General features: G+C 40.2%; 1 protein-coding gene across 1 annotated transcript; it reads right to left on the bottom strand.

Annotated features, from left to right (window-relative positions):
• Positions 1-9,777: 9,777 nt before the first annotated feature.
• On the bottom strand, positions 9,778-49,790 carry LOC109404208 (galactosylgalactosylxylosylprotein 3-beta-glucuronosyltransferase S). The gene is made up of 4 exons (XM_062851041.1): positions 49,517-49,790; positions 10,923-11,213; positions 10,588-10,850; positions 9,778-10,416 (listed from the first exon to the last, which is right to left on the bottom strand). The coding sequence occupies exons 1-4, from the start codon at positions 49,647-49,649 to the stop codon at positions 10,015-10,017; spliced, it is 1,089 nt and encodes a 362-aa protein (XP_062707025.1). The 5' UTR covers positions 49,650-49,790; the 3' UTR covers positions 9,778-10,014.
• Between the last annotated feature and the right edge of the window lie 1,996 nt (positions 49,791-51,786).

The raw sequence follows: 51,786 nt of genomic DNA, 5'->3' as shown, positions 1-51,786 counted from the left end.
TAATTTCACAGACCATATGACCATTTAATTTCTTAAGCAGTTTTAAAACTGAACCTGAATGTCTGTTCTCTGTGCTGGTGGTGTAGTAATGCTGAGATTTAGAAATTTTGTTAAGATTCTTCCTTGAGATCCTTTCAAAATTCCTCTTCGGAGTTCTACCGCAAGGAGGAATCTTTCCAATTCAAAGTTTCTCACAGAAATATTCGAACGATTTATTCCTTGAGAATATCAATGATTTTGCTTTTGGCTTTCTCCAGTTTCCCCAAATATATCCAGAGGTTTTTGAGTATTTGTTTCCATAATAATTCCTTCTGAGATGTTTTCGGTGCTCTGTAAGCATTTCTGAGAGTTGTTCCAGGGATTTCTAGTATAGTTGCTCCCAGGATTTTAGCAGGAGTTGTTCACTAGTCTCTAGTAGTGTATGAACCCTCGGGATTTGTTCCAGAATTTCTCGCTGGATTCCTCATTCCTATAAATCTCGTAGTTATTCCGGGAAAAACTTCTTGAGAAATTGCTGCAAGAACTTCGGGAGCAACTAATACAGAAATCCCAAAAAGAGCATACAGAATCACGGGACAATTTGTAGTAGGAAAAATCTCAGGTGGATTACTGTAATAAATCCGGTAAACAACTACGAGGAAAAGCCTGGAAGAATCTGTGAAAGCAATCTCGGGACAAACTCCATAAGAAATACTAGTAGAGGGTTTCTGAGTTCCCGCAGAAACCTCAGAAAACACCCCGGCAAAAAAAGAAGAAAGTCAAGGGTAAATTCAGTAAAACTCTGAGAACCAACACCGGCAGAAATCTTCTAAAAGAAGTTCCAAGAGAAATGTCAGGTAAAACTACAAAAGAAATCCCGCGGGAACGTTTAGGAAATAAAAACTGTATCCGCAATAATCGGGACACAGAAATATGGCTTTAACTCTGCAATGGATCCATGGAACAATAAAATTGGCCAAACAATTGACTGAAAACTTCTATGGTGTACGTTTATTATTTGTGACAAATTTCGTTAATATCAGTATTACTTTTAACTGTAACTTAAAAACAAAAAGACGTGCATTCGAGCATTTTGTACAATCATTGCCAATTTTAATCTTCATGTCTGATGGTTCTTTTTAGCTACAGCTTTTAAAGTACAGCAGAGATAACGATGCAATTTCGTAAACAGTGATGATACACATACAGTTGCTTTTTTGCAAAGTTTCATGCCGTATGCCGTGAATGTTGATGTGCATGAGTATTTTTGAATATTTTTCGAGTTTCTCATGTGGCGTGATTACATATCCACAACTTTTGAATGTTTTTTTTGCCGATTTACATGATTTTTTTCACAGCAGATAGTTGATTATGTAAAAATTATGCCTGCCAACTTTCATGATTATCGGAACAGTACTTTCAACACTGTAGTCGGAACTATGAAGGGTGCTCACTAATTGTTGTCTAAAGGGCTGAAGTCACGGTAAGTCCCAATACATTTTATTTGCATGGTACAACATACATATCTATTCCTGCTGTCGCTCGGTCGACCGGATCTTCTGTAAAGTATCATCTTGATCGTCAGTCAGTTTGCTGAAGCCGGAATCGCCATACGTTGAAGCGGTATGCCTTGTGCTGTTGAGATCCCGACGAATAGCAACTTCCTTGATTTCGTTTCTAACTTCAAGTCTTTTTTGTGCTCTGTGGGATACATATGCAGTCGATCCAAACATCTATAGGTGACCTAGAATAAGCTTCTCCTCACTCTACATTTCGAACGGGAGCTTTAGCAATGGTTTATGATGGGCATACGGTTTTCCTTTAACGGTAACGGTAGACGGTAATCCAAGATCATGCAAGACGTCATCTCAACTAGTGAGCTATTCTTTTGCTCCGAAACGCCGTTCTGGTGGGGCAAAACATGTCCAATGTGTCGTTATGAAACTCGTTGCCTTGGTCAAAGGGCGAAGCTCTTAAAAAATTGATAATACAGTGATGTCCCGATTATGTCTATCCACGATTTTTTTTTATCAATTTTAGTTTAGTTGATGTCTTTTGATGTCATATAAAAATTACGAAACGAGCAAATCTCGCGTAACTTTTGAAAATACCCAAAGATTTTTCCTCCTCTTCTTACTGTAATGAATGTTCCAACTTATTAACTGAAAGATTTCTCTGTCAATGATCATTTTGAACGAAGATTCTCTATGTCCCAAATAGTGAAGGAAATTTTCTATTACGAAAAGTTCCTGAACCGACCGGGTTTATGTTCCTCCAGGGATTCCTCCTTGAGTTACTACGTGGGTTTATCCACATCAGAATTTCTTGATGAGATTCCTCCAGAAATTTCTGCTTCGATTCTTCTAGGAATTTCGGGTGGTGTTCCTCCTGAAATTGGCGGCGTTCCTCCTGAAACTCCTCCAGGAATTTCTAAAAGAATCCCTTCAGATATTCCCCTACAAATATTTCGAGCATTTCTGCAGGGATTGCTCCAGAAAGTCTTGCTGGTATTTCTGGAGGACTTTATCAAGCATATATTTATTTACAGAAGCTTCTCTAGGGATGTATCCCAGAGATTTTTGAAAACTTAAGAATTCGTTTTTGAGTTATTTCTTCTAAGATTGAAAGCCATAACATCCAAACATTTCCTCATAGAATTCCTTCGTGGATTTTTGAAAATATTTCTCTGTACATGCCGTTAGTAATATTTCTCCAGAAATATGACATAGAGGAACTCATCTGGGGATTTCTACAAGGTTCCCTTTATAGATTTTCAAATAGGGCTTCCTTTATGAATTTTCCTGGTATTTCTCTTGAGATTTTTCCAGGATGTCCTCTAGGTATTCCTATAGTACCGTGGAGGGCCCATATTCTGCGCACCTAAGACATTTTCAATTTCAATCAGCTGTACTGCCGTGAATCGCAAGTCAGTCCCATCTGCAAAAAGTAGGCAATGAGAAAATGGACTCCGAAGTTTTCAAATTCGATTTCTATGTGAAAATTCAAAAATTCGCCATAAATTGAAAACTTCTGCGATCAACATGAAACTTTCACACATTGTTTCAAACGTGAAAACGTAACAATGAAAAATATAAAACTGGCTAAAACAGTGTTAGGTTTTGTACTGGATGGTGCACAAGTTCGAATTGGGACTGACTTGCGATTACATTTCATTATGGGACAATCTGACTTGGTGTTGTTTTTTAATATTACTGAACAAACTATATATTTTTATTCACGCAGCTGAAAGATCATCCCAAGAAAGGTCGAAAACGGCCATTAACTCATATTTGTCCAAAATGCAGATGGGACTGACTTGCGATTCACGGCAGTGTAGTAAATTCAAAATGAAACCGATTTGGCTGAATTTTTGATCGCGCATAGCTATAAGCCTTGTAATTAAGAGAAAAATATATTTTGTATACAAAACACTCAAAGTGTGTCTATGTTCCTAATTCTGCGCACCCTTTTTTGGAATGTTCCTTATTCTGCGCACATGGAAAAAACTCTAAAAAAGATAACATATTGTAATGAAAACATGATTCATAGATTAAATTCAATTGCATTCTTCATTTTCAACTTTTATACGACATTACGACCATATTGGAACTTTGCATGTCCCCAACATTGTAACCCCATTGTAACGGAAAATCAGCAACAGAATAATACGAACCGAGACCAACGGCAATGACCCCAGCGAACAAAAAGGACTTGCGATTGGAAACTCGGTACGTGGAACTGCCGATCTCTCAACTTCATTGGGAGCACCCGCATACTCGCCGATCTACTGAAGGATCGCGGGTTCGGCATCGTAGCGCTGATATGCAGAGGCGCGTGATCAGTTGGTGGCCGATCGACGAAAGAATGTGCAGGTTGAGGATCAAAGGCCGATTCTTCAACTTCAGCATAATAAACGTGCACAGCCCACACTCCGGAAGTACTTATGATGACAAGGACGCTTTTTACGCGCAGCTCGAACGCGAGTACGATCGCTGCCCAAGCCACGACGTCAAGATCATCATAGGTGATTTGAACGCTCAGGTAGGCCAGGAGGAGGAATTCAGACCGACGATTGGTAAGTTCAGCGCCCATCAGCAGACGAACGAAAACGGCCTACGACTCATTGATTTCGCCACCTCCAAAAACATGGCCATACGTAGCACCTTTTTCCAACACAGCCTCCCTTATCGTTACACCTGGAGATCACCACAGCAGACGGAATTTCAAATCGACCACGTTCTGATTGACGGACGGCACTTCTCCGACATTATCGACGTCAGGACCTATCGTGGCGCCAACATCGACTCCGACCACTATCTGGTGATGGTAAAACTGCGCCCAAAACTCTCCGTCATCAACAATGTACGATACCGGCGACCGCCACGGTAGAACCTAGAGCAGTGGTGCTCAGGTTGAAGCATACCACGGGCCAAATTCAGATTTTTTACCTTAGCAGCGGGCCGCAGCATAAAAATCATTATTAAAATAAAAGGAAACATTAAATAATTAACTCTAAAAATTAAGATTTTTTTAAATTTCCTTGACAAAGCAGTTTAAGAAAAGTTGAATCACAGATTTTTTTTAAATATTTTTTACAAGCATTTCTTGTAGGTTTTAGTATTGATCAAAGATCTCAGTTTAACGAAAGAACGTGTTGAACATCGAGAATTCAATTTGATTCATACGAATTAGCAATTCAAATGCTACTTGGCTGTTATCTTTCAAACATTTTCAAACTATTCAGTATCAAACTACAGAACTTATATATAGAACTTATCATTGCAAATTGAGGATTACAAACAGAATTTATCAAAATATTTGTTTAAACGTGTGACTCCCCACTAGTTGTAAAAATTATTTATTTGGACGTCATTCATTATAATGTTTTCAATCTAATCTCGATTGAGCGAAATGTTGTCATCTTTTCAAAATACTCTGCGGGCCGCATTAACAAGGTTCGAAGGCCGCATGCGGCCCGCGGGCCGCAGTTTGAGCACCACTGACCTAGAGCGACTGAAGCAACCGGATGTCGCCTCAACATACGCGCAGAATCTCGAGGCCGCGTTGCCAGACGAGGGCGAGCTCGATGAGGCCCCTCTAGAGGACTGCTGGAGTACAGTGAAAGCAGCCATAAACGACGCAGCCGAGAGCACCATCGAGTACGTGGAACGGAATCGACGGAACGAATGGTACGACGAAGAGTGCAGAACGGTTTTGGAGGAGAAGAATGCAGCGAAGGCGGTAATGCTGCAGCAAGGGACTCGACAGAACGTGGAACGTTATAAACAGAAGCGGAAACAGCAGACCCGCCTTTTTCGGGAGAAAAAGCGTCGCCTGGAAGAAGTGGAGTGTGAAGAAATGGAACTGCTGTGCCGTTCCCAAGAAACACGAAAGTTCTATCAGAAGCTCAACGCATCCCGCAACGGCTTCGTGCCGCGAGCCGAAATATGCAGGGATAAAGACGGAGGCCTCTTGACGGACGGACGTGAGGTGAACGAAAGGTGGAAGCAGCACTTCGAGCAGCACCTGAACAGCGTGGAGAACGTAGGCACGGGAGCCCACGGCAACGGAGAAAACGACGACGCCAGTGCAGCGGAGGACGGAAATTAACCAACTTCCACGCTGAGGGAAGTTAAGGATGCCATTCACCAGCTCAAAACCAACAAAGCAGCTGGTAAGGATGGTATCGCATCGCAGCTGAACTCATCAAGATGGGCCCAGAAAAGTTAGCCACCTGTCTGCATTGGCTGATAGTCAGGATCTGGGAAACCGAACAGCTACCGGTGGAGTGGAAGGAAGGGGTAATCTGCCCCATTCACAAGAAAGGCGACCATTTGGAATGTGAGAACTTCAGGGCGATCACTATTTTGAATGCTGCCTACAAAGTGCTATCCCAGATCATCTTCCGTCGTCTGTCACCTAAAACAAATGAGTTCGCGAAGCAGCAAAGGTCGGACTGGTGGTGAATGCCTCAAAAACAAAGTACATGCTGGTAGGCGGAACCGAAGACGACCGAATCCGTCTTGGTAATAATGTAACGATAGACGGGGATACCTTCGAGGTGGTGGACCGGTGGTCCTCTACGGACACGAGAGATGGACCATGCGGTAGGAGGACCTGCAAGCACTCGGAATTTTCGAGCGACGCGAGCTAAGGACGATCTTCAGCGGTGTGCAGGAGAACGGTGTGTGGCAGAGAAGGATGAACCACGAGCTCGCTGCACTTTACAGCGAACCCAGCATTGAGAATGTGGCCAAAGTCGGAAGGTTACGGTGGGCAGAGCATGTTGCAAGAATGCCGGACAACAACCCTACAAAGCTAGTGTTTGCAACTGATCCGGTTGGCACAAGAAGGCGTGGAGCGCAGAGAGCATGATGGGTGGACCAGGTGGAGCGTGGCCTAGCGAGCATTGGGCGCGACCAAGGATGGAGAGCGGCAGCCACAACCCGAGGATTGTGGCGTACTATTGTTGATCAAGACATAATCATCTTAACCCTATACTTCCCATGGTTGCTCTAGAGCACCATCGATTTTCGGCGACCTCGAGACAAATGGAATTAGATGAATATGATGCAATAATTTTAATAATATGGTTGTAACCTCATAAGGTTGATCCAACTACTAAATACTCGTTTCAATAGTGGAACTATTGATAAACAATCAAAAACCTATTGATTTACAACCAAAATTTTTTTCATTGATTTAAAAAAAAAAGTCGACGCTTTTTAGAATAGATATAGTCGTTCAAAGTCGTGGGAAGGAAAGGGTTAAATACGATGTTGAACAAATAAATTTATGGTCTGGGACCATTTGGGCAGGGAGACCTATTTTGGGCACTTGCTGCTGTAACTCAGTCAATTTTGAACCAATTGGCTTCTTTAGCGGTGTTGAGATAATTACATATTCTGAATCTGCATGCAAAACTGAGCCGAAATCTAAATTTTCATGAATTTTAATGACCGGGAACCTATTTAAAAATCAATTTGAAGTTTGTATGGGAGCGATTTGTCGAATCACCCCTCGTCGCATTTTGTACTGGGTGGAGCTGTCAAACAGTTACTTAGCTGTCAAAAGGTGATTTCAAAAAATCTCTTTGAAATTGATTTTAGGTACCAAAATAAAGTTCTAAAAATCTGAAAAAAATCATGGTGGCTCAGAAAAAGGTGCTCTTTCGAATGAAATCAAAAAATCGATACATTTTTCTTAATTTAAAAACCCAATTGATTTGATTTTCGGGATACGATGAGATTCATACAGTTCAAAATGCAATGTTGCAATACATGTTCAAAAATGCATGTCAATTGATTTGAAATTGACTGAGTAATAGCAGCAAGTGCCCAAAATAGGTCTCCTGCCCAAATGGTCCTAGACCCTATTTTATGCCTGGGAATTTTCCTGTAAATCATGCTAGAACTTCTCAAATAATTTCTGCTAGGATTCCTCCTGAAATTTCTCCAGGAATGCCTCCGTGATTTTTTTTTTCCGGAATTTCATCTGATATCCTAACGTAGAGATTTCAACAAGACTTCCTCCAATAATTCTTTAAGGTGAAACATCAAGAAATCCCACTGCAAGTTTCCATACAAACTTTAGAGGCACAAATCTGACGAATGAAGCATCGAACCAAGCCGCACTTGTTTATATTGGCTCTGCTCACTTTCAAAAAGAGGCAGCTTTTCCAAATCGACAGCATTTGTTTACGATTGTTCAAGATTGGTGCTCTTGAAAACGTGAGTAGGGGACGAAGTCGGCCATTGTGGCAGCAATATTTGTGTTCTCTGAAGTTTCTCCTTATTAAGAAATTACTCCAGCGATTTTTCCAGGAATTCCTCTACGACTGCCTCAAGGAACTTATTATTTAGGTATTTATCCTGCCGTGAATCGCATATCAGTCGCATCTTTGCTGGATTTCCTATGCAAATGGGACAAATATGCGATTCACGGCAGTGTAGAGATGTTTACTGAATCAAGTTAATTTGTTTGGGATTGCTTCAGAAATTCATGTTGGGTTTTATCTCGTTATTCCTCGGATTATTTCTCCAAGGATTCCTTAAGAAATTCTTTCAAAGATTTTCCAGAGATTCCTAGAGGCATTTTTAGAGAATATGCTTGGGTGAAGTCCGTGCACCCCTTTTGGATTTTTCCCAAACCCCATTCTCCCCTTTAACGAACATTTTCAAAATGATTAACTGTAGCATAACAGTTGATGATAAAACTTGACTTAACCCTTTCCTTCCCACGACTTTGAACGACTATATCTACGCTTAAAAGCGTTTCCGAAAAAAGTGCTTGAACAAAAGTTATAGCAAATTGGCTAAATTTTTCAAAACCAATGAAAAAAATTTTGGTTGTAAATCAATAGGTTTTTGATTGTTTATCAATAGTTCCACTATTGAAACAAGTAGTTAGAAATTGGATCAACCTTATGAGGTTACAACCATGTTCTTAAAATTATTGCATCATATTCATCTTATTCCATTTGTCCCGAGTTCGCCGAAAATCGATGGTGCTCTAGAGCAACCATGGGAAGTAGAGTGTTAATAATGGTCTTATTTTTAAGGCAAAACTTGCATCATCTTCAGCTATTAATTTGATCGTTAGAACTCGATTTCCATACTTCCGATACTTCGTCTTTATCTGCAGCATCGTTGAAAACCCCCATTCGGGGAAATATAATTATTGGTCGCGAATGGCAATAAAACTCGCAAGGTGATTTGCAAAATGTTGGAGAATCTATAACTCACAGTAGGACTTGATTGAAGAAGTATTTCGCGATTGAATTTCTCTGTAGTTTGATAAGCTCATCCTGGAATTGATCAGGAACATTCTCCATTGAAAAAGTATTTAATGATTGGAATCTATATTGGCACAAAGTTTTGAATTCAAAGCACTGGATTTAACCAAATTAACAACCTTAATCATTTGGTCCAAAACGATGCTCGCAGATGTTGACAGCGTCTTAGAAGCAACTGCTTGACGATGAATCACGACACAGTGGAAAATTTCAATGTTGAACATTGTTTTATAGTTAAAAGGACTAAATTCTCCCCTAGGGGTGAATTTCCACCGGTTGAAAACCAATGTTTTACAAATTCAAAAGTGATGTATAGAAAAGGCAAATAGAGTAGAAATTAAACTGCCCACCTTAATTTTAAACTCGTAGGGCTACAATGATGTTTCGATAAGCAATTGATTTTTATAGACGTACTTCACGCTGGTGGATGATTTATCACCATGATACACACTTTTGGAAACGGCCAGACGAAAATATCAACGTAATAAATGGCCCAATAAAGTGATAATCGAAAATAGATTAGGTATATCGTGGAAACAGTAACTTTGATATCTTGAGTTTTTTTGTGTATACGTACACTACAACAGTTCTTACAGCATTGTCTAGACGTTTTGGTATTGATACGTTTCGCTCATTTTTTCTTATTTCCCAACACTAAAAAAGTTAAATTTTGAAACATAAAACTATGAACTGATGTTGTCATCATCAACTAATAATAAATTTAATGACAAATATACATTAGATTAAATATTATACAACTATTCAATTGGGAATTTGGCTCCCAACATATTTGTTTAGGAGTGGACCTGGTGTGATGGTTAGAATACTTGACTATCACGCCGAAGGCCAGGGATCGAATCCCACTCCCGACAAACTCGCAAAATGTGAGTTCTTCCTTCGGAAGGGAAGTAAAGCGTGGGTCCCGAGATGAACTAGCCTAGGGCTAAAAATCTCGTTAATACAGATAAAAAAAAACATATTTGTTTAATATTTTGGAAATGCATCGCTGTTAAAAATTCAATACCTACTACTCAAAACTCGGTAAACTAAAACATCCTTCGTCGTACCCAACACGAACGAGGTGAATTTTGAAGTTGCAATTTCGCGCGTCCTGAAAGATTGACCATGACGCGAACATGATAAGAATCTACAGTCATAAAGTCGATGCAGACATTATCAATCTCATTACGAAAGAGCATTTACAGAGCATACCTTTGCACCGACAACAATTGACATAATAATCAAAGTCTCGCCCGTTTGCGCCGGTTATCATTTTGTAGGTACTTACCCTCCGACTGGCTGATATGACTCACGCCCATCTTTTCGAGCTTTTTGAGGAGAACCCCCAGGTTGACCTGATTGTTTCGCAGTATGCCGCTGCTGATACGTATCTTTGGTGGTTTGTTGTTCTTTGTCTGCGTGTGCCACACCAGTATCTCTGTGCAGTTGTTGGCCTTCGGTTCGATATCTTGCATCTTCAGTCCAATGCTCTTGAGAAAGTCGTCCTCTTCGTAGCCGGCCTTGTACGGCATGGTCACGTTCGGACTGAGACCCATGTATTCCAGATTCACGGCGAATCCCGCCATATCCACTGGCCACTTCCGTTTGGCTGGCCACGAGTCGAAGAATCCGTCGACTTTTCCCTGAAAATTGGTGAAGGTAATGTTTTAGTATTTAGGTATTAGGGTACTTCAAAAACTTAAATTGCTCGAAAAGCCATTTCTTCAAAAGACTCCACTACTCTTTTAAAACCATTACATATTAATACTTTTGAGACACCCTACCATAAGGTACGCAATTGAGCAATCACTTACGTGCTTCACCACGGGTGTACTAATGGCATAATCACCGATGAGCCCCACCGGGAACATGGATACTTTTTTCGTGCTGCGAATTTCACTGAACAACTTCAAGTCGAAGGTGTTGTCGTCGTCGCCAAAGTACAGCACACCGGTCTTTTTGTTGTTGTTACGTATCCACGCTAGCGCCGCCCGCCGATTGGCTACTCCGCGTGGAACCAACTTCTTGGTGCGATAAAACTCTGGCATTGGGCTGGCAATGTGAGTGTAGGGAATGCCTGCGCGAAATGTACCACGGGTATGTATGTTAGGAACTGAAAAATTGTCCAACAATGTATACAGAAACTTACCAAACTTTTTAAGCAAATTGTTGAGGAAGTTGTTGCACACGGGCGTATCGTCGGCCACTATCCAGTGCAGATAGGGAACGTGCATCAACGTCTGGCCGAGACGGGTAATTTCCGCCACCTGTTCTCTGCGCGGGTAGGTTGGCGTTACGAAGTAAATGATGGGCTCCGGGTGCACGCTGTTATCGGTGTCAGTGGAGCTGTACAGCAATCGGCGGGTGTCTTCGAAGCTTTCGAAGCAAACCGCCATGCTGTCATTTTCAGGAACTGTTGAGTATTCTTTGTTGATATCATCTGCAATACGAGAAGAAACAAAGTGTTACGTATTAGAAAGGGAAGCAAGTATTCATGTTTTTCTTATTGTTGACTTACAGTGATTTGGCAGGCAGATACGAATACAATCCGGTGAAACAATTTAACAAACAAAAAATTCAATAATGTTTTATACAAACAGTTATTTAACATTATCGATGTATGAAAAATGCATGACTTTCTTACCGTTTTGCATAGAGGGAAATAGGATCTACAAGCGAAAAGTTGTCCAACGCATTGGAATAATTTATTACCATCTTACTGATACTACGTTTAATCATCATTGAGCAAGCACGCGCCTTTCCTGGAAGGTTATCTTATCAATGATGCGGTTGAATGTCTTATCGTTGCTATGAGCGCCATGCAATTAAAGAGTTGGTTCATTACACTTAGCATTAGTTAATATCTGAAGAATTTGCGAACTGCCTCATCAAACTAATAGAGGAATCCACTGTTTACAGCTTGTCTTTAGGTATGTTTCAGGTAGCGATATTGTAAAAGCTCTTGCCAGTAAAGTGCTCAAATTGGGCCACAGACTTTTCTTAAGAACCTATGATTAACAAAAGTGCGAATATCTCATGATTGGAGAAACATAGAGTAATGCGGGGCAAAAGTTTGCACCTAACAATCTTTATCAAATAATTATTAAACAAAAAGAAAATAATATCGTTTTTCCTCGTTAAACGAATCCCTATCATGTCACTTTCGAAATGTAGTACTATTTTTTTTCACGTTCTTTTTGTAGTTCTAGTAATGAACATTTTAATAAAAGTACCGTGATTTCGGATGAAATTGATCACTTTTCGCAGTTTTTTTGCGTCTTATTTTTTAATGTTTGTCGATATGGTTAAATTCAATGCTTTAAAACAAGTACGACCATGGTTTTCATCAGTCAACGAGGTTGAAATTTTTACAGCAAATCATTTTATTATAATAAATATCATTTTAAATAAAAAATCAAAAAAATTACTTTCCGGGTGAAATTGATCAGTCAGTGAAATGCCTTTGTAAATGCTGAAAATTATTTTTCCACCTAAATTAACCACCCTAGAATGCGAAAAGCTATGCAAAACTGTTATAATTTTACTAAATTTTTAATTATTTAAGTTTAAACTTTAATAAATCGAAAGCAAACGCCTAAAAGTATGCAATTTTCTCACTAATTATGTGTATCAATATTGTACTTCCGAAAAAGTGCAATTTTAAGCATAAATTACAATATTTATAGAACTTTTGATGACGAAATCGGGTTTAGCGAATACTTGGCAGCTATAAACAATACATTCATTTAAATATTCATTACATGTGTGATACAACTACGGTAACACAAGTTTGAAAGTGTCTATGAAGAACGCCTAACACGCAGTTTCGGAAAATATTGACTTTAAAACCGAAATATGTAACTAATAGGCTGTAAAACATGTAAACTCATCATTCAATAACCCTTGAGCAAGGTGATGGCCATTTTCCACAAATTCCTAAAAGTTTAAAGCGTTATTTTTAACAAATAAGAATGGAACTCTCGTCGATCAATTTCACCCCACTGATCAATTACACCCGAAATCGCGGTACTCAAAAGTTCGCACATTGTGAAGGATAATTTATTGGTGTGAAGTTCATTTATTTCATGTTAATTCATGTTCACCCTTTCACTCTAGGCACGAAATGTGTTTCCTTTTATTCATAGTATTACATACCAACTGGAACACGACCTGGTTCTCAGCTTAAGTATGCAGTGCATTTTATGAACACTTCCACAACTTTTAACTAAGAGCTTTCCTTTCTAGCGTTATTGAAGTTGTCAAAATACATTGTGGAGTAATTATAGTTGTACGTGTTACACAAAATCTTTGAAATAAAAATCAAATATTACGATCAAACGATCAACGATCAAATCTGACTATACATGTCAATGGTTGCTACTCCGTTATTGATCTGAGCTGGTACCATTTTTGAAATAAAAATCAAATATGGTGCAAAACTATTGAATGGGACCATAATTTCAATCTAACCTTCGTCAGTATGGTGACCCGAGCAGAGTCTAACAACAAAATGATAGCAAATCGAAAACTCGATTTGTATTCAGCAGCAAATTGATATCACATTACGATATCAGTTTGTCTTGACTAAATTTGATTTAAAATTTAGATTTCGTTTTGCTATCACTTCAAACTATTGTTAAAAATAAATGTTTAAGTTATTTTAAAACTTCTAGGCAACCTCCTCCTCTTCTTGGCGTAACGTCCTCACTGGGACAAAGCCTGCTTCTCAGCTTAGTGTTCTATGAGCACTTCCACAGTTATTAACTGAGAGCTTCCTCTGCCAATGACCATTTTGCATGCGTATATCGTGTGGCAGGCACGAAGATACTCTATGCCCAAGGAAGTCAAGGAAATTTCCTTTACGAAAAGATCCTGGACCGACCGGGAATCGAACCCGTCACCCTCAGCATGGTCATGCTGAATACCCGTGCGTTTACCGCCTCGGCTATATGGGCCCTAGGCAACCTTGTATAATAACTCTAAGAGTATATCATTAGTGTAATTATCTTATGGTATTCAGGATGTCATATCAATCGAAAAACCCCTGTATTTAACGATTTTTCCATATTTTCGTACTGATAACAAAAACAGTTATTAATTTGTTATCACTGATAGCAGGAATTGTTTTCAACTTGCTGTTACGGGACCATTTTTTTGCTCTCAATTTTGATGTTTTAACCGTTAAAACTACCAAAACGACAACAACCTGAGTTATCATAATTTGTAATATCACAACATCAAAATTTGTTTTCAATTTGCTGTCAGACTTTGCTCGGGGATGTATTATAAGTATGAATTTACAAACTAAGCTATGAAAGACCCCAAAAAAGTAGAACAATACAATACTTCCAAAAACATTCAAAGGATGACACGAGTATGGCGAAAAAAATAAAAAATGTTCCGAAATGTTTTTTCAGTCATTTTTCATTTTTTTTAAACAGGCGAACACTTTGATTGCCTTATAATCGATCTTCTTCCAAAAATAAGTTCAAACCCTCAGTCAGAACAATTTGAGGATGCATACTACACATATTATTCATCATATAATAATTTCTATTCGAAATCGTCATTGCTTCAAATATTGTGTAACTATATTGATGCTTTAGATTCAGAAATACAGTGCGAACTTTTGCCCCACAGCTACTGCGAACTTTTGCCCCACTGTCGAGGCTTTAACAATGTTCCTTCGTACAAGAAGCACTGAAAGATTTTTGTTTATTCGAGTGCAGCTCTCGAAGTACTATGGAATGATGATTCTTCGACATAAAGAGGTTATGTAGTTCTTCTACTTTCAGTCATTAAAAATTCATATTCCAAAAGGTCCAAAAATCACATCAAAACAGCTAAAAACACATTTTTTTGCATAACTCTGCTACTGCATAACGAAATCGTTCCAATTTTTATTGACGAGCATCTGGCCTGATAATGTGTCGAACCCATACAAGTTTGCCTGGGTTCTTAACTCGTGCACAGAGAAAGACCCACTGCGAACTTTTACCCCGTGCGAACTTTTGCCCCGCATTACTCTACATCTCTTTTATGTCATTTTCATAAACCACTTATTTTTCTTCTTGGCGTAACGTACCCACTGGAACAAGGCCAGCTTGAGTACTTCCACAGTTATTAACTGAGAACTTGCCCGTGTAGCTGCCGGCTTAGAATAGCACTACGCTCCACCTGTTCCGGGGGTAAAAGTCCACCAAACAGGTAACCCCAATCCAAGGTGTCAGGCGACCCGTGCTGAGGGATGAATGGTTGAGGGGGTTTAAAAGATGCTCGATCTTTAACGGAGCCCGTAGCGTGGGTAGATCGCCTTTTTGGGTTGCGTTGCGGTGAAAGATCTCCCAACCCGAAATCTTGTGTCGTCCTATTTTTCAATTTTGGAATATGTGTTCTGGTAATTCAAGGAATTATAGTATTTAGTCCTTACTACTGATGTTTTGGTGACTTCCAGTTTTTGAATAAAACTGAGTTTACCAACTTTACTTTGTATATAGTTAAAAACCTCACCATCTCACAGTGGTTTCATTTGTTCAGGGAAGCGGTCATAAATCATTTTCTTCGTTTTTTGAAGGGCAGAATCATTATAAGTGACCAGAAATAGCATGTTATGACTAAAAAGGATATTCAAGTTCATTTTCATGATCATCACTTAAAAATATGAATTTTGAACATTTTTATTTATGATAAATGAAATTAAAAACCTTTATTTTGGACAGAAATCAGTAATCAAATATGCTTAATTATTATGAAGAGTGGGTCGAATTCTGAGAAATTTCTGCTAAGTATTACACGATAAAACATGTATAGCACGACAGTATCAGAATAGATTCTTGTGAATAGAATCAGTATTAGCATTATAATTTTGATTTTATTAGTAGGTTTTATTTCTGCTGCAATAAAATAAGTATATGAAACTGAAGATTTTTTCTCAGAAATAAAAGAGTTTGCGATGTCGAAGCACAGAAAAATCATCACATATCGAATTAGTATGTATAACTGCAGTACCTAATGCCCAAAAGTGATAATTCTGAAACAATAGTAACAATAGTGCAATTACAGAATCAATTACTTCTGAAATTATTTCAAACAAATATTTAGGATTAATTCACAAAACGTACGTAACTTTTCAACCAAAAATATATTGCGTTTTGCACAATAAAAAAGATTATCCGTCCAGTCGTATTTGTTTCTTACAATTGCATTGGAACTGCTATCCAGTAATGTATTACGTGGAATTTTTTTCAAATATACTGCCCCACTCGCATAACAGTCCCATTTGCAAAAAGTAGGAATTGAGAAAACGGCATTTGAAGTTCGAAAACTTGTTTCCATATAAAACTTCGAAAAATCGCCAAAATTTGAAAAATATTTCGATCATCTCGAAACTTTCACAGATTGCTTTGCACATGAATATATAACTGTAAAAAATATTACAATCACTACAAAGTTGTTCAGTTTTGTGTTACATAACACAAAAATCCATGATGGGACTGTGGGACGCTCATAACTTGGTATTTTTTTCTGTAATTGACATAAAAATTCGTAATTTTTATTGTTGTTTTTGGAAGTACATAAAAAATGATGACTATTCATAACGTTAACTCAAAAGTGATGAAAAGTCAAATGGGACAGTTATGCGAGTGGGGGCAGTATAGCTCTAACCCAATAAAAGAAATAAATACAAATACCCCTCCTCATTGCATATTATTCGGCGCCTGCAATAGTATCAAAGAAATCAATTTGTATACTAAGATTTAACGTATCAAATATTCAGATTTGGGAAAGGAATATGAAGAGTTATGTCCAGTAAATATTACTAAAAGAGCGTATTTACTCCTTCTTCATCCAGTTTTAGGTACTGAATGGATTTTGAGAAAATTTTGTAAATGTTGGCAGCAAATGCAAAACTTCTTATTCAATTCAACAATTACAGAGGTAATTTTTGACGAGACTAAATGAATGGTTGTTATGCAACTATTCATACCTCATGTCATACCTCCAGAAGTGTATTTTTTGTTCATAATTAAAAAAAAACATTTTCAAAGTTTGTTTTCAAACAAAATATCCCTCAATTATTGTAAAAAGCATCGAAATATCTCCTGTAAAAATTTCAGTGATTTTGGTTTGGTACGCATTTCAGACAATTACAGAAATACTAGTATATATTTAATTTCGTAGTTATTTTAATACATATTTTTATAAAAATAACGGGTAACTTCTAATACATCCTGCAAACTTGTATGCAGATATTTGCAGGTACAACCTTCACAGATTGATTCTCCTACTCAAATCTGATCATTTGCTGGCGGACGATTGATTAAGTGTGGTTAAAAACATAAGCACATGTTTGAAATGATACATGAATTTTTATTATGCATATATTCTATGGGTAAAATTATGTGCCTATTTCTCACATCCCCATTGGTCCAAAAACATCCAGATCCGCTTTTTGGCGCTTCGATTTGGAAGATAAACATCTATTCTGATACTCTGCGTTGAAAACCAATTGAAAATCTACTTGATTTTGTTATACGAAGACGCGGAGTACAACTCAAAAGTCATGTGATTTTTGACAAATTTTGAGAATGTAAAATTACATAACAGTACCCACGCTCTTAAGCAAAATATGCAACTAGAACTTACATAAAAATGGATTTTCTGCATTCTTGGGAACATAATTGATTTATAAAAATTATACAAACTTATGAATTAGAAAATCAGTTTTTCGATTTTTGGCCTATGGCGGTACCACTGTGCATCTGAAGCTAAACTCAATGCAAAGGAAATCAAATTGGGTTAGGGATCCATGTATGTACTAACTCTTCGAAGACTGGAAAGTGCTAGTACTCAAGGAACTACTAGAATACTAGAATCCTTATTACTGAACACATGTTCCATTATTGGAATGATATTGCTGCTAATGTTAAAAACCGGGTCCTAAACTTCCTACTGGGGAGAATTTAGCAGTAAAACAAGGGTGATGCTAGGTTTCCGATGCATGGCCAATATCAGTACTCTTAGAAAACAAAACAAAAACTGTATCAAAATCGATACTTTATTGCCCCTCAATGGCAATTGAGTAATGCGACATGCACTACACTAAGAATACGGGTAATGTCACAATAGATCTAAAAACTGGTCGCAGTGACAAACCCGAACAGGAATAAAAAATATGAGAACTTTATCTGCCAATGATCATTTTGCATGTGTATATCGTGTGGCAGGCACGAAGATACTCTATGCCCAAGGAAGTCAAGGAAATGTGTTTTACGAAAAGATCCTGGACCGACCGGGAATCGAATCCGTCGCCATCAGCATGGTCATGTTGTGAATGCCCACGCCTTCATAGCTGGGATTCTTTTTCAAAAACCATCGTGACGGTCAAGCCACGAAATCAAGCATAGTACATGTCGTGCGCTTAGTATCATACATCGAACAGGAACATGTTCAAGCCGTCCTAGTCATTGTTAAGCGATATTATAGACTGTTCCAGAAGTTATAAGCACACCTACGCATAGCAAGAAAATAATATCTTTCATAACAAACAACTACGTGTTTTATACCCATAAATGTTCATTACAAAAAAATCAACTTTTTAACTCTTTGCACAAGCCACTTTTTTTTATTTATTTTGAATTCTTATACTATAAAATATTTTTTCCATTTTTTTACATGATCTCTTCAAAAACTCATTTCTTGAGATACTTGATTGACGATTTTCGGAAAATTACATTCAGTTGTGCTTACGGGCACTTTGAAATTTTGAAAAAAACTTGAAAATTCAGCTTTTTTCTATTTTTTAATGGAATGTGTTCACATAGGTGTTTTGCAATTTTTAAACATTTTCCTACGCCAATAAAAATATTTCACTCTACGTACAATGAAGCTTGGGCATTGCTTTCACTTATAATTAAATTAAATTGTAGTTTTCCACATGCTCTAGTATAAATTTTGCGACTTGTTTCAGCTATTGTAAAAATTGGTTTTTAGAAACATCAATTTTTTAATTTAAGTAGAAGTTTCAGAGCCAAAAGACTATATTTGAAACTAAAAACATTGATATGTGTATTGACTGTCATGAATGCATTTTTTTTTTTTCTAGTGTAAATTTTTACATAGAAGAAAAAATGTTAAACACAGAGTAGTGTGCGGTAGTTCGGCAGCAGCAAAGCATCGCGCGCTGGCTTTGCTAGATTTTTGCGATTTTTTCTCTTTTCTCTGTGAGCTCCGACGACGGGACGCCAAGCAGTCAGTAGTGTGCGGTAGTTCTAGTTCGGCAGCAGCAAAGCATCGCGCGCTGGCTTTGAAAAGTGCACAGGCCGCGTTTTCATTCGGTCGTCGTCGTCATCGTCGTCGTCTATTTGACTGCTCATCTTCGTACGGGGCGATTTATGATACGATAAATGCAACATTAACATTTTTTTGCGATTTTAGTCAACAGACATTGAAATATTCGTCACGTCAAGTGTCGGCCCAAGTTCCAAAGCCACGTTGGTTCAAATCACTTTATTTTCTCTTTCGTTAATTTTCGCACTTCGAAAACTATCTGAATGGTTCGTCATCTTCGATGTCGGCATGTGTTTTGTTTTAGTCCAAATGAAAATAAGTGGTTTGATATTAATAGGGTTGCATGAATCACTCCACTTACCAAAGTGAACTCATATCATGCGCCCTTTCCCCTCCCCACTAACAAAAAGTCCTTCCCATGACAGACGTGGAGACGCAGAGGTGATCTCGGTCTTTAGTAAGCAACGCACGTCATAATAACATTCCTTTCCTTCCTCGATGACCGTAAGGACGTGGCCGGCGCCGTTATTGACCTAATAAAGTTTGGAATTCTCGAAGATGCACATTGAGGACGGTAAGCTACTCCCAAGCTCCGTCTGTTGGTTCCTTGTGCAACTTCGATTGTTCTGGTCAATCACGGAGTAGCAACTACGAATAGTACGGTCATCTATGCTCAATGCTCATGCTCAGAAGAAAAAATGTTAAACACAGTTTTTCAAAAATAGTGCAATTTGAGCAAAACATTTTTGAGGTACCACTAACCCTGCCCTTCGGTTCAGAAAGGGGTATGGGCGCGTTCTGTCAACTTGGTCGAGGCAGATTTCTTGTGAGAACAAGTTGCATACGGACATTCAAAAGTGCCTGAACGAAAGAAGTGGCTTGTGAGGATCACTTGAAGATCAGGTGGAAGATCATTCTTTTTTTAGAATATTCGCATTCGTATATTTAATGTTTCATCTTCAACTGAGGGATGATCTTCGCATCTGCATCCGTTGAACCATTCTGAATGGCCGTCCTGAAAGTATCACCAAATGCGCTACTAACATTTCTTTTATATTTTCATGTATCTGAGTATCATGAGTGATAGCAGTAAGCAGTGATAGCAGAGAAAAATAGAAATAATGCAGTATGGCGGTGGTGCGATGCTGGTAATAAATATCGCTGGAGATGAGCATTGTTTGTACTCAGCCATGTCTATACTGTGCTCCGAAGTGTCAGGAAAGGAAGCATGCACAAAGCACTAATCTACAAAGTTGATAGACCTTATTTCACGTGGAAATCCAGCGGTAGACAAGAGGTGGATATGGAAGGATGATCGTTGGAATTGGAAGGACATTGGTAATTACAGAGCCAAATTTAAGAAAGCGACGAAGCGATTGTAGCAGAAGATGGTGAAGTTGGACTACGAAGACGATTTGCTAGAAACAGCCAAATTACATAGGCTTATCGTATTTCGATAGAGATGGCGATGAGGAAGAAGCAGCATTCCAAGAACATAACCAAAATTTAACCACAACTACCTACCGTAAAAACAACACGATCGAACGAAAGTAGGAAAGAGCAACGCATCTTTAAAACAATACCAGTATGTTCAAAACGCTTACCCCAAACAAGCGACCCAAAGGTAAATTACATTGACCATTTAACTAACAACACATTCTCTTACAGCTCAATACACCACATCGATTTCCTACCTTTCCCAATCCTTAAGACCACGCGAAACTTAAAAGCCGCAGGGCTAAAGAGGTTGCTATGCCTACTCCCAAATTCAGAGGTGTATTATGGACAATGCGAGTTCTCGGACTTGCATTGGAGACTTGGCCCTATGACCCCCTTGTGCATCAATAAAATAAAATAAACATTTTTGAGGTACTACTAAGAAATACTCTGCAGCTTACAAACCAAAAGTCAAATGTAACTTTTGATAGCCGGTATTTGATGTCAATATATTAGAGCAGGATATGTGAGAAAATGAAATCGGTTCTTCCATTCATTCCTAATTGGCTGAGCTGCAAAGTTGTGCTTATAATTTCTGGAACAGTATATAAGTGGATGATATGCTTATCAGCGTAGAGACCGAAGAGGGAGCAAATCCAGCTGTTTTCAGACGGTAAAGGTTTCGGAATGCTGGACTGGCTATCGAACTTATACAGCGTCGTGGCAGCAATTAATGAAGAATCTCCAACCGAGAAGAACCTCGACACCGGAGAAGATGGTGCCACTGATAAATCCTTGGAATGTGGTGAGACACTTCGAAGAACAGTTTAACCCACGCGGTCTTTACCCGCTATGATGAAGAACTGAACTCTGGAAATCATCGGCCAACAAAAAGGGAAGTTTTCGTTGGCCGATAATGATGATACATCAATGAGAGTATAATGGAGGTGTGGAAGAGATGCTTGGTGTGCGTGAGATCCGTGTTTGGTGCAAAACATGTCACTACTACAAGCAAAGCGAGCTCCCATAAGAACGCGTGTCAAATAGTGACGTCACTATTTGTGTTTACATTTTTCTTTGCTTACTAATACATAGCCATCTCTTCTTCTTCCTCACCTGTAATATACTCTCATTGATGATACATATTCGATACATTGGGACTCATCGCTTATTTGCTGATTAGACTAAAACTGCCATTACATAGGAGCTAGTCGTCTTGGATAGAATTTATCAAATATTTTTTTCGAGATGTACCAGGAATCCAGGCAGGAAATAAAAACGAAATTTGGGCAGTACATCTAAAAAACACCTGAAAAAAAAGAAAATTTTCAATGACAATTGAGGGGCCCAGTTGCAAAGGGGTGTAAGTGACCATTTTGTAGATTTTGAGCTAAGTATATCGAAAAAAATCAGATTTCAAGCTTTAAGGATATTTTTAAAGATTATTTTTACGATGATTGAAAAAAATACAATAAATCGTTGAAATAATCTTGTACCGACTTTTCGAACCCTCTAGACAGAATCCCCTTTCGAATAAGTATAATCAGTTTTTTTACCTTTTAATTTCGCTTTCTTTTGCTTATCCTTTGACAGAATTTTGTATGGAATGAAAAATTAGTGAAAAATTTCCAACCTCTTTACTCGAAAAAGGGGTTTCGTCACTTACACTCCTTTACTTATTACCCCCTCAATTGGCTAATAATTACTAATACCATTGAGCAAGAAGAAACAGGCTAATGTTAAAGAAAGAGAACTAAGTATCTGAAATTTGAGATTGTACCTGTAATGCAAACTATGAAACAGCAAACATATTGTGAACTGTCTTCAAGTTTAAAAGAGAAAAAGAATAATAAAATTTAAGGACACGGTTGTTAAAATCCAAAGATGACCACAACAATGGCCGCATTACAATCCATTTAAATTTTCAAAAGCAACTAGAACTGACTAGAACTTGTAACTGCTAACAATTTTTGAATGCATTTTCTAGTTCGGTAAGTTTTTGGAATATTATAGTTATACACAGTTCACACTAATTAATTGAAAGGAATGGCATTTTCCAAAAAATCGTCCAGTCAGAGTGAGCCAAATACAATTCTTAAATTACTGGTAAAATAAGCTTCTTCATCAAACGGGTAATAGTGCATTTCAATAGGATTCAAAACAACTTATAAACAAACATGTTAGATATAGGATTACGAAGAATATGCAGTTTCAGCTTTTATTTCTCAGGGCCACATGGTCCACTCTGTCTGCAATATGCTTCAACACGATGATCTGTGAAATACGACAGTTAACAGAATAAAATAGATTTTCACATGTTAACTTGATCTATAATCATAAGAAATTGCGTTTAGGACTCATCCGATTCGGAAACATATTACCACAGACAAACAGACGTATCACTTGAAACAAAGTGCGATTAAAACCATCGTTACAATAGTATAATCACCAAATGCTAATTAGGTTGTGTTTCGCAAACCCACTGAGTAGATGGCGATAGTGATCAAATGTCAAACAGGAGCCAAAACGATGCGAGCGTCATGGTCGAGAGTTTTGCGAACTATAGAATATTTGAATAGTCTGTTAAAAGGGAAACTATGGGAAGTGCGTAGAGTAAGACTTCTGTTTGTCTGTGATATTACATTTTGATGATTGATTATTGGATTTCAACCAAAACATGTTTTTTTTCAATTCTTTTGACGTCCAACATTTTTTTTCTTCTAAACCATGGGGGGATTATCTCCTCAACAGACACCTAAACAGGGAGGTCCATGTAGTGTGGGGTCAAGACAGGACTCCTCGACCCAATGTGCAACATTCTCTTGGTCGCCAAACCCTTCGTCCCTCCGGAACCACCAACAAGGTATCGCTTCAGAGAGAGGCTAGTGGACTTCGCACCCTCAAGGTCAACTGCGTAGCCTGCAGCAACGAACATCCATGACTCGCTTTGGGGAGTCCACCAATGTATCATGGTGGCACTTAGCCAGTTTCCCGAATGGTCCACTCTCTTTGTCTTCGGAAGGCAAGCAGAGTCGACATCAGGCTTTTTTTTTTCTTTTTCTTCTAAACCATAGGGGGATAAATCTGCTCATCAGACACCCTAACAGGAAGGTAAGGGTAGTGTGGGGATGAGGCCGTCTTCTACAATGCCGGTAGAAGCCAGGACTACTCTCTCCTCGACCCACTAAAACACATTCCTATGGTCGCCAAACCCTACGTCTCTCCGGAACCACCAAGAAGGTATTGCTTCAGAGAGGGGCTAGTGCATATCGCACCCTCAAGGTTAGCTGCCGTAGCCTAGCAGCAACGAACATCGATGACTCGCTCTGGAGAGTCCATCACGATAGCATGCTGGCGCTTAGCCAGTTTCCCGAGTGGTCCTCGCCACTCCCTTTGTCCTCGGAAGGCGGGCAGGGTCAACCCCGCCCGCGCCCTACTGCTGAGCGGACATCAAGAACTGATGCCCACGTGCAACCCGATCTGACCTGCCCGCAAAGGAAGGGTATCACTACCCTTCAGGCCCTATCAGATGCACCCGTAGGTTGCAGACAGCAGGATCTCACCTACCCCGACCCTTGCCGGGGACTCCTTTCCAACCGCGGGCTCAGATCCAACCCAGTAGACCGACGCCACGACAGCACCGCTACCGGGACTTCCTCTCCGCGGCCACTTAATCGCTGTAAGGGTCGATCTCGACCGCAGGGCACCGGTATGACCTACGAAGCCGACTTCGAACCCCTGGACCACCTCTTGTACTGCATCTGAACTAGCCATTCTCCGAGTCCACGCGCCACCTCCTTTGTAGCTCCCAGACGATATGGGTGATAGCCGTTGAAACGGCATTCCAGCTAATCTCATCCCTAAACATTCTCTGGACCAAGTTGTCCGGAGTTGTGTCCTCCCCGCATGTGGCAAGCATGCGGTCACGCATTGTGCGAAAACGCGGGCACACGAACAAAACGTGTTCCGCCGTTTCCTCTAAACCATTGCACACTGGGCATTCGGGAGAATCCGCATGCCCGAAACGGTGTAGATACTGTCGGAAGCAACCATGACCTGTAAGGACCTGTGTCAGGTGGAATGAAACTTCCCCATGGCGCCTATTAATCCAACTATCTACCCTCGGTATCAACCTATGGGTCCACCTTCCTTTGGTGGAACTGTCCCACGCGCGCTGCCATTTGACCATAGAGGCCATCCTGACAGTCAGGGCCGGATTTAAGGGGGGGCCAGGGGGGCCATGGCCCCGGGCCCCCACATTTCAGGGGCCCCCACAAAATGTTACTTCAAATGGGAACCGAAAAAAAGTAGTGCTAGAAACATCTCGATTTAATTATTATCAAAAGTACTTCTACTCTCAAGATGTGTGAGAAATATTGTGCTTCAAATTAGAAAGTAGATGTCTGCTTTTTAATAAAATTTCAAATTTTTCCAGAAAGTTGTTAGGAATTTTTTAAGGTTTGAACTCTTGTGAATTGCTCAAGTTATTTTAACGAAAATACATGAGAAAATCTTCACCTGAATTCTGGATGAAATTCAAAATGCAGTAGAATAGAGAATCGAAAAGTTTCTGCTGAAAATTAGTGTTTATTTCTGTCGAAAATTATTGGTGTTATTTTTTTTACATTGTTCTTTGAAGACTTGCAAGTGTTTCTATCAGAATAAAGAGAAATTTTTAGAATTGTAGAGTTTGACTTTGCTTACCAAACTTATAAATTATTCAAATCGAACCCCAGAATTGTTGAAATATTTCTTTGAAGGGACAAGCAAGAATTTTAGGTCGGATTTAGGTGGAGATCTGATCCGATTTTCTTCAATATGATTAAATCCATGACGATTTTTTCTTCCTGGCTTGAATGTGTAAATTAAGGCGAACTCTTAACAAATCCATAGGTTCCTTATGGAAATTGCAGTAGATATTTGTGGAGAAATTATTGAAAGATCCTGAAATATTAAAGTTTTCCAAACAATTTTTGTTTAAATTGGCTTAACATTCGTCCGCTAAAGGTTATTAGGAAATTTTATCTAAAATTCTATTCAAAGTAAAACATAAATTCCATAAGGAACTCATGGATTTCCGATGAAATTTCTTCAGCAGCTTTTAGTAGAATTTCCGCTAAAAATACCACTATGATTTTTTTTGCCGCTTGAAGTTTCACAATGAGTTCTTAACAATTGTTCTGCGCGTTCATTGGAAACTCCTCTCGAAGTCGCGTTAGAAATGTTTATGCTTAAGTTCCACAAAAAAAGAAACCTGGTAATCGGTCAGCAACTCTATAGATTTCATCAATGATTCAGCAAGAAATTCTATTCGGAAGTTTTGTAATAGCGGCCTCAAAGATAGTGCTATAAATTTTACCTGAAATTTATCGAAAATGTCTCCTATAAAATCTATTTTCAAATTTCTTTAAGAACTTTCTGATGAATTTCGATTTGATCAATGGAATGTAATACTATGAACACTCTCGGATAAAGCGTAATTTACTTGATAATTTTTTTTTTGCAATTGTCTTCAGACTAGATTCTCATATCTGGATCTCCGTTATGCTTATTTTATAGTGGATGCCTTTTTTTAGTTCCGCTTATCAGGCTAGATTATGATTTCTTCAATAACAACCTAGATAAGAACCCTAATTTTTAGAAGAATTTTCCATATTTTTTGAATTTTTTACAATGACAAAAAAATATCCTCCAAAAAGAGGCCCCCCACAACACTGTGGCCCCGGGCCCTCACATTTGTAAATCCAGCCCTGCTGACAGTTTTGCGTATGCCTCTTGTGCCGCGCATTTCGAAGCACTCTATGTCCTCACTGATAAGAATGCTGATAGGCACCATACCAGTAATGACACAGAGAGCGTCGTGTGACACGGTACGGTACGCGCTTGCAACCCTCAGACACATAAGCCTGTAAGTACTTTCCAGCTTCCGTCGGTAGCATTCAGTACTTAGCGCGGTACCCCACGCCGGGCCGCCATACCTAAGTATGGACGTAGCAACACTAGCCAGAAGCTTGCGCTTACTGGCGTACACCGCTGAGCTATTGGACATCATCCGGGACAGTGCCGCAATAGCTGTGGAGGCTCTTTTACAGGCATAATCGACGTGGCTACCGAAGGTAAGCTTATCGTCGATCATCACGCCCAAGTGCTTGACAGAGCGCTTCGACAGGATAGTGCATTCTCCTACACTGATCTCCGTCTGCTGCGCCGACTGCATGTTGTTAACAACCGTCACCTCTGTCTTGTGGTGAGCCAGCTCCAGTTTTCTGGACCGCATCCACGCCTCCACAACCTTGATCGAGTGGTCGGTAGTCAACTTCACCTCCTCGATCGTTTCACCGTAGACTTCGAGCGTAATATCGTCGGCAAATCCGACAATCACCACTCCCACTGGGTACTCTAACCTCAACACCTCGTCGTACATGACATTCCATAACACCGGACCCAGGATGGAACCTTGCGGGACTCCTGAGGTTATGTGAAAGCACTTCCGACCCACCTCCGTGTCGTATACTAGTACGCGATTCTGGAAGTAGCTTCCGAGAATCTTGTACAAGTACTCCGGTATCCCCAGACGCAAGAGCGCATCGGCAATAGCAGCCCAACTGGCGCTATTAAATGCATTCCTTACATCCAGAGTCACTACCCCGCAGAAGCGAATTCCCCTCCTCTTAGGCTCGAGTGCTTTCTCGGCGGTTTTTGTAACCGACAAGATAGCGTCTACGGTGGACCTCCCCTCCGGAAGCCATACTGGTTGCTCGAGAGACCATTTACGCCCTCAGTGAACTTCAACATTCTATTGAGGATGATCTTTTCGAGCACCTTCCCCGCCGTGTCAATCAAGCATATTGGTCTATATGCCGACGGGTGTCCGGGTGGTTTCCCCGCCTTTGGCAATAGTACCAGGCTCTGCCTCTTCCAAGCTTCTGGGAAAACTCCCTCGTCCAGGCATTTCTGCATAGCAGACCTGAACGTCTCGGGAGCTTCTGCAATAGCTACTTTTAAGGCCAGGTTCGGAACTCCGTCCGAACCTGGGGCCTTACCTACGCTAAGGGACTTAGCTATCCCCGCATCAGGCTTGTTTAATTCCAACTGCACAGCAAGTACCAAGAACCGCTACCGCGTACACAGCGGTTTGAGCTTCCCATAAGTAAGGCCCTATCAGCCATCACACAAAAGGACGTGCCAACATGGGGCCTCCACCTGCCCCGACCTTACGGAGGACCTCTTTCCAATTGCGAGCTCGAATCCAACTCAGTAGACCAACGCACAGCAACGATACCAGGATGTTCACCCCGCAGGCATGACCTACGTAGCCGACTCCGAACCCTTGGACTACCTCTCGTATAGTGTCTGAACTAGCCATTCTCCGAGTCCACGCGCCTCCTCCTCTGTAGCTCCAGGTTCGGTCCTCATGCCTTTACATGTTGAAACTATAACTTAGCTTAGCTTAATCTAGACTGACTGTATGTCCTTCTTCATTAATGATCTGAACTGGTACGAATTGCACCGAGATTCAACCGAATAAACTGTAACTCTTCACTTATTCTCAAAGCGCAGTGGATTCAACTCATACGTTTTTGGGTCAATACCGGCCCCGGCAAGTCCTTACAATCGGTTGGGAAGGGAAAGGAATGTCAGAATGCGATGGCTGTTGCTACTAGAGACCAAGAGCACTCCGCGTCCCCACTCCCGTTTCTGTTCTAGCGATGGCTATAAGTTTATAAATATACATGTGTTATATAGCATAGAAAGATATGAAATAGGAAGAATGAGACGGGCCTGGGATTGAACCCAGGACCGTCTGCATACGAATCAGAAGCGGTACCCACTAGACCACCAAGCTCGTCCCATTACATGTTAAAACTGTAACACCTATAAACGGCTTGTAGAATGACTTCGGAATATCCAAGGCCATAGGTTCCGAAACTTTTCGGGTGAGTGACCCCTTTGTCACCAGACGACAAACATTCTGGCGAGCGAGATTGATCGAGATCGACGTTGAAGAGCTGCAGCAATAAACCGAATGTTGTGGCGGCATACTCAGTTTGGTCATTAATTTGATGTGAGGTATAAAGAAATGAATGAATGACTCAAACAACCCGATAACCACGATAATGCATTGACGGCACGCCTTCTTCGTCGCTGTGTGTTTGCTTTTGGTTCGTTCTAATTCCACGGTGTCTCTGGTAGAACAATATTATTGAAAAAAAAATCAGTATCGCTAAAACATCCACCAATCGAAAGCTAAGGTCCTCCCCTGTCATTCTATGTAAAAATTAAAATGTTCTATCGGGGGTTCTAGAACATTTTTTTTTTTTTAAGAAAATAGTGTTTTTTCAAATTGATTTTAAATTAATAGGATCTTATCACCTCTCTCTTTCATACTTTGAAGCCATTTAAAATTAACATTCTTTCTGAGGAGGGGGGAGAATGATCGGGGATGTTATTTTAGGCGTAACATTTGAAAAGGGCCTATCTGTTTTGCGTAAACAAACACGTTTCTGTCTCTGTGGGGCCCATCTGCATCCACCCACGCACAGCAACACCCTTATCAGAAAGAGCATTCTACAAGCTATCTGTTAAGGGTGTTGATGTGCGTGGGTGGTTACAGATGGGCCCTTCAGCGACAGAAACATGTTTGTTTACAAAAAGCAGATAGGTTCTTTACAAATGCTACGCCTGATTTTTGATATTTTATTCATTCGGATTTTGTGTAAGGCGGTTTCACCCACTTACCACCCAACGCAATTTATCAAATGTTTTGCAACAAAATTTATATACATTCCGTAATCACCGAGTTTGTTTTAGATCCTATTCAAATTCAACAATGTTTTCCATTAGATTGATAGGAAAATAATCGAGAAATTGTCCGGTAGGTAAGTGAGTGACAGCGTCTGCTGGATACTTGACTGTTAAGACAACTGGAAGAATGTGAAGATGGCACAAATTTCCCAAATGGAGGAGAACGTGCCTCTTGAGCCGACCTACTGATACCTGATGTGAAGATGGAACTACAGATTTGATCTTGCGCATAAGAACGTATTAAATTGATTAACCTCGTTCATCAAATTATTTATTTCAAAGCATGTTTTATCGAATTCAAATGTTTCACAATCAAAATGCATAAATGGAACATAAACCAAAATATTCTACAGATGCTCGCTATTATACATGACTGTAGCACGAAGAAGCTGCCGGTCATACGTTTCTGAGTTTTCTGGAACTTTGACACGATTCCACGCAATTTGAAAATCAAAATGCACTGCTTCGCTGGCTTGTTCGCCGTATTTGCTCATACCGCTTCCAAAGAATTCACAAAACTCGGGGACGTGGTAACGCAAAATGTGGAATTTGGAGCTGTTGGGCAACCGTGCCGCAATCCACGTTGCAGCGAACTTCTCAACATTTTCCAAATAGCCATCGTGTAAGTCCTTTTGGAAGCAGCTTTTATGAACTTGATCGAATTGATCAAGTGCCTGAAATATAATTTGTAGATGAAATTAGTATATCATGAATATATCTTAAGTGAGGATAACTTACTGTTCTGAGCGATCTCAGATTCCCATCCTGCTGCAAAACATGTCGATTCTGAATCAGCTTCTGGCAATTCCGTCCGGTAAATCCAAATTTGCTGTGGCGTTGGTAACTGCTAATCCTCACCCATTCTTTTGCAGTCTCTGGATCGATTGATTCTACCTTCTTGTATATAGCGTTTACTATACCAAGGGTGATATGCAAAGATGGCGGCGGGCAAATATTTACGATTTTGTCCTCAGATAGCCCACCTACCAAAGGTTCTTCAATACAGTTGAAAAACTGCTTCGCTTGCTTCGAATCGGAACCTAAGCTTTTCCATCTCATCGTATGCTCTCGGATTTGACCAACAGTTCGAGGGCTGCCATGTTCTTTTGAAAGGGTGGTTTTGGGTGCTGTGCAGTATGGACAAGGGAAACTCGAACTATGCCCCATGATTCCACACAGGAGGTTAACAATTTTTAAATCGCCTGCCACGAAGCATTTCAAACTTTCCAAATGTAAAAGTCCCTTCCATATCCTCCGATGATTGAAATGGTTACCTTGAAAGACCCGCCCCCTCCGTCCATTCCTATCTTGCAAAATGTTTTGGCAACTTCAACCCCTCTTTTCGATATAATGTGGTCCACCAATCCTTGGACATTGTTGCAATATACTACAGGCTTCGAGACTACTTGTGTATTATCGCTCATTTCAAACGGCTGTCGAGTTACCTCAAAAAAATCCTGTAGTGATTGGTTCATACAGGTTATCGCTGTCGAGAAGTTGGGAGCAATTTCGATGTCTAACGCCCTCAAACAAGTGCTCAATTTCAGAGTACGCCTGGTACTCAAGTCACATGTTTTTTTAATCAAAAACAGATCGTCAGCAGACATGTAAGGTTTTTTAACCTTTGCTGCATTTTGGTCAAACTTCCAGGTGGATGGTAATCCACGTAAATTGGAGAGCATCACCTGGTTTTCTTCACTTGTATTTTTGCTTCTCATATATTCCGCCACCGCAGAATCTCCAACAACATTACTGTTCTGAAGAATGTTCAGCATGTTGCGTTGCGCTACAGTTTTCGTACATACGTGTGGCTTACCCTTGGCCTTTTCCCCATAGCAGCTCATGCATAAGTTGAGCTGGCACCTCCTTTTCGCATTATCTGAGGAGCTTGGTCTACCACGTTTCCCATTCGATTTCGGTGTAATAGTTATTCGTGCTGCAGTGCAAATTTCACAAGAGCAAGTTATGCTGCTTCGAGTGGTCGATTTTACATTGTATTTGTACGCATACACCGATACAGGTTCATTACTATCCCTGAACGTATGGACTACATACGAACAAGCTCGACAAATATTTGTTGGATAATACCAACTTATGATTTTAACATCGGGTAGAAAGTGCTGTTCAATAATATCAATCGCATTTGTTGATAGCGGCTGAAGGAAATTCTTCTTCAAACACAATATGCAAACTTTTGTACGATTCTCTTCGTGACTTTTTGGTTTCATGTTGCAAATTTCCTATTTGATATATAAATTTTCAAATGTCAACATTATAATCCTACTTCGATTTTTTGTAATCTTACCTGTTTTCCGAATGACAAGATACAAACCAATTTTTGCACCACTTTCACAAAATAAGCACTGACCTGTCCACGTTGGAATTCAAACCGATACCTTCATTCTTCATAGCCGACTTTGATGAAAAATATACTGAGTAGTGCTGCTAATAAAGATGAATACAATCATCATCATCTATACGAAGTCAAATGTATGACATTTCAGCCATATTTGAGTATTGTTAAAGTTTGCTATTAATTTCTATAATTTAGAATCAACCCTCTGTAATTTTTCAAGGTTATTTGCTAGCGCGCTAGCGCTGAGAGTGATGAATATAATAATCATCAATAAATTAACTCTTCCAAGTTCACAATTCAGAATATTCAACTATGTCTTTTCTATGCCTTTCCATAATGTTCATTAGAATGTTACTTCATTGAATGTTCTTATATAGCATTGAGATTTTTTTTCATACTAGCAACACGTAACAAATAAATAACTTATTCGAAACAAAATCATGGCCTACTATGGCCAAATCGAATTGATGTCTCATGCATGCTTGTACCATTCGCAACATATCACTGATAAACCGTTGCCATATGATATCAAAAATATATAATTTAAAAAAATGTTCTAGAACCCCCGATAGAACATTTTAATTTTTGCATAGAATGACAGGGGAGGACCTTAGCTTTCGATTGGTGGATGTTTTAGCGATACTGATTTTTTTTCGATAATATTTTTTCTCATAGACACCGTGATTCAGCAACAATCGGATTCACTGAGTAAAAATGCCAGAAAGGTAAGCTCTCAAGTGCATTTCTATCAGTGCAAACTGGATGGAAAACACCAATTGTTCAAACGTCTGATAACTTTCGTTTTCAGTAGGAATGTATTGCCGTATTGCTATGCAGTATCATGGTACTATAGTGATACGTATTCAATTGATTAGATATCGAATTCCTACGCATGGCAATCTATTATGACACCAGTCTGAAGTGGAGATGTTCACATGACGTTGGCAAGTTTTGGGAATTTCCTTGCACGAGCATGTTAACTAATGTATGGTGAGTAACAACGACGGATCGAATGACAAAATAACGTGTATGGTTTGAGGTTGTAGTTAATAAGGAGGATTAAAAATTCATTGCTGTTTGATGTCGAGACGTTTCATTGGGTATGAAAGGGGAGGGAGCATAAAAAATAAAAGAACGGTAGAAAAATTAGAAAGGATCACGAATTTTAAAAGACAAAATCGACACTGATTTTTTTTTTCATTAGGGCCTGTCAATTTCTCCTTATCCTCTCTTTGTGTTATTACAGAATGCGTTAGATTTTGAGATTTTCAAACATTTTTTGGTCAAAATACGAAGGAGATGATTACATCTTGATAAAGAAACAATAATAATATTGATTCAGTTTGTTTTGATGTAGTTATTAGCGAAAGATAAACTCGATGAAGAGAAATCGATCAAGTATGTTAGGCCCTGATGAAAAATCATTGTATTCAAAACCCAAAGCATTCTCTGTCAATTGATTTTTTTTTGCACCCTATATCGCGTGGCATAGTAAACCCGGAAACCTTCGGCATGATCTTGTTGAACAACTGCAAGTTAATGGCCGTTAATATTTCCATTCAATAATAACATCCAGACACTCATTACAATCACGTACAGGAAAAAGCCTCCACCAAAAAATTGCCATCCCATTCATCATAATCAGACAACTTTCATTCGACGACGTATCACTCGCTAATGCGTGCACACAACAACGACTATATTTTTTTGATATTGATAGTGGTGAGTGGAGCCGGTACGACAAGTATATTATAATTATTTTCCAATTACATGGAATGGCTCTCAATCCGGCGTATTGTGTACTATACAGTATTGCATATCTAATGATTGTCGTTGTTGTTTGCGATTATCGTTTGCCACCGTAAATGCTTCAGTCATTTGCTGTGAATGCCGTTGAATTGAACATGCTTTTTTGTGTCAATCGTCGACATAATAATATTAGTAACATAGAATTTAGTTGATGGAAGAGTGGGAGTGAAAGATTACTAAAATTATTTAGCCAGAAAAATTCTTGTAATTAGGACAGTCTTCGTGAGATCAACAATGATTGCTTATCAGTTGATAATCTAATTTACGATTATCGCTCAGCCAGCTGATTAGCAATCGAGTAAGCTACGATCGAACAGCAGATTTCAATGACTAATACTGATCGACAGTGGAAAAGTTAGCAAGATGAACGGAAAAGTAAACTTTTACACTCCTAAGATTCATCGAATGAGTGTATCAGAAGGCCGCCTCCAGAGGCACGTTAGCCTCCATTTGGGACATTTGTGCCATCGCCATAATAATAGCCTATTTCATCATCTACCTGAGGGAAAAGGAAGGAAATAAGGATAAGGATGGAGATAAGGGCAGGTAGGGAAATTGGTTAAAATACCCTGGAAGAGGGTACTGACGCATGAGCGTACCACAATGGGTTCAAACAGTGCCCTGAAAAGGGCACTGTAATAACGCATAAAGCGAAAGACAGCCTTTAGCTCTTTACCACAGCGGGTTAAGAACAACAGAATATTCTGAAGATTCAGGTTTCTAAAGTCAATTTCACTTAATGAGTGTTTACCGAATACTCGGAAACGCAGTTGCGCAAAAACTGCACAGTTACATATCAAATGATACGAAGTTCCATAATCGGATTCACAGCTATCACATACAAATGAATCAGCTTGCTGAATATTCGCCATTAGATAGCTGAGTCGGCAGTGGCCAGTCAATGCTTTGACCAGAATGCTGCAATTCTGCTTTGACAGATTTATAATATACTTCGCCACCCTTGGAGATGGCTCAGTACAATACAATTTAGTTTGACGACATGACTCCAAACTATTCCAATATTGTCTGTGTTGAGTGGCACTGGCAGCCCAGGTGTGAATCTGAAGCTTTACCCAACACTTCGATATCGGAATAGCTGGCTCAGGGCCAATGAACTCATGTGATGCTCCAGTACGAGCTAACTCATCAGCCAATTCATTTCCAGCGATGGAAGAATGGCCAGGTACCCATATAAGGTGAACAGCGTTTGGTGAATTCATGAACAGATATTAACGGAGAGCTTTCTTTTCCAATCGGTCACCTTTGTGTGTATTGTACCATTGGATACTTATGTTTCGGAAAGATTCTGATCCGACTGGGACTCGCATAGTCTTGCTGAAAACCTGCGCTATCACCGCTTCGGCTCTATGGGCTAGAAAGCGTTTATGCATATATATGCCTCATCTTCCCTAATGTTTGATATTTTTGATAATCCAATGATTATGCAGCTTTAACTGATTACTTAATTTAACTCCAAGTATCAATTGAAGAAGATATAGAATACCAGGTTTATTAGTACTATTTGTAAAGAAATTCCGCACATTTCTTTTTATAGTAAAACTAGCTGTCCCGGCAAACTTTGTCTTGCCAAGTTGTGGTGGTTTGACAATTGTCAAGGTCTTGCAACATGGCACTCTAGATTGGTTTTATTTCGATCATGCTAATTTCCTTCCCCGGTCATAACAAATCAGTACTTTCTAAATTATCTTATTTTTTCAGTTAATTTTCCTAACTTTTTTTACATATAAACACGGCCATCATGAATACGAATCTGACCGTGCAAAATTCATTCTGAACGGTCCACCCGTTCTTGAGTTTTGTTGCCTCAAAGGAACTTGAAACTCATTTTTATATATATAGATTTACTTCCAAATTGAAAAAGAAAAAAGTATGCGTTAAAGAACCTCAAATATCGTTATATCTTGAAAACTTATATCCAATTGTGTTGAAGCTTTGGCAATTTTAAATAATGTAGAAATGTTTGACTACCATTGGAAAACTTTCTGCAAATATTAGGATGGTTCACTGAATCGGTTTATTCGCTTGTTGCATATTTGATTCATAACCAGATTTCATCCCTCTTTTCTAAATGTAGTTATTATTCAGACTACACAAGCCATTAAGAGTTTAAACTAGGAACTAGTAAAGTAATCGGTCACAATATTTCAGGTGAATAAGCAATAAGATTGAACTTGAAATCAAGAGCTATCTTTGAAAATATATCTTTAAGAATAATAAATTAAGTTCCACCTTTGGATGGCTGATGCAAAACGTAAAGCATCCGATTGAGATGAAATTTCGACAATTGATATTGTCGAAAATTAATCTAGATTTTAAGTGATAATTTGTTTTTGCCCAATCGTAATAAACTTGCGGGGATTTGATGCCAAGCTAAAATAATGGAGCAATTCATTCTAGAGATGACGTGGCATTTTTTTTTATTATGCCATTGGTAGAAAACAATATTTATCTTTTTTTTCTTTTTGTCTGTACGTCGGTTCGAGGGTAATTATAGTTTTATGAAACGAAAAGTCCATAAACAAGTTATGGATTCGAATCATAATCGCTCAAGAAATTTCAGTTCAGTGCATGTTTTTCCTTGCCCGTAATGTTAAAGCAATTTTGCACAGAACACTTGAAGTTTTTTTTCAGCTCCGAAATGCGGTGAAAAAAAAAACTACGTGTGGCATACCAGTTTAGCACCCTATGCGCAGAGATGCGAATCGTCAGCATTCGCGCATCATCGAACACCGCGACCCAACCGCGACAACAATATTCGCGCTCCATCAGACATCGCGACTTCGCGACGTCGCGACGCGCACGTCGTCGGTCGTCAGCGACACGAAGACTCGAGCCGGTCGGACAGGAGAGACCGCGCCGCCGACGATCGACCTCTTTTCGCATCGCAGCAACCGGGCGGGCGGCAAGCACGTGTCATCCAAAACAGGCTGGAGGCAATTTTGCGGCAATCGGCCGAAACTGTAGTGCGGATTTCCGCACATTGGTTTGTACATTGGTGATCCTGCCAGGTTTGCTGCTTAAAGTTTTAAGAGCAAATAAATTGTGAAGGCCGAAAACATATTCCAATATAAGCTAAATGGTAAGCATATTTTGTGGAAGTGATTTTTTTTCATACTCGCAAAGTAATGCTATTTGATTGTGCAATGACGCTGAAGAGCAAGTGAGGTTATGAGTGCTGATTGAAAAAAATGGAAAAGAACCACACATGGACTTGTGTGAGGATCCGGCGCGATTGGAGTTCCGCCGGGGGGAAGTGAAAAAAACCACACACGGACTTGTGTGAGGATCCGGCGAGATTGGACTTCCGCCGGGGGGAAGTGAAAAGAACCACACATGGACTTGTGTGAGGATCCGGCGCGATTGGAGTTCCGCCAGGGTGAAATGGAAAGAACCACACATTGACTTGTGTGAGGATTCGGCGCGATTGGAGTTCCGCCGGGGTGAAAATGAAAAATCCACACATGGACTTGTGTGAAGATCCGGCGCGATTGGAGTTCCGCCGGGGGGAAGTGAAAAGAATTACACATGGACTTGTGTGAGGATTCGGCGCGATTGGAGTTCCGCCGGGGTGAAATGGAAAGAACCACACATGGACTTGTGTGAGGATTCGGCGCGATTGGAGTTCCGCCGGGGAAATGAAAAAATCCACACATGGACTTGTGTGAATGTGAAGATCCGGCGCGATTGGAGTTCCGCCGGGGGGAAGTGAAAAGAGCCACACACGGACTTGTGTGAGGATCCGGCGAGATTGGACTTCCGCCGGGGGGAAGTGAAAAGAACCACACATGGACTTGTGTGAGGATCCGGCGCGATTGGAGTTCCGCCAGGGTGAAATGGAAAGAACCACACATAGACTTGTGTGAGGATTCAGCGCGATTGGAGTTCCGCCGGGGTGAAAATGAAAAATCCACACATGGACTTGTGTGAAGATCCGGCGCGATTGGAGTTCCGCCGGGGGGAAGTGAAAAGAACCACACATGGACTTGTGTGAGGATCCGGCGCGATTGGAGTTCCGCCAGGGTGAAATGAAAAGAACCACACATGGACTTGTGTGAGGATTCGGCGCGATTGGAGTTCCGCCGGGGTGAAAATGAAAAATCCACACATGGACTTGCGTGAAGATCCGGCGCGATTGGAGTTCCGCCGGGGGGAAGTGAAAATAATTACACATGGACTTGTGTGAGGATTCGGCGCGATTGGAGTTCCGCCGGGGGAAAATGGGAAAAAGCCACACACGAACAGCGACATCGGAGTGTGAAGATCCGTACGAGATCGAATTATCGTTGATAAATTAAAAAAAATCCAGACGTTATGCACGTGGTTGTGCTTTTGATTGAGTGCTCGTATTGAAGGACATCTTATGCATGTGGATTACCATCAGAAGATGCAGATCGAAGCTCGAGAAGTGGCAGCTCAATGTTCATAAATCCGCATACATGGATTTGTGTGCGCAATTTCAGACGCGTTTTGACTACCGTCGATATTGTAAAGGAATTCATTTCTTGATTTTAACGAGAAGCTACAGGATGCTCACGTGTATTCATGTTCGTACGACTTGCGACAACGACAGCAAATAGTGCTTGTTGCGACTCCTTAGAAAGAAACTCAGCGGACGTGGTTATGCGTCCGCCTTTGTGGTATACTGATAGCCTCGGATGTGCTTGGAGAGTCACCGAAATAAGAAGTATCTCGGATTGAGAAACTATGGAAAATATAAAAGTTACTGTACAATTTTTATAGGGTATTGGTTCCCTTCTTAAGCATGTGGCTCCCATTTTCATCCTACGAAAAACAAAGGATTGAAGCGCTGTTTGTTTTGTTTCTTATTTTTGTATTTTTTGTTAGAAGTGAGCACCCATGAAAACAAAAAGTACGGAATCAATCGGTGCCGTAATCGCTTGTTTTCGAATAGGATGAATATGGGAGCGTGAGATTAATGATGGAACACATACCCTAGATTCGAAAATCCCGGAGTTGTTTGAACAGCATTGAACGCTTCTTTCACAAGTTGAATGTGCCCTATAATGTTGAAATTCATGCATAAAAACAGAAGATTTGAAAAACCGTCGTGCAGGTAGCGACATTAGTAATGTTGGCGTATTGTGAGTGCCCCAGACGACTCGATTCGCGCTGCAGGTGGAGGAAAATTTCCGTTAAACGAAAAATACTCAACTGATCCACCAGATGTTTCATGTTGTGGTTTCTAAGGGTTGTAATTATGAGGTGCTATTGCGGACTGATTGGACAACCGTTTGAATGAGAACGATTTCGCTTAGAAAAGATTTCATGTCAATTTAGTATTCTCGGGCGAGTTTTGTTTCACGATGAAAGGTACATTTCGTTGGAAAAATCAAGAAAAAGTAACATACCAAATGTGTTAGCAACCGGACATAAAACATGTATATGAACCAACATATAAAGTCTTTAACACATCATTCATTACGTCTTAGTTTGCATTTTTGAAAGTTTTTCAATGGGAAATCTGTCGAACTACTGCCACACAAAGGCATACGTACGTTATATGGAGCTTTTAAGACATGCACCGCATTTAGATTGCCAAAACATGTTCAGTAACATTTTTTTAAATAAAAGGCAATGTTGAAAACAACTTGTATAAATTCGCGAATTAAAATCGATCAACAGATTATGTCATCGAAATTCTTGTTAGGTATGAATCACTTAACACGGGCATTTTAAAACATGGACAATAGTCAGAATAATTATGTTTCAAACAAAGCCGTGCATGGAATAATAACATATTTAAGGATTCTCAAATAAATGCTTTGTTCGCATTAATAAATACTCCTCTTCAATGTGCTCCAAGAACACAAAGTTGGAGAGAAGCAGTCGTTCCAGTGAGAACGAAGAGTCGCAAAGAAAAAGAAGAAGAAGAAGAAGAAGAACCATGACAGCAACTAGAGAGATCTAAATTAAAAGCTACGGTTCGTGAGGACAAGCGAAGGCGAAAGAAGCATCCTGAGTAACGTTATGATTGAATGTTAATATAGAGTGAAGGAAGAGTCGATATTCAAACTACATAGTAATGCAGTAATGAAGGAGTATAATGAAAAGATGGTGGTCAATTATGCATTTGGTCAAACCATATTCGTCTCTAAATGACGAGATGTGGTTGCAACCATGCGAACGGGCCCTTCCGGTGTTATGCTAGTGAGAAACAAGTGCAGGTTTATTCAAAAAACATGCAGGACCGCGAAGAAGCAAATTCCAACAGCTAAGAAGTAAAATTTTTGAATATAACTGGCACACGACTCTTACGATCATGAGATCGTCTGAGATTCTGGCAACGAAATGTTTCTGTTATTGGCTTAGTGCGATTGCCTAGAATCAATTGAATTACCCTGTGTTTTAGTAAATCAATAGGTTGACGAAATAATATTCCAGACGCATGTGAAGGCCGTATACAATATGTAGCTGGGAGATGGTAACCTTTTTTTTGGGTGTTTTTTTGTCGAGAGGAGAAGGAAGATGTGGCATACCAGTTTAGCACCCTATGCGCAGAGATGCGAATCGTCAGCATTCGCGCATCATCGAACACCGCGACCCAACCGCGACAACAATATTCGCGCTCCATCAGACATCGCGACTTCGCGACGTCGCGACGCGCACGTCGTCGGTCGTCAGCGACACGAAGACTCGAGCCGGTCGGACAGGAGAGACCGCACCGCCGACGATCGACCTCTTTTCGCATCGCAGCAACCGGGCGGCAAGCACGTGTCATCCAAAACAGGCTGGAGGCAATTTTGCGGCAATCGGCCGAAACTGTAGTGCGGAAATTTACACTACGCTTGCTCTTTTTTTACATCAAATCCTTTCCTGAATTTTATACGCATCGAAATAGGCCAAGAAGTGTCCTGCGGTCACCTTAACTATCATTATAAGATTTTAATAACAAATTTTACCACTTACTCGCTCTATTTCTTCCTAAAATCTTTTTTTTTCAATCAAAGTAAGCTGTGTTTTTTTGTTCATTACTTATCATATTAATCTTTTATTTTAAGCATAATTGGCTTTTTTGTTAGCCTTGCGTTATGAATCATAAATAGCAACATTAAGAACAGTCATAAGAATTTCAACTAAAATTCCTTTTTATTTCATCAGAAAAAGTTGTTCGGGATCCCTCGGTGGATTTTTTTGGAGAACACTTTAAATGAAAGCTAAAAGTCTATATTTTCGAATAATGGCGGATTTGGCGATGCCTATTTTTTTGTGATAAACCTTCACCATGTACACGCCGTGTTCAGACATCGCCATTAGGCACATCCTTTGGAGATGATCTAACTTTGATTGAACCGTTCCATTTCACCCTTTTGCCACCACACAAGACAATATTGGCGGAACCACAGTTGTGTAAATCCATTTGATATAAAAAAGACACTAATTTGTACAAAAGTTGTTCCAGCCGGGTGGTTCCGCAGACCGAAGAGCTTTCTGGTAGGCCTTGCCTGCCGACCTGAAAGCCTCCGATCCAGCCGAACGTCGTCTGTTCCAACTTTTTCTACATTGTTTCCTAAGCTTCGCCAGATCAGAGTTCCACCAAGGGGTTCCTTTTGTGGTCTTCACAGTCCGCAGAGGGGCAGCTTCTTCAAAATCTTTCATTATGAAGGCCGTTGTAGTAACAACAGCATCATCTAAATCATTTGGAGTGCCAATGGATGGTGAGTATCCATGAAATTTGGCTGCAACCAAATCGGTAAAGAGATCCCAGTTGGTTGACCGGAGATTCCTGAAACGCAAAATTTGCGACGTAACATTTACATGTTCAAAACCGATGTAGCGCTGGTCAGATACAGTTTCTTCATCTGACACATGCCAATTGGCCAGCTCGTGACTAATTCTGCTAGAGCAAAGGGTTATGTCTAACACTTCCTCTCTAGATCTGTACAACTTAAGTATTCCATCAAACTGGAGACTCTCAAATTAATCTCTGAGCTGCCCCAGATGATATGGTGAGCATTAGCATCACTACCAACATTAGCGGAAGGCCTTTTGAAGTGCAGTAAGACGACTTGCTTGAAAGCATCCATAGGGGATGGTTCATCATGCGGTAAATATTTTTTTTTTTTTTTTTTGAAAGGTTCCTAGCGGCACGCCGACGGACGTAGAAACCTCTCCCATCACGGTGCGCACAAGCGCCTCGCGTTTGCGCGGACAACGACAGTTCACTAGGCCTTTGGATAGGATAGAAAACGTAATCCTTCAGAAGCAGTTCACCAGCCGTGCACGGAACATGTCGTCCAGTAAGACACCGTTGCGTACTGACTCCGTTGGTTACGATAGAATGTGTGAAAGTTTCGGTTTTGTCATATCGTTGATTTTGTTTGTTTTTGTTTTTTTGTTATGTCACGATTCAAAGAATGTTATTGTTCAAATTTATGTTGTGCCCTGTAATCCACTAATCTTTGGTGTGTCTATGATCCGTTACATGGTCGAAGTGTTCGTTATGTCAATTTTTTGATCCTCATTTTAGTACTGTTTTTTTTTTATCTTTGAAAGTTGTCTTTCGTCCATATCCCTCTAGCACTATCAGCATCTGTCCAAACAGGTCCTAACTAAAGAAAACATTTCATACACTTAACGTCTAATTTGTCATAAATAGGTTACTTTAGTCAATGTCGAATTAGTCAGTTTTAGTCGCTTACGTCAAATATGCGTCTTAAGTCTTGATCACACGTTAGCTTCGATTCTATAAGCAAGCACTATTACATGCTGCACTTTCCCACTATTAGTTTCTTAGTTAATTTAAATTGATATTGCAAGAAAACGTTATTGAGCATCAGGCATTCGAAATATATTAGAGTTTACTCACAAAACTATCAGATATGAAAAAAAGTTAAAATTAAATCACGTAAGCAAATCAAATGTTGAGAACTAGGTATAAGCAAATTGAATACACTAGATACAACTAATTATTACATTATTGATTTTTATAGTGTTTGTTAAAATTAACCGAATAGTGGGAAGCCCAGACAACAATTCAAAGTCTGCTGACTCCAAAAAGAAAAAGATTACAAGATTTGTCACAAAACACAAATATTTTCATTATGATCCAAAACGACTCTCAAAACCCTTCCAAAATCAACCGACCGGAACTGTTTTCTGAGTATGGAAACTACTGAGCTCTAGCAGGTCCCTCCTGTTTATCGAGCATTTCTGATAAATCAGCCATACTCCATCTGCAGCAGCCGGTTCGCAATGAACCGTTGGAGGCGCATTAAAGTGTTAAAGGTGACATTTTCAAAACAAGAATTACAATTAACATCCTTCACTTTAATACCGTCAAACCCTGTGATCTTGGCCAGGGAAATTAGAAATAGTTCAAATTGCATGAGAATGTTTAATTCAATTTTCACCTTATGGGTTTGTCTAACTTTAACGAGTTTCACTATAACGATGGATATTTTACTGTATGACATCTGATCGACACATCTGTCTTCTCATCCGTCACTTTGCCCTGTCATCCTGACAAAGCCGTCAGCGGTCGTTTCGGCCGTCACGGTATCGTGACCAACAGTGCTGCCAGTACCAACAAACTGATATGATGCATTTATAAGTAAATCTTTGCTCGTCCCGCTTTTAACGAAATTTTCGGTATTTTTTTTCGAAATTGGAATGTTTAGTCCTGATCACCCATAGTGGAGCAGAGAACCGAATTGAAAGATCTCAATCCTGGATATAAGCCTATAGGTACAGGGCAAAAAAAAAGTGAAATCAAAGTTGCGATATCTAAGCAGAGAATTTCATTTTTTGAGTTTATTGAGAAAACGATCTCTGGGAAATTCCATCTGAATCTAGAGAAATTGTAGAGACACCATTATTCTTTTCATATTGTTTTTCTTATGAAGATATAAGATCGGTTCAACAAAATTGCATGACCTTTTCTTCGCAAACATTCGTGGTATGCATCCGCTGTCATTCCATTTAAAAAAACTTTTGACTTGTAGGAGAAATTAGCATAAATTTGCGACTTTCAATATATTTTGTAGTTTTGAAAACTTTATTAAAACAGAAACTTCTTTGAAGCTGCAAAATACATATAACATTTGACAGAGCTTCGATGGAAATACATAATTTTGAAAGAAATCGAAAATGGTTTAAAGTAAATTACAACTGCCATACAGATAGGCATCCGCGAAATGCGCGACTTAAATCTGACAAATCCGCGAAAATCGCGAACAAATTTCAAGAATCCGCGTCGTGGCACATAAATCCGCGACAAATACGCTAAAACCGCGAAATTCGCGACTGTTGTAACAGCCCTGTGCCGATGCTGATTGATAGAGACGTCTAGTCAAGTTAGAGTGCAAGTAACTAATGATGTTTTATTCATACATAATTCAACGCTTACTATGATCTAACATCCCCCCTTAAGCGATAATTCCTAACATTTTTCTCTCTTCAAACAGCTTTGAATTTGGTACAGGTTTAGTAAAAATGTCGGCTGCCTGAAGGATCGATGATACATGGTTTAAACAAATTGCCCTAGATGCTAATTGTTCTCGTACATAATGGTGTCTTATGTCTATGTGCTTGCTTCTTGAAGAGTAGCCCACATCTTTCTCCGCCAGGCTGATGGCGCTCTTGTTGTCGCAGTTGATCGGTACTGACATTTCGGCGCCATGAAGCTCTTGACGGAATCCTCTCCACCAAGCCGCTTCCTGGGTAGCAGATGAAAGTGCCATATATTCGGCTTCGGTAGTAGACAGTGCTACCGTGGATTGCCTTTTCGAGCTCCATGAAACCGCACCGCCGCTCTGCATAAACACGTAGCCGGAAACTGAACGCCGAGTTTCAACGTCGTTTGCCCAATCTGCATCACTGTAGCCTTGGAAATCCTGCTCCGAATCAGCACGGTACACTAGCTTGTGGTTTTTCGTCCCCTTCAGATATCGTAGAATACGCTTCGCTGCCGTCCAGTGTGCTGATCCCGGATCGTTACTAAAGCTGCTGACAACACTTACCGCGTAGCTGATATCAGGCCGAGAGCATTGTGCAACGAATTGCAAACCACCAACCAGCTCTTTGAACGGAATACTTTTCATCCTTTCCTTTTCTTCCACAGACTCCGGCTTCATCGCTTTGGTCAACTTCTGATTGACGTCCAGGGGTGTCGATACTGGGTTTGACTCCTCCATCCGGAATCGCTTCAAAAGCTCATCAATATAATGCTCCTGGTCTATGGCTACCATGCCATCGGATCGTGTGACCCGCAGTCCCAGAATCTGCTTGACCTGCCCCATGTCCTTCATTTGGAATTCGGAACATAACTGCTGCTTCACCTGGTCCACTAGCGCTTGATTGTTGGAAAATAGTAGGAAGTCATCAACGTAAACGGATATGATGATAACCTTCCCATCCTCGAAACGATAATATACGCACGAGTCGTACATCGATCTCTGGAATCCAATCGCCTTGAGCTTTTCATCCAGCTTCTGGTTCCAGACGCGGCTGGCCTGCTTCAAGCCATAAAGTGCCTTCTTGAGACGGCATACCTTCGTCGGAGCTCGTTCGTCCCGAAATCCTTCCGGCTGCTCCATATAAATCTCCTCTCCGTGCAGCTCGCCCGGTAGTCCCATGAGCAGGATTAACGACAGCCATTCGTCGTCCAGCACGAACCCAATCTCTTCTAGCTTGTGGCTCGTTGACATGATTTCGTCGACGTACTCCTCTACGGACGAGCAGTCTTCCAACTCCAGCCTGGTCAATTTCCGCAACAAGCTTATCTTCCGGTACCGCCCGCAATCTTGAAACGCCGTTTTCAAGCTGTTCCAGGCTTCCTTCGCTGTTTTGGACCGCTGGACGGTTCAATGCTGAGACATATGGTTGCCAGCGCCCTGTCTGACAAATCCGGATCCACTTGAAAATCGTCCGGATGATCCACCGCGCGCCAGGTGCCCTCGCGGATCATCACCATGCGCATCGCAAAGGTCCACGTGACATAATTATCCCGTCCTTTCAGCTTCTGCACTGCCGGAAGCGAAATGCTGCTGCTTGGGATTCTCGCCGCACTCCCCATCTGCGCGTACTGGTGCACATTTTCACCATGTCCTGCAGCCTGGTTTCCTGTGGGCTCCACAATATCGCCGGAACGCCGGGTCCGTGGCATCGCTTCGCTTCCTTTCTTCCTGCTTCGAGAAAAAATTTCACTTTCGGCCAATAACAACGACCGTTTCTATGGAAACATTCCCGGGCTCATAACCTGATAGAGACGTCTAGTCAAGTTAGAGTGCAAGTAACTAATGATGTTTTATTCATACATAATTCAACGCTTACTATGATCTAACACTGATGATGCCGTAAGAAGCCTTAGTGACGGTAGGAAAACACCTTCAGGAGATTTCACAGGAATTCCTTCCAGGATTCCTCCAAGAAATCCTTCGCACAGGGATTTCTTGATGAGATTCTTCCGGGGGTTTATTTGGGGTTCCTTCAAAACAGTGGCATCGCGTAACCTCACTTTTCCCCTGTGCACCAAGGATAAATTCTTGAATTTTTTTAACTAATTTGCTTGTAATGATTAGAAAATGACGAGAATACCGTGCCATGCCCTAATACCGTGACCTTAAGGATGCTCTTCACTTCAAAGAACCCTGTAAAAAATAATTATTCGTGTTTCTTGATTTTTTAAATGCTATTTTATTGCTTATTGTGTGTGTTATGGAAAATAAATATAATTAATGGAATTCCAAATGTTTCAGCCATGGTTCAAATCAAAATGGTAAAACATAGCATTGTGCCTAATACCGTGTATGTGACCCGCATACATCGGTGGTCCTTTGAATCATCACTATATAAATCATACTAAGTTCAAACTTAAAGAACCTGTGCGTTAAACGTTGCCTAGAGGTTTGTACAATTGATCCATAAAGTAAAAAGTATCAATAATATTGGGTTTCTCATAAATGTTTAGACTACTGTGATAATTTGAGAATCCATTCCATCTTCATTTCCCAGCGACATTTCACACAAATCAAACTTATTTTGTTTACCTGTTGTGCATCCGACGCCCCTGCCACGAACTCAACCGAACTTGTGTACGCTAGCCGCTGCGAAGTCGTGTACGAAATTCGACTGTGATAATAATGAATTTTGGCCGAGTCTAAATGGGTGCAAATGTCGCAATATTTTCAGTTTGCAGTTTTAGCCGAAACACGGTATTTGGAACACAAAAGGAACCATGCCCTAATACCGTGTATTGTTAATTTACACTCACCTTTTGTAAATATTTTTAATTGCTTGTTATTGTAAATAAGTACCAAATTTATTACGTCTAACTTAAGAAGGTTTAATATGCTAATGATTGAACTAGTTACTAAGTTAAAAAAAATAATACACTTAATAAAATATTTGAGTTTTTTTGTCAAATACACGGTATTAGGAGGCACACGGTATTGGGGCATGGCACGGTAGCTGCTTTCACTCATTTCTATTTCGATTTTGATTATAAATCTCCTGCAATTGCAAGTTTAAGGGTCGGTGCACAGGTAAAAAGTGAGGTTACGCGACGCCACTGCTTCAAAAGTTTCCCCTAGGATTCTTTCAGGAGTTTCTTCTGAGATTCGGAACCTCTCTAGTCTGGGATTACTTCAAAAGCTTTTCCCCAGATTCCTATAAGATTCTTCCAGAGATTCCAACCCGGATTTCCTAAGAAATATCTTCTGTGATTACTTCAGGAGTTCCTGGATTTCTTCGAAATTCCTTCCGAAATTCCTCTAGAAATTGATTCCTAGATTCTTCCAGGAATTCTTTCCGTTGTTTCTCCACAAATTTATTCTAGGATCTCTTTAGGCTTTCCTTCTGTGATTACAGGAGTTTCTTCCGAGATTCCAAAAGAGCTTCCGCCTGAGATTCCTACAGGAACCCCTGCCAGAATTCCTTCTATGTAGACATAGAAGGTCACAATTCTTCCTGATATAATCCTGGAGAATTTTTGGTAGTAAACCAGAGAGAAGTCTCGCATAGAACTCTTGGAACGAACCCCTGATTTTGGAATGCGTTTCTGAAGCAATCTTGAGGAGAATACCTGAAGCAATCCCCGAGAGAACTCCTGAAGGCATTCCGGAAAAAAAAATCCCGGGTGAAATTGCTGGAATTTCCAGAAATAGGTATAATCCAGGAATATTCTGGAAGTCAAAAATAAAAACTTCTGAACATTTCAACAAAACTATTGGAAGACTCTAGGATGGAAGAAGTCCCTTGATGTCCCGGAAGGAATCTCTGAAGGAATCCTGGAAAGAGTTCCTGGGCGAAACTTTTAGGAACTTCTGAAGGAACCACAAAAAAATCTTAGATGGAGCTCTCTGAGAAATCCTAGAATAGTTTTATGGAGTAAACTGGTTAACCCCGAAAAAAAAAATCCCGAATGAATGCCAACAAATTTGTGGAGAAATGGCTAAGGATTTCTTAGTGAAATCCTGGATTGATTTCCTGTAGAATCCCAGAAGGACCTCTTGGAGGGGTGCCCCTGCCGTCATCAAGTCATAAATTAGCCAACCTTTCCAGGCACGTGAACCCCACATTCTGAATTAAATCAAACCACACATGGAAAGCTGGCAAAGTTTGTGTAAATCCAAAAGCTGACAATTTTATTAAAGATTTTTTGAGAAGCGGAACGGGATTACACTGATGGTATTCTAATAGAAATAGTTTGTTCAGCCATGAGTCGTAGGATGCCCCAGCCACAGCAAATTTATGAACTAGGGCAGAGTTCATGTACACGTGCTGTAGTCCCATGTACGGGAGCCACATGGCAAGCGAGCTCCCAGGAGCTCTGTACATTTTGAGACTGAAAGTTGTGTGCCTCATTTTTCTCAAGATGTGTCTCATGAGCTTCGTCTCATGCGCTGATTAAATTAGAAAATTTCACGACAAAAACTTCCTAAACGAACGAGAATTGATACCTTAACCTTTGCATTGAGAGTCCCTAGTCGTATCGTATAGACCAACCAGACACTTGAGTTGTGTACGGAAAAAAGTTGTTGAGGTTCTTCGTTACCAAGAAGTTGTTTTCCACCTTAGATACCAACAGCTCACGCAGCGCATGAGACGAGCTCCCCGGGAGCTAGGCGCTTAGCTCGCATCCACCAGATTTTCGTGAGCCTCCTAGCAGCGCAGCACAATGCGATTTTGAAGAGCTGGGAGACAATTTGGTAGGAGGCTCGCTGTCACATTTATGTACACATGAGCAATGGGAAACTCTGAACTAGCTTATCGCGCCACTTGGGCGGTGGCTTCTATATTCGTCTGTTTTCCACTATAATTCAGTCAATTTTGAACCAATTGACTTGAAATGTTGTACACGGGTAGATACCCAAGCAAAGTTCAACAACAAAATTACAGCAAATCGAAAACATGATTTGTATTCTGCAACAACTTAATATCACATTTTGATATCAGTTTATCTTTACTTAATTTGATTTCAAATTTTGTTTTGGTTTGCTGTAATTTTAAATCAATGTAAATATCAAGTGTTTTTTGAATAGTTTTGAATCTTTTAGTAAATTATGTAAAGTAATTCTAGGGATATATCATGAGTGCAAATATATTATTGCACTTTTGATTTGATATCAACAAAAAACTCTACATTTAACGATTTTTCATTTTTCTTGATAACAAAAACAGTTATCAATTTGCTATCATCGATAGCAGGAATTGTTTTCAATTTGCTGTCACAGGAACGTTTTTCTGCTCTCATTTTTGATGTTTTAACCGTTAAAACGACCAAAACGACAACAAACTGAGTTATCAAAATTTGCAATATCTCAACATCAAAATTAGTTTTCAATTTGCTACCAGACTTTACTCGTATATATACCTATCTCACCACATTCCAAAAGTTGTGTCAATTGGTTCAAATTTGACTGAGTTATAGTGGAAAACAGACGAATATAGAAGCCACCGCCCGAGTGGCGCGATACCCTATTTCCTTACATTGAAAATAAACTGTTAAATTATTTAAATCAACTAGAATCAAGAGATACTTGGTTGTTTTGCCTCAATAGACTCACCTGAGGCCGCCGACGACGCACTGCTGAGCAGCGATAGCACGGCAAACACCAGAAGGGCTCCCATGACTAGGAACGCAAAGTTTCTCGCCTTGGTCATATTTCGCACGGGAGTGAACACCATCCTCAGCAGCATTCCCCCTCACCGTGTGTGGCTGGCTCTCCGGGGAGGAATTTCAATCTGTTTCGGTAATTTCTAATCACGCTTCTTCTATAGGTAGTCGCTAAGTGATTCTTCGCACCCACACCACCGCTCTCTATCTTAAGTTATTCATTCAGCGGAGAAGACTAATTAAAAACCCGTTCACATTTTAGCACCGAGATGAGATAAGGGACATTTCTGGTCGTCTCTGTGGTGGGGCGCCTGATTAAACTTCCATCACCTGCAACCAATCACTTAAGCATTTCTTCCAATTTTGGCATCCTCTCAATACTGTTCCGATCCAGAGACCCATTTAGGAATGTCACCCCGGGTTTGCTCTTAAAGATAATCTACACTGCGGCTCATGGATCTTTATTTATGAAGGATTTGCTTCAATTTCACTTGTTGTCAACATAAATGTGTCGGCTCTTTCACTCGAATATGGGTAGGTATTTATTTTGTTGTATAACGCACACGGAATTGTCAGCTCGCAATGGATAGCCAAACACACCACCATCAAAAGCAGCAGCAGCTTTTCCCTTTCGAAACTAGACTGCGAAAAGTTATGCAGCTCTACACATTTTTCTTTCTTCTCACTTGTCCGCATGCAGACTTGTATGTAGATATGGTGGTGTTACACCCCTACAGGGAACCGCGTTATGATTTTTGGCTCGCTTTGGCCACTAGATTCTATCAGATTGTAAACGAAATCAAATGGCCGAAATGATCGAATCCGCGACACACAATGACCACCAGCCGCGATAAAAGCGCAGCAGCAAGTTTACGAAACAACCACTACTGACCGGGCTTGGCCACCCACCACACACCGCTCCAATCGCACTGCTTGATGCACTGATTCGCGTCGATTGAATGCGGGAGAACTCGCATCCGCACCGCAATGAATGAATGGCGACCGACCACACTGCTGCTGGCTGGCTCTGTCTGACTGACTGACGAACCTTTGTTTTGACGGTTCTCCTCCGAGCATAAATAGGCCTTTTCATGTGACAGTTCCGTGCATGCATTTGTTTACAAAGCTTGAACAACAGATGCTAACAAGAAAGTGTCATCTTCATAGAAGAACTGTCAAACGCTCGAAAAATCAGCTGATTTAAGACGTCAAATGAAAAGGCCCATTGACGTCCGACTAACGGTGACAGACAGCATAGAAACGGTAAACAGCAGCATAAAATGATGCGGCATTCCAGGTTGTGCAACGCGACAACAATTTTGTCACGCGTCGCACACAGTTGTCGACAGGGTGAAAATGTCGGTCAAAACGAAATCGTAAACTCAGGGGTTTATTGGCATGACTTGGCACCCCCGAAAAAGGGCAATAAATAACTGTCTTATCTACATCGACATCCCGGTCAACTAGAGGAACTGGATGAACGGGGATGAATTAAACGAAGAGAAAAAGAAGATCTTCATATAGAAAAATGCTAAATTTGACAGATGCTTCATCCTCATTTACGCTAGGTAAACCAGTTCCTCATAGAAATCCTACATAGAGATGAGCGGAAGTTACATATGTCGATTCGGCACCGCTGTTTGTTTTGTTCAAACTTTGAAGTTTAAGTAAAGGCGACAGTAACATATGATCAATTTCTCTTCATCGACTCTCTCTTATTCAAATTAAACTGACAAGATGCAGGTTTGATTAAACTTTTTTACGTTTGCACGCAAGCTCAGACAGAAAAATAACTTAGAAGAAATTTCTAGATTGAGTTTAAATAAGGGCAAAAGTAACATGAGAGAGTTCTCTTCATCGACTCTCTCTTCTGCAAATTAAAGTGACAAGATGAAAATTCAATCGAACTTTGTTACACTTAGACGCTAGATTGCATCGCAACCTAGCGATTAATGACCAAAAACAATACTTGCATCTTATCACTCTAATTTGAAGAAGAGAGAGTCGATGAAGAGAACTCTCTCATGTTACTTCCGCCCTTATTTAAACTCAATCTAGATTTGTTTCAAAAAGATCGTTAGGCATCGCACTAGCACCATCTATAATGCACAATCCGAAGCATTCGTTTGCAGGTGTACTATCCCTCAGCTCGATGTAATAATTTAGCGGGTGACGACTCCCCCGTGGTGTTACCCCGCATAACAAAATACCCTTTGTCAT

The sequence above is a fragment of the Aedes albopictus genome, chromosome 2 (assembly GCF_035046485.1).
Source record: "Aedes albopictus strain Foshan chromosome 2, AalbF5, whole genome shotgun sequence".
NCBI classification, from domain to species: domain Eukaryota; kingdom Metazoa; phylum Arthropoda; class Insecta; order Diptera; family Culicidae; genus Aedes; species Aedes albopictus.
Note: the sequence above shows the minus strand (reverse complement) of the source record. Positions and strands in the feature narration are given on the sequence as shown.

Bases quoted from the DNA above. Each gene is read 5' to 3' on its own strand.
- LOC109404208 (XM_062851041.1), bottom strand. From the start codon at position 49,649: ATGCTGCTGAGGATGGTGTTCACTCCCGTGCGAAATATGACCAAGGCG. The intron at 10,851-10,922 runs GTAAGTTTCTGT...CATTTCGCGCAG, and splicing joins CAATTTGCTTAAAAAGTTTG to GCATTCCCTACACTCACATT. The intron at 10,417-10,587 runs GTAAGTGATTGC...ACCAATTTTCAG, and splicing joins GTACACCCGTGGTGAAGCAC to GGAAAAGTCGACGGATTCTT.